Source organism: Alnus glutinosa, chromosome 2 (assembly GCF_958979055.1).
Source record: "Alnus glutinosa chromosome 2, dhAlnGlut1.1, whole genome shotgun sequence".
Classification (NCBI taxonomy): domain Eukaryota; kingdom Viridiplantae; phylum Streptophyta; class Magnoliopsida; order Fagales; family Betulaceae; genus Alnus; species Alnus glutinosa.
In genome coordinates, this window is record NC_084887.1 from 5,889,499 (window position 1) to 5,961,587 (window position 72,089).

General features: G+C 36.8%; 4 protein-coding genes across 4 annotated transcripts; 2 read left to right on the top strand and 2 right to left on the bottom strand.

Moving 5' to 3' along the window:
• The first annotated feature begins 22,341 nt into the window (after window positions 1–22,341).
• On the top strand, window positions 22,342–23,058 carry LOC133861479 (uncharacterized). Its single transcript, XM_062297272.1, has 3 exons — window positions 22,342–22,439; window positions 22,532–22,789; window positions 22,872–23,058. The coding sequence occupies exons 1-3, from the start codon at window positions 22,357–22,359 to the stop codon at window positions 22,987–22,989; spliced, it is 459 nt and encodes a 152-aa protein (XP_062153256.1). The 5' UTR covers window positions 22,342–22,356; the 3' UTR covers window positions 22,990–23,058.
• Window positions 23,059–23,562: 504 nt separating this feature from the next.
• Window positions 23,563–26,792, top strand: LOC133861478 (uncharacterized). The gene is made up of 8 exons (XM_062297271.1): window positions 23,563–23,720; window positions 23,898–24,675; window positions 24,839–25,083; window positions 25,186–25,419; window positions 25,530–25,622; window positions 25,743–25,844; window positions 25,936–26,389; window positions 26,497–26,792. The coding sequence occupies exons 1-8, from the start codon at window positions 23,703–23,705 to the stop codon at window positions 26,667–26,669; spliced, it is 2,097 nt and encodes a 698-aa protein (XP_062153255.1). The 5' UTR covers window positions 23,563–23,702; the 3' UTR covers window positions 26,670–26,792.
• A 7,087-nt stretch (window positions 26,793–33,879) lies between these two features.
• Window positions 33,880–35,927, bottom strand: LOC133861663 (uncharacterized). Its single transcript, XM_062297449.1, has 2 exons — window positions 34,587–35,927; window positions 33,880–34,490 (listed from the first exon to the last, which is right to left on the bottom strand). The coding sequence occupies exons 1-2, from the start codon at window positions 35,710–35,712 to the stop codon at window positions 34,225–34,227; spliced, it is 1,392 nt and encodes a 463-aa protein (XP_062153433.1). The 5' UTR covers window positions 35,713–35,927; the 3' UTR covers window positions 33,880–34,224.
• An 8,391-nt stretch (window positions 35,928–44,318) lies between these two features.
• Window positions 44,319–46,948, bottom strand: LOC133860231 (G-type lectin S-receptor-like serine/threonine-protein kinase At4g03230). The gene is made up of 6 exons (XM_062295873.1): window positions 46,939–46,948; window positions 46,204–46,415; window positions 45,911–46,118; window positions 45,546–45,783; window positions 45,268–45,418; window positions 44,319–44,699 (listed from the first exon to the last, which is right to left on the bottom strand). Exons 1-6 carry the CDS (start codon window positions 46,946–46,948, stop codon window positions 44,397–44,399), a joined length of 1,122 nt encoding a protein of 373 aa, XP_062151857.1. The 3' UTR covers window positions 44,319–44,396.
• Between the last annotated feature and the right edge of the window lie 25,141 nt (window positions 46,949–72,089).

Below are 72,089 nucleotides of genomic sequence, written 5' to 3' on the forward strand. Positions count from 1 at the left end.
CTAAAGTATATGACGACACACAAGAATAATGTACTTTTTTTTCCTTCGCCACAGGTTTTTTTCCCACAGGGTTTTTCCTTGGCAAGGTTTTAATGAGGCATATTCTTAGTGTATGGTCATCAAGGAGGAGTGTTATGAATGCATTCATGCATTTGGTGGATGACCAAGTAGTTTCATCTATTGGAATTCTACATATTTATGTCATCTTTTAGAATTTCATAACATTCATGTAATACATTGATGTAGCCTTTTATTTCATGTCCTATCCTTTCCTATTCCTTAACCTTCCACTTTGATTCTATGTCTATTAAAGGGAGTATTGGGTACTTTGTAAAACACACAATTATAGAGAAGAATCATACATAATTCCTGAAGAACTAGTTTTATATTTACAATCTCTTTATCTTGTCTTGTTATTTTCATTAATTTTACAACACTATTATTATTTACATTTTTTTTTTATGGTTCCGTCATTGCAAATTACTATATTGCACTTCTCCTTTTCTAAATTGACTATAGCATTCCCACCATATATGTTGACCACATGTAATTTTAAACATCTCTAACAAAATAGTCAAATTTAATTATTATGAGTTATTTTTTTTCTCTAGTAGAATAGGCAGAACAAAATTTTTCCTTCTAGTATGAATAGTAAATAGGCTCTTCTACCTATTCACTATTCACACTACAAAGAATTTTTTACTATTTTCTCTCTCTTCTTCTTCTTCTTCTTCATATCTCTCTCTCTCTCTCTCTCTCTCTCTCTCTCTCTCTCTCTCTCTCTCTCTCTCTCTCTCTCTCTCTCTCTCTATGTTGAAAAGGGCTAAAAACGAGCCAAAAACTTAAAAGGGCACTGTCTGCGGGCCATGAATAAATAAAAATTGATGAGCCCACTTGGGCGGTTATCGGTAGGACCTGTGGGCCTAGAACCGACTAGGGGTCTACTGCGGGCCAAGAAAAAAAAAATGAGCCTAATTGGGTAGTTATTGGTTCCTAGAATCGAGTAGGGGCCAACTGCGGGCCAAGAAGAAAAAAAGATGATCCCAATTGGGTGGTTATCAGGTTGGTGCACCAATCCTGACATGGCGCGTTGCGAGCGTGAAGTGGTCCGTTTGTTCCACACTTTCTTTTTTTTTTTCGAAACCAACTGGATGGGTTCGGATCTGGTGCATGCAGAAGCACTCTAAGCTTGTGAGCTTGGCTAAAGGATATGATCTAGTATGAGTGAGTACATCAAAAGGAGAATATGACCTCAGGGCTGTGACCTAGTGTGGAACATATAGGTGAACATGTGGTTTGTGATCTAGTGTAATGGAGGTACAGGTGGAAATGCGGGCTGAGATTTGATGTGACGCACATAAGCTAGACAGGTGAGCCTTGGCGGTGCATTGAAGAGAGTGACAATGACTATGGCTATGCTCTAGGCAGATATAGGACGATCGGCGTTAGATCTGTTTGATGGTGTGACTGTCAAGGTGGTTGGAGGACTGTGGTGGCGCGTGGCTAAACGGGCAGAATCTTTGGGCGGGGTGTGACATGGATTATGTCTGTGATTTTGGCGGCGATGGACACGTTTACTTCAGATCTATCAATTGACACTACTAACAAGGTGATTGGACGACTTTGGACGTGCAGAGTTTCAAAGGCAAAAACTCTTAACGACGCATGGAGGCGTGACTGTATTGTTTAAGCAAAGAAAAGATGGCTATGATACCATGTTGAGATTTGTGTATAAATCTAAAATAGAATAAAAGCGGAATAGTAGCGGAAGCAAGAGAGAAAAAAGAAAGAAAACTTTCGTGGTTCGGTTTATGACTTACGTCCACAGGGTAAAACTCAAACGGTTACATTGTGCTCATTAATTTGATTGTTTAGAATACATAGGTCCCTATTTATAGTTGAATAAGTTGACCTAATAAGTAAACCTAAATCGACTTATACTAGGAAATACAAATCGACCTAGACTAGGAAATATAAATCAAGAATATTATATCAAGAAAAAGAAAAAGAACCAGCAGCCACCCCTAGATATTAGGGCTGGCACGAGCAATCCCGATGGGTTGGGGTGGCCCACAGGCCACGCACAGCAAGATCTAGGGGTGGACCGAATCCACTCCCACCTGATTTAGGGGCGGCCTTCCGGCCACCTCCCGCCACCTCTGGGGTTGGCTACCCAACATGTAGCCACCCCTTTTTGGTTTTATATATGTATATTTTTAATATTTTTTTTTTATTAAAAGTGACACGTGTCATCATTTTATTAATGTTTACTCCTAACGGAATCTATCAAATGTTTTAATGAAATTTGACTCCATATACAAAGTTATTTTTTTGGCATACACCGGAAATCTCTGAATTCACTTTGATATATCAGAAAATGATTTATAATTTAGACTAATTACATGGGCTGATTTTACATTTATCATTTGAAAAGTTAGAGGAAGATGCCTGGAAAAACCAAGGCAAAACTTACCAAAAAAAAATGGGTATGAAAAAAAATTGGAAAAAGAAAGAAAGAAGCCAGCCACCTGATGTTTCACCGTTAATTTGTAGCCTCGCAGATTTTCAGAATAAACTTGGTTTGAGATAGGGGAAAAGCTTGCTGCACAACAGTGCACAATCACTCACATGGGTAGGATCCAAATGAGTGGGTGGGTTCCACTCATGTGAGTGAGTTGTGCAAGGATCAGCCCCCTTAAGATAGATATTCTGAACCAAGGAAACTGAAATAACTAAAATACTCCTTAATTAAATAAATAAATAAATAAATAGAAAGTGAAAAAAAGAAAAGAAAAAAAGAAAAAAAAAGGGTTCAATTGTGTTGACCCACGATGCGGCAGTGTGTCCTTGGTGACCAATGATGTAATACCCTGTTTTAAATTAGGATTAAAAACACTTTAATAAAGGCTTAAGAGATAAATAAAAAATAATATTTAAGGTAGAAATTAGGAAAACCAAAATTCGGGAAACACTTGTTGAAATGTCGTTACTTGCCCGCATTTCCGTTTTCAGCGTCAACGGTAAACGCCTAGAAATTAATTTTTATTATTGCGGGTCTAATTTACACATCGATAATTTCTTGGTGTTTATCGGGATGGATGATCTAGCGAAGTTGTGGGGAAAGTTCTCTTTGGGAGAGAAGGAAAGTACGGGAGTTTCTTTGGATACTCCAGAACTCAATCCTCTAGTAAAAAGGGGGAGAACATGCCTGGTAGGAAAACTGCAGTCAGAACGTATTGTTCCGAAGGAATATTATAAGGCCCCCTTGGTGCGTGCATGGCGACCTACTGGCTCGTTATCTTTTAATGTGATAGGGCGGAATATGTTTGTGGTGGAGTTTGAACATGAATGGGACAAAACCCGAATCATGGAAGGTCGACCATGGCTGTTTGATGGTCATTTGGTCTCGTTGGCTGAATTCAATGGTCTCACTCCCCCGGCCAAAATGAACTTCAATCAAGACTCTTTTTGAGTAAGGATGTATAACCTTCCTCTTACCTGCATGGGGAGAAATACAGGCCAGAAGATTGGAGAATCTGTTGGAGTGGTGGAAGAGGTGGATATCTACGATGAGGAGGCAGGGTGGGGAGAATATCTACGGGTAAAGATTAAAATCGATCTCCACAAACCACTGGCTAGGGGCCACATGCTACATCTACAGAACCGATCAACCTGGGTGGCTTTTCACTACGAGAAGCTTCCCAAATTCTGTTATCAATGTGGTGTGGTTATGCATGATCGAGTGGGATGTGACCTGATCGGTAGTCGAATGAAGACTGGTGAAGATGACTCGCAGGCTTATGGTCCTTGGCTGAGAGTTGTGTTCCCACAAAGAAGATTTGCTGGAAGGGAGGCTCGGTTTAGGAGGACTGATTCAGACGGTGTTTTTACAGGGCATCCAGAACGAGAAAGACCCAGCTATCCGTTCAACGCCGCAAGGTCATCAACCCCGGCTGCAGGAGGATGGACGTCGGGTGACGCTGTTGGCAACGTTTGTGAAATCCCGTCCGGTGGCGGCGGTTCACAAGCCAGAAACCCTAGCTCATTAAGGAAGGAGATGGTTACGGAAACTTTACCAACGCTTCAGGTGGAAGATCAGGCGGACGAGATTTCGGCGGATGTAACGGCTTCTTGTAATGGAAAGTCTTTAAAAGGGAAGGATCCGTTGAATGGAAGTGGCGTGGACTGTGGTGGGGATACTATGAAAAGACTGAATAAGGAGAAGAATCTCAAGTACTTGGGCCGTTGGCATATAGGCCAAGGGCGTATGGTCTATGAAGTTGTAGAGGAGACTTCTAGTCTGCTCCACTTGGCTAAGGATCCAGTGGATCACACGTATCTCCCACGTGGCTTATTTTCCAACCCACAAAGTGTTCCAAAGTCTCCACAAGGCTCAGAGAAAGAGACACACGTGTTAGAAGATGTTGAACTCTCCTCGGACAGTAACATTCAGACGCTGGGTGATCACTTGGTTACAGGGTTAGTGCGGTCCTAGAAGAAGAGAGCGTGGATGACCCAGACGGTGTCGGCTCCTACTGAGTTGAAGGAAGCGACGGTGGGAAAGAGAAAGGGAGACAAACAACCGGAGGGTAGAGATGGAGGGCGCCAGAAGGAGGGTAAGCTTTCTTGGGCACTTAAAACTACGGTGGCAACAAATCAGGCGGAGGCTGGTCATCAGCCCCGCCCTACCCAATGATTGCCTTGAGTTGGAACTGCCGGGGGCTTGGGAACCCCCGGACAGTTCGAGACCTACACCGGATGGTGAGGGAAAAAAAACCCGGTTTGGTCTTCCTTATGGAAACCAAACTAAAGAGACAGAGGATGGAACTTGTCAAGACAAAACTTGGTTTTGATGAGTTATTTGTGGTTGATTGTATTGGCAAGAGCGGTGGTTTGGCGTTAATGTGGAAGAATGAGATGAAAGCTCAGATCCAAAACTATAGCCAGCGGCACATTAATGCTATTTTACGGTGTGGATTGTCGGCGATGGAGTGGAAATTCACAAGTTTCTATGGTCATCCAGAGGTGGCAAAACGTCCGGAAGCTTGGGCCCTTCTCCGGCATTTATCAAAGCTCCGCCCTGACCCCTGGCTGTGTCTGGGTGATTTTAACGAAATCATCAACGAAACTGAAAAATCAAGCTCGTCTGTTCGGCCCCGTCGACAGATGTTGGCCTTTAAACAGGTTCTGGATGAATGTGGTCTAGATGACTTGGGCTTCATTGGACCCAGATACACCTGGTGTAATGGTAGGAATGGGGGAAATCACACGAGAGAGAGAGAGAGACTTGACAAAGCTGTGGCGACCAGAAGATGGTGTACTCTATTTGATGGTGTTCAGGTGACTGTTCTGACCCGTTATGCTTCAGACCACCATCCCCTCTTGGTGGATTTCTCAAACTCCAAGGACATCCAATGGATAAAGAATCGAAGATTTCGATACGAAGCAAGCTAGACTAAAAGCCGGGAGCATAGGGAGGTAGTCAAGAAGATGTGGAAAGCGAAGCCCTCAGTGAGGGATGCATGGAAGTTTTTAATAACCTCATTGGCTGTAGGCGTTCCTTGAAACAGTGGGTGAGAAAACAAGCTCGACCGATTGAGGAGCAAATTTAGAAAAAGGAGGAGGAACTTCGTTCCCTGCAACTGGCAGACCTGCCTGATTTGCCCACTCTGGAGGCCCCTATCACGAATACATATGCAAGATTTAATGGAATAGGAGGATCTCAAATTGAAGTAGAGAGCCAAGGAAAGCTGCCTACAATTCGGTGACAGGAACTCAAAATTCTTCCATGCCTGTGCAAACCAAAAACACAGTCGTAATAAAATCCAGAACATCTCTGATATAAATGGAAGGAATTGCTCTACTAAATAAGCTATAGAGGAGGCTTTTGTGGGTTACTTCAGCGACCTTTTCAAGGTTGGGGGGAATCTGGAGGTAGAAGCTCGCGTGGTCGCCTTGGATCAAAAGGTAACTCTTGAGATGAATCAAAGTTTACTGGCAGACTTCACAATGGAGGAGATTGCCATAGCACTGAATCAAATGCCACCTCTAAAGTCTCCTGGGCCAAACGGCTTTTCAGCCTGCTTCTACCAACACAATTGGGGTACTGTCCACCCTGAGGTATGTGCTGCCATTTTACATTTTCTAAATTCGGGTAATATGGATGCTCGCATAAACTCTACTCATATAGCCCTCATCCCAAAGGTTACTTCTCCCAGCTCTGTTACTGAATTCCGACCTATTTCCCTTTGTAATGTCATATATAAGCTGCTCTCTAAAGTTCTGGCCAATAGACTAAAGACAGTATTACCCGAAGCTATTTCCTGCTATCAAAGTGCATTCCTGCAGGGCTGCCTTATCACAGATAATTTTCTAGCTGCATATGAGACCCTACACTCAATGCAGTCCAGGATGTGGAGTAAAACGGGTTTTATAGGAATCAAGCTCGATATGAGCAAGGCGTACGATAGAGTAGAGTGGGATTTTTTGGAGGCAGCAATGGGGAAATTGGGTTTTGCGGACAGATGGATCAATCTGGTTATGACATGTGTTAGAACTGTGACATACATGGTGATTGTGAACGGTAATCCTATGGGCCTTATCAAGCTTATCAAGCCGTCGAGGGGTATTAGACAGGGGGACCCTATCTCTCTTTATCTTTTTATCCTTTGTGCAGAGGCTTTAAGCAACCTTCTTATTAAGGTGGAAAAGAGAGGTGTCATTACTGGGGTTCCAACTTCCCCGAGGGGTCCTCGCCTTAGCCACCTCTTTTTTGCAGATGATAGCTTGCTCTTTTGTAAAGCTAACTCGGTAGAATGGAGACAGTTGATGAGAATTCTTGGGATCTATGAGGCAGGCTTGGGTCAGAAGCTTAACCTGCACAAGACTTCTATATTTTTTAGCAGGAATACTAGTGTGGAACGATGACAAGAGATTCTACAACAATCAGGATTACAGGAGACCCAACGGTTGGACACATATTTGGACTTGCCCTCCTTTGTTGGAAAGTCGAGGAAGCAAGCTTTTTGTAATATTTTGGGGAGGGTTTCTTAGAAATTGGGCAACTGGAAAGTAAAATTTTTATCCCAGGCAGGTAAGGAGGTTCTCTTGAAGGAGGTGGTACAAGCAATTCCCACCTACAGTATGGGAGTGTTCCAATTGCCGGTCTCTTTGTGCAAGGAAATCAACAAGCTGATGCAGGATTTTTGGTGGCAGCATATGTCACAAGGATCTAAAATTCACTGGATGAGTTGGGAGAGAATGGGAAGATCTAAAGCGGTGGGAGGACTAGGATTTAGAGATCTTGTGATGTTCAATAAAGCTTTGCTAGCTAAGCAAGGATGGAGATTGTTACAGGATCCTTCATCTTTACTTGCATCCATCCTAAAGGCAAAATACTTCCCGAACTCAAACTTCTTGGGGGCAAAGTTGGGATCTAGACAGTCATTTGCATGGAGAAGTTTGTTTAATGCTTGCGACTTACTTTTGCAGGGTATCATGTGGAAGGCTGGAGATGGTAGATCGATCAATATATGGGGGGATAAGTGGCTACCGACCCCGATTACTTATGCAGTTCAATCTCCCCCAAAGACCCTTGCTATTTCGACAAATGTAGCTGTCCTGATTGATCCTGTTACCAAGGGCTGGAAAGAGGAGCTTATCAAAGTAGAATTTTCTGAAGATGAAGCTAAAGTCATTTCAGGTATCCCTTTGAGTCCGGGTTTGCCTCCAGATAGGATGTTTTGGAGAGGCACAATAGATGGTAAGTTTACAGTTAGAAGTGCTTACCACCTTGGCAAAGAGACTGAAGCTATGGAAGCAGGACAATGTTACTATGTGGGGGAAGGGGCAGAGGTGTGGAAAGCTATTTGGGCGTTACAAGTTCCAAACTCAGTGAAGTTATTTATTTGGCGAGCCTATCATAACATCCTACCTACTAGATTGCACTTAACTCAGAAAAAGGTACTAGAAGACTCCTCCTGTCCTTGTTGTGGTGCGGCTGAAGAAACCATTTGCCATACCCTTTGGGAGTGCCCGGCAGCTCGAGATGTTTGGGGTGGGAATTCTTCTAGTTTTTAGAAATGTCAATGGGTAGGGAATGACTTCAAGCTGCTGTTTAAATATTGCTTGGAGAGAGTTAGCAGGGAGGAGTTAGACCTCATGGCAGTGGTGTCAAGGCGTATATGGCTGGGAAGAAATTTTTTGATTTTTTAGGGCACCTTCACTCATCCAAATGTTGTGTTTGCAGAAGCGGAGAAATCCCTTATTGAATATAAGAGATGCCAGTTCAAGGTGCCTGGAGTAATGTTGGATGAGGTAACTGTCCCATGTAATAGAAATGTTAAATGGCAACCTCCTTCCCAAGGGTTGATAAAAGTTAATTGGGACGCCTCTATTAACAAGAATAAGGGGTGGATAGGGATGGGGATGATTGCCAGAGATAGCAATGGTGCTTGTCTGGGAGCTAAAAGTGTGACAAAAGATTTGTTAACTGATTCAGCGACGACCGAGGCGATGGCAGCACTTAGTGCTATGTACTTTTGTAGGGAGGTGGGCTTTTTTGAAGTTATATTGGAGGGGGATGCTATACAAGTCCTGCAGGCTATTAATTCAGACCCTCCCTTCCTTTCTAAATTTGGGCATTTTATTGAATCTATCCATCATGAGAAGAGAAACTTTAGATAGGTGGACTTCTCCTTTATTCCAAGAGAAGGGAATGCAGTGGCTCATGCTCTTGCAGCAGAGGCATCAAAACAGAAGGTTAATAATGTCTGGTTGGAAGAACTAGAGCCCGTTTGGCAGCCTGTTTTGGAAACAATTTTTTGTTTCCAAAACAGGAAATCGTGTTTCAAAACAAAAAGCGTGCGTTTGGCAACTTGTTTTTAAAACAAACAGGATGAAAACATATTTGGGTTGAAACACGTTTTAAGGAAACAGGTCTAACTTGTTTCCTTAAAACCAATCTCTGCTATAGTACCGAAAACATGCGCGGAACGGGTCTAAATTTGTTTTGGTTTTAAGTGCACAGTAACCCATCCTCGGTTCGAATCACGTGGAACGGATCTCATTTTATTTTCACTCATTTTTTCACACGCAAGCCAATGAGCCATTACTCCTTCCACCTTCCCTTCTGCAGAGACCATCAACGCATCCCTTCACTTCCATTCCTGCAGAGCCATTACTCCTTCCACCATCCCTTCTAAAAAGCCATCATCATCAACGCATCTCTCCTTCAACAAACCTCTTTAATTCCTGCATCTACTCCATTTCCACTTCAATTCCTGGTCAGGCTTCTCCATTTCCACTTCCATGTCCTGCATCTAGTAGGAATGGTGCATTGGTTATTGGTTAAAGAGTTCATGAGTTTGGTTCTTTTTATTGTGATAGCCAGGTATCAGAATCTGAATAAGTCTTGTTGTAATGTGTTCTAAGTACTTTTCATGGAGCTAATTTCCTGCTTCTGCTTCAGGCTTGGTAAAGTACAGATGAAACTCTCGTGTGAACCAGTAGTTTGAAACTTCTATTATATTATTTTCAATTTAAACTCTCGTTGAATATTGAGCTTTCCTCAAATTTTAGTTTTTGTGAAATAAAAGTAGTTAACTACAGGGTTAACTCTGATTGTGTCATTAGTTAGTCATGCCCTTTCTTTTCTTTATTTCTGTCTCTGTCTCTTGTTAGTGTTTGTTTTAATCTTTCTGCTGTTTGCTTCTAAACCTTGCCTAATATTCAAGCAGGAACAGAACGTTTAGGCCTTGCATGTCAATCTTATAGTGGACTCATGGAATACTTCTTGTAGGAAAGTGACAAGTTTAGTTCATAAAAATGACCTTTTGTTGGACACCCGAATAGCGCATATATCATGAATAGTTTTTAACAAAAAGAGTGAAAGAGTTTTTTGCTTTGAACACCTCAATAAACACAATTTACTATTCTCATAAACCAATAAATGGGAAAAACAGAAAATTGAAAACAAAAAAAATATAGAAACACCAAACAGTTTTCTATTTTCTTCTTAAGTGAAAACTGTTTTGAAAACAATTGTCCAAACGCCTTAGGCACTGTTTTATGTTTTCAAAAACTGTTTTCGAAAACAGTTTGCCAAACACTTTTTTAACGAAAAAACAACAGAAAGCGGTTTTTTAAAAACAGTTCTCAAAAACAATTCTCAAATACAAAAACAGAAACCGGTTTGCCAAACGGGCTCCTGCCTTCTCGTTTCAGCAACTTTGTAACTAGGGACCAAATTGGTCCCTAGATCCTTTTTGTAGGATCGATCTTTCTATTGAGTAATGATATGAGTTACTTTCTTGTTAAAAAAAAAAAAAAAAAAAACGTAAGGACGGAGTTAGAAGTTCTTATGAACAGGGGTCAATGGTCAAAAAAAATATTTGGTAGGGACCAGTAATCTAAATTTTTATTTTTTACCTTATATTTTTTAATGTTTTAGAAAAAAAAAATTCCCACCTTATAATTTTTTTTTTTTAGGAAATTGCCTCTCCTCCCTCCGTCCCTGCTTAAACAAATGACTTATACTAGCACTTATTTAAAAATGCCGGCAAAATTTTAATAAATAAAGTTGTTTTATTCCTTTGCCCTAATAATCTGGAAGGTCCTCACTTCTCTCATTTTCACTCTACCCTAATCATAGATGTTCTCTCTCTCTCTCTCTCTCTCTCTCTCTCTCTCATCCAACTCTCCCTCACTCTCACTCTTAATCCCTAATAAGCCTTGAGAAGAGACAAAAAGTGTGTTCGGTGAGTTAATACTAGGATCCATGTTCATGTTAGAGAATAACAATCAAGCTTGGCTAATAGGTGAGTTTGAGCTTGTACACAATTTTTTTCCTTAGCAAGCCGAGTGGATCCTAACTTTTGATATTGGTCACGAGCTTGAGATCATGACGAGTGTAAACAAATTGTGCTCATACAGGCACTACTTGCTTGACCTCGACTCGTTTATATCTAGGATCGTGAATTTAAAAAAATTCATCCAATTACGGATGTGTTGGATGTTTAGAGTTTATATTGAGTGTGAATTTTATGGAATAAAAAAAAAGGGTAAAAGTTTGAGTACTTTCACGCAACCGAATCCTAAATTTGCATATGAATTTGTATTAAAAATAAAAAATAAAAAAAGGCCTTGACTTGAAGAGTGTGACGAAGAAAAAGGATTATTCTCTGCAATGGCGGAGCCACATAAAGCCTTGGGGAGCCTACCCCTGCCCTCCAAGGCCCAAGGTTTTCTCAAGAAAAAAAAAAAAAAAAAAAATCTAAAAAAAAAAAATACACTTAAAATTTTTTATTTTTTCAAATTTGCCCCCACCAATTTTTTTTTTCAATCCTGCCCCCCCCCCAAAGTCGAAAGGCTGGCTCTACCCTTGATTCTCTGCAAGATAATTAATTAAGGAGATGTGTTTGACGTCATTCTCTAACACATCTCTTTTACAAAACCACCATTAAATCTGTAGAAATTAGGGGTGATCGTCGGTTTGGTAGGCGGTTAAGTCGGTTAATTCGGTTGGATAACTGACTTTTGTCAGAATGCAGTCGGTGAATTTATTTTGGTTAAGTCGGTTAAGCGATTAATATGCGGTCGGTTAGGTAGGTTAAGCAGTTAATAGGCAGTCGGTTAAGGCAGTAAAGTGGTTAATAGGCGGTAGGTAAAACGCTTAACAGGTGGTCGGTTAACATGGGTAATAAAACGACGTTGTTTTGATTTTTTTAAAGAAAAAAAAAAGTTTCGTTCTTACTAAAACGACGTCATTTCGTTTTATATTGGTTCGGTTAATCTGTCGGAATAAAAGGCGGTTCGGTTCGGTTCGGTTACTGATTAAAATGCGGTTCGATTCGGTTCGGTTATCGCTTAAAAGGCGGCTTGGTTCAGTTACCAATCCGACTTTCGGAACAAAATTTTATACCGACTACTGAACCGAAAATTAGTCTGTAGAGTTGGTAAGCGGTCGATGACGGTTCGGTTTGGTTCGGTAAGCGATCAGGAGTCGGTAAGCGGATAATTTGCCCACCCTTAGTAGAAATCACATGTGGTCTCATATGGAAGAAAACAAAAGGCCAAAATAAAATAAAGCGGAATAATAGAAAAGAGAAGAGATTTTACGTGGTTCGATCTATGACCTACATCTACAGGGTAAAGCCCAAAGGGTTACATTGTTGCTCTTATTCCCTTAATTATTTACAATACAAATGATCCATATTTATAAGGATATAGAGATAATATAATCAAATCAGAATTGAATGTATTCAAATCTGATTTGATTTTAATCAATTACAATTAATGAGGATTAAATCAAATCCTCCAATATATGGAGAGTATCGTAATATACGATATCAATATATTCTCTAACATCTCCCTGCAAACTCAAGGTGGAAGACTCTGAAATCTTGAGTTTGATTTATTTATTTATTTTTTTTATTATTATTTTTTATGTTGGGTCGGATATAACCCAGTTTGGATAACATCTTTCTTCTTCTTCTTCTTCGTCTTCCTTCTTCTTCTTTTTTGAACCAATTGTGGGCTAAATGAGCCTGGGTAGCGAGGTTTGGGGTACTTTATTAGAGGCTAAACACATAATGAGTCATTTATGGGCCGAAGAAAATGAGCTAACTTTGGGTTGAAATGGGCATAGGTTTTAGAGAATACCTCAAATGCCAAAAGAAACGTGGGGCCTTCTATGAGCCAAAGAAAATGAGCCAACTATGGGCTGGAATGAGCATAGGTTTTAGAGAATACTTCAAATGCCAAAAGAAAGGTGAGGTCATTTATGGGCCAAAGAAAATGAGCCAACTGTGGGCTGAAATGGGCATGGATTTTAGAAAATACCTCAAATGCCAAAAGAAAAGTGGGGCCATCTATGAGCCAAAGAAAAGGAGTCAACTATGGACTGAAAATAATATAGGCAACTTGGCCTCTTGAATTTTTATTTTTTATTTTGGAACCAAGAAAACACACAACTGAACGGTTTGAAAAAACAAACAAAATACTTGCAACCAAACGGAGACCTTCGTCTCCAACAGCTCGCCTAAGACTTGCTAGAACCTGCCAGAAACTTGCCGGCACGACTAAATCTCGCCAGAGAACACCACAGATCGCTTGGAACGTCGCTGGACAACTCAAAAGTTGGCGGAAAATACCACAAAAGGTGCTGACAACCATGAAAACCACCTATTAACGGCCAAACGTTGCCGGTGAACACAATAGAACCACCGGCAACTCGACGGAGACAACCAAAAGCCGCCTTAAACCATCTAAAATTGTCGAAGCAGATGAGAACTTGCCGGTGACACCAACTAGGATCGACAAAGAGTCAATCTACAAACACCCACCGTGAAAACACACGGAAATAAATTTTTTTTTTTTTCTCGTCAGATACATTGCAATATCTTTGGGGATGAGATTTGCAAAGCATTGACTATCAAGAAAAATGAAATACAAGAAAACAAAAAACAAGAGAAATAAATCATAGGACCATTGGATCGAACTCTGGTGTTAGCCTATAACTCTGATATCATGAAAGAAAACAAAAAGGTAAAATAAAATAAAGCGGAATAATAGAAAAGAGAAAAATTTTTACGTGGTTCAGTCTATGACCTACGTTCACATGGTAAAGCCCAAAGGGCTACATTGTTGCTCTTATTCCCTTAATTATTTACAATACAAATTATCCCTATTTATAGGGATATAGAGAGAATAGAAAATGATATGTAGAGAGAATATAATCAATTACAATTAATGAGGATTAAATCAAATCCTCCAATATATGGAGAGTACCGTAATATACGGTATCAATATATTCTCTAACATCATAGATCTAATAGTGGATTTGCACATCTCTTGTATATTGAGACAAGAGTTACAAGAACTCAAATGACAAGAGTTACAAGAACTCAAGTGACAAAAGTTAGAAGATTGTTGTTAATTTAGAAGTAGAATAGAAATATAACGTTATTTCACTATAAATAGTAGCCGAAAATTTTAAATTATCTACTTGGTATTATAGCTATAGGCTAACGCACTACAAAAATCGCTGCAGTTTGACACGTGTCTACAGTACCCGTTACTGTAGACACGCGTCAAATTTGACACGTGTCACAAGTGACACGTGTCAAATTGTGCAAGCGTAAAAAATGGACACGCGTATGAAATACACGTGTCCAATTGGACACGTGTATTTTATACGCGTGTGCAAGTGGACACGAGTATAAAATACTCGTGTCAAACTGGACACGTGTCTTAATACACGTGTGCAAGTGGACACGAGTATAAAATACTCGTGTCGAACTGGACACGTGTAATAAGACACGTGTCCAGTTTGACACGAGTATTTTATACTCGTGTCCACTTGCACACGTGTATTAAGACACGTGTCCAGTTTGACACGAGTATTTTATACTCGTGTCCACTTGCACACGTGTATTAAGACACGTGTCCAGTTTGACACGAGTATTTTATACTCGTGTCCACTTGCACACGTGTATTTTTACACGTGGCAAATTGGTATTTTTTGCCAAAATAAACATTAAAAAAAAAATCAGTGTTGTATTAATTTTTTAAAATTAAAAAAAAAAATTAAACTCATTATCTTATTAATCATACAAATCTTTGAAAATACGGTGTACATAACTTATACACATAAAATTAAGTTTGAAAAGTATATGCTATATGTAAATTTTATATTTGAAATTTATACTTTTTAGGTTCTTTATTTATATGTATATAGTATACTATATTGTACTATATACATAATTAACCAAATTTGGTGCTATATATCTAATTAAACCAAATAGTTCAAATTAGGGTTCAGTTTTGTACACCATCTACGTTTAGAAACAAAAAAAAAAAAATTTAAACATAACAAAGTTAAAAAACCTATAATTAATACTATATATATAGATATGCATGCATGTAAACGGTTTAGAAATTATATACAGTAACCTTTTTATTTATGGCTATATATAGTAATTGCAATTATTTTTAGAATTCTGCGCTACATAATGAATTAAATACTTATAGTTTAGTCCCTCATATAGTACATATATACATTTAGGGTTTATGGCTATATATAGTACATACCCTTAGGGTTAGGGTTTATAGCTATATATAGTATATACACTTAGGGCTAGGGTTTATACCTATATATAGTATATATACTTAGGATTATGGTTTATCGATATATATAGTATATACACTTACGGTTTGGGTTTTAGGGTTTATAGGTATATATAATATATACACTTAGGGCTATGAATTATAATTTAATTGATTTTACGTTTAATGAATAATAATGTCAATATATTTTTCACGTTTCATTATTGTACACTTTTAAATATATATATATATATATTAAATCATGAGCAGTTCAAAATTAAATAAAACCGATATATATAGTATATACACTTAAACTTATGATTTATAGCTATATATAGTATACATACTTAGGGTTAGGGTTTATCGCTATATATAGTATATACACTTAGGGTTAGGGTTTTATGTTGTATAGGTATATATAATATATACACTTAAAGCTATGGGTTATGATTTAATTGATTTTACATTTTATGAATAATAATGTCAATATATTTTTCATGTGTTATTATTGTATACTTTTAAATATATATATTAAATCACGAGGATTAGGGTTAGGGTTTATGACTATATACAATACGTACCATTAATTAGGATTGTAGTTTATAGCTATATATAGTCTATGCACTTAGGGTTAGAGTTTAATTTTATGGTTAGGTTTTAGTTTTTATTTTTTATTTAGCTATATGTACGGTATATACATTTCAGGCTGCATGGGTTTATATTTTTTTTTTATGTGGTTAAATTATATATATATATATATATATATATATATATTTTTTTTTTATGCATGCAAATACATTTCGGGACGTGTATTTAAATACAAAATAATATATAGTACATATACTTAGGGTTATGGTAGTATAGTATATATACTTATACTTAGTGTCATGATTTAAATTTAGGGTTTATATTTAGTTTTAATTTATAGTTTATGTTTTAGTTTTAGGTCTTAGGGTTTAGCAATGTGTACATGCAGTACATGCAGTGCATACACGTTATGGGTTGCATGGGTTTATATAAAATATATATAATATATTAAATATATATATATAATATATTAAAAAAAAATAAAAAAAATGACATTTGGAGACGTGTATTTACATACACGTCCCCAATTGGGCACGTGTACTACGTACACGTGTCCAATTGATTGGCCAGGTACTGCGCGGGAGTTCTCCCGCGCGCCACCTGGCCAATCTTAGGATATAAATTATATTTAAATTATATATTATTCAAATTATATACTTTTTAAATATATTTTAAATTCAAAATTTTATATTTAATTTATATAAAAGAAATGGGTAGCTTCCAGAGGAAGCTACCCATTTCTTACGTAATTCTCTCTCTCTCTCACTCTATCTCTCTCTCTCTCTCTCTCTCTCTCTCTCTCTCTCTCTCTCCGTCGAGCTCTGGCCGGCGACGACAGCCCATTCCGGCGACCCTCCCTCTCTCTCGCTCTCCCTAGCTCTCTCACCTCCCGTTCCGGCCGGCCAGTACTGTCCGGTACCGGCCCTCTCTCTCTCTCTCTCTCTCTCTCTCTCTCTCTAGCTCTCTCTCTCTCTCAGCTCTCGCCACTGTCCCCCGCCACTGCACAGCCCTCGCGTCCGTTCAAGGTATTCCCTCCACTTCCGGCCTCTCACTCTCACTCATCTTCTCAATCTCTCTCTCTCTCTCTCTCTCTCTCTCTCTCTCTCTCTCTCTCTCTCTCTCTCTCGGTTTACAGTGCATATCTAACATTTTGAGCTTTAATTTTTTTTTTTTTTTTTTTTTTTTTTTTTTTTTTTTCTGTCAAAAATTCCAGGTACACGTACAAGCTTGCACTACAAAAATCACTGTGAGTTATTTTTATTTTTGTTTTCAATTTTTTGCTATAAGTTTGTATATTTTATTAATTTTTTTTGTGATATTTGTATAATTTTTTTCATTGTCTAGTTTGTGGAAATATGGAATATATACTTGCAGATTTTTTATTACTGATTTTTTATTACTGAATCATTGTCTAGTTGGTGGAAATATGGAAAATATGGAATATGGAAATATGGAATTTATTGGTGATTATATTTAATTTTTTTTTAAAAAAAACTCTTGATGTGAGGATATTTGAGATATATTTTAGTGTGCTACTATGGATTTAATGTGCTATTGTGAATTTTGGTATTTTTATGAAGTGGCAAAAAGAAAAAATATCCGCTACCATCTTAATTTTATAAAAATATGATCGTGAGCAATAATGGCAAAGTAAAATTAAAATACAAAATTATAATCAACATATTGTGCTATGAATATATATAAATTGTGGGGAAAATAAATTGTGCTACTAATATATATAAATTGTGGTATTTTCGGGAAAAAAAAAACAAAAAAACAAATATTCCACTGTCCACCATTTACAATCATATTCGTAAAAAAAACCTTAAAACAAACGTCATAAATCATCAATTGCGACGAATTTGTTTTTTATCTTCCATTTTTAACGTTAACTATTCATGTGAAGAGACTACATATTTATAAGAAGAATTTGGTATCTTCGGATAAAAAAACTCAAAAAAAAAATACTAAAATTTCTCTCATATGCATATATAAACTTTATATCCTAAAATCATAACCATAAAACCAACACAATAATAAACCCTTAAATAAACTTTGAATCCTATACGTTCTAAAAAAAAACCCTTACCCTAAACCCTAAACCCTAAGCCCTACAAAAAAATCCTACACTTTCTAAAAAAAACCTAAACTGCTAAACCCTAAACCCTAACAAACCCTAAACTCTTATAAAAAGAATAAAATAAAACCCTAAACCCTTTAAAAAAAATAAAAACTTACTACACTTTCGAAAAAAACAACGAAAACCCTAAACCCTAATCCTAAATCCTTACAAAAAAAGATTCCTACACTTTCTTAAAAAAAACTCTTAACCCTAAACCCTAAACCGTAACAAACCCTAAACCCTAAAACCCTAAACCCTAAACCCTAATCGCTTTAAACCAAAATAAAACCCTAAATCGTAAACCCTAAACCCTTAAAAAAAAAAAATTTACCTAAAACCCTAAACCCTAAACCCTTAAAAAATAAAAACCTAAAACCCTAAACCCTAACCCTAGACCCTAGACCCTAACAAACCCTAAAAAAAAAAAAAACCTAAAACCCTAAACCCTAGACCCTAACAAACCCTAAACCCTAAACCATAAACCCTAAAACCCTAAACCCTAAACCCTAATCGCTTAAAAAAAAAAACCCTAAATCCTAAACCCTAAACCCTTGAAAAAAATTTTTTTACCTACAACCCTAAACCCTAATCGCTTAAAAAAAAAAAAACCTAAAACCCTAAACCCTAACCCTAGACCCTAGACCCTAACAAACCCTAACCGTAAACTCTAAACCCTAAACCCTAAACCCTAAACCCTAACAAACCCTAAATCCTAAACCCTAAACCCTAACAAACCCTAAACCCTAAAACCCTAAACCCTAAACCCTAATCGCTTTAAACCAAAATAAAACCCTAAATCGTAAACCCTAAACCCTTAAAAAAAAAAAAATTTACCTAAAACCCTAAACCCTAAACCCTTAAAAAATAAAAACCTAAAACCCTAAACCCTAACCCTAGACCCTAGACCCTAACAAACCCTAAACCCTAAACCCTAAAAAAAAAAAAAAACCTAAAACCCTAAACCCTAACAAACCCTAAACCCTAAACCATAAACCCTAAAACCCTAAACCCTAAACCCTAATCGCTTAAAAAAAAAAAACCCTAAATCCTAAACCCTAAACCCTTGAAAAAAAAAATTTTACCTACAACCCTAAACCCTAATCGCTTAAAAAAAAAAAAACCTAAAACCCTAAACCCTAACCCTAGACCCTAGACCCTAACAAACCCTAACCGTAAACTCTAAACCCTAAATCCTAAACCCTAAACCGTAACAAACCCTAAACCCTAAAACCCTAAACCCTAAACCCTAATCGCTTTAAACCAAAATAAAACCCTAAATCGTAAACCCTAAACCCTTAAAAAAAAAAAAATTTACCTAAAACCCTAAACCCTAAACCCTTAAAAAATAAAAACCTAAAACCCTAAACCCTAACCCTAGACCCTAGACCCTAACAAACCCTAAACCCTAAACCCTAAAAAAAAAAAAAAAAACCTAAAACCCTAAACCCTAGACCCTAACAAACCCTAAACCCTAAACCATAAACCCTAAAACCCTAAACCCTAAACCCTAATCGCTTAAAAAAAAAAAACCCTAAATCCTAAACCCTAAACCCTTGAAAAAAAAATTTTTACCTACAACCCTAAACCCTAATCGCTTTAAAAAAAAAAAACCTAAAACCCTAAACCCTAACCCTAGACCCTAGACCCTAACAAACCCTAACCGTAAACTCTAAACCCTAAACCCTAAACCCTAAACCCTAACAAACCCTAAATCCTAAACCCTAAACCCTAAAAAAAAAATAACCTACACTTTCTAAAAAAAATACCCTAACCCTAAACCCTAAAAAAAAATCCTACACTTTCTAGGAAAAAAATCCTAACCCTAAACCTTAAACCCTAACTCCTAAACCCTAAACCTTAAAAACATTTTGACATACACTTTCTAAAAAAATACCCTAACCCTAAACCGAAAAAAAAAAAAAAAAAATTCCTACACTTTCTAGGAAAAAAACCCTAACCCTAAACCTTAAACCCTAACACTAAACCCTTAAAAATAAAAAAACAAAATCCTACACTTTTAAAGAAACAAATAAAACCTAACCCTAAACCCTAACAAACCCTAACCCTAAACCCTTTAAAAGAATAAAAAAAATAAAAACACTTACACTTTCTAAAAAAAAAACTAAAACCCTACATAAAATAATCCTACACTTTCAAAACAAACCATAACCCTAACCCTAAACCCTTAAAAATAAAAAATGAAATATATTTGTACACGTTTATACTGTAAGCCGTATGATTTGTCTTGTCCTCTTAACCCTATACAGATAAACATGGACAAGTCTTGGATGTCAACACCTAGGGGTACGACACGGTATAACGATGGGTGTAGGGCGTTTGTGGCATTTGCCGTTAGTAATTGTACGGCCGGCGATGGAAAAATTTACTGCCCATGCAAGTATTGTCGAAATAACCAGCATCACACTCCTGAGTACGTTCTTGCCCACCTGACTGGAGGTCGGGGGATGAATCCGGGATACAATTTGTGGTATATGCACGGTGAGACTACGACTGGTTCCGCTATTCCTGGTCAGTGTTCGAGTCATCACAGTGGCACAGAGGCCGCTGACCGTAGCACTGAACATGGTGATCATGTCACAGAACAGGAGGGTGTCGCCGTGGAACAGGATGATAACATGCACGCCATGTTGCGTGACGCCTTCGGCGTGCACGATGTTCCTGAAGGGGTCAGTACTCTTCCGCAACAAGTTGATGAAGATACCTCGTGCGGGGACGCATTGAAGTACCAAGAGCTGTTAAAGACTGCCGAGAAGCCCCTTCACCCTGGTACGAAGCACAGTAAATTGAGTGCTACTGTACACATGTACAACTTGAAGTGCGTTGGAGGTATTAGTAACAAGATATTTTCAGACATTCTCGAATTCATCAATCAGTTGTTGCCTCCTTGCGATGAGGCATTGCCAGATAACACGTATGAGGCGAAAAAGTTCCTAAGTGGCATGGGTCTGGGGTATGAGAAGATTCCGGCGTGCCGTAATGACTGTATGTTATTCTGGAAAGACAATAAAGAATTAGATTCATGTACCGTATGTGGAGAGTCTAAGTGGAGGGCTGATACACATGTAGATGATGATGGTGAGATCATATCAGCGAGAAAAAAACGCCCGGTGAAGATCTTGAGGTGGTTTCCACTCATCCCACGGTTGCAGAGGTTATTCATGTCTGAGCATACTGCGCCCCATATGAGATGGCATGCAGAAGGCCGCACTAGGGATGGCGTATTGAGGCACCCGGCCGACGGTGAGGCATGGAGATCGTTTGACATTTTACACCCAGATTTTATGGCAGAGAGTAGGAACGTCCGGCTTGGTTTGACAGCAGATGGATTTAATCCATTTGGGAACATGAGCACATCCCACAGCACATGGCCCGTAATGCTTGTGCCGTACAATTTGCCACCTTGGATGTGCATGAAACAGTCGTCCTTCATCCTTTCCATGGTTATCCCTGGACCGAGCTCACCAGGTATGGATATTGATGTTTACCTTCAGCCATTGATTGATGAGTTGCTGGAACTGTGGAATGTAGGGGTACGAACATTCGATGCTTCAAAGAAGGAAAATTTTATTATGCGATCTCAGTTGATGTGGACGATAAACGACTTTCCAGCGTATGCAGATTTATCTGGTTGGCCTAACAGGGGTGCGAAGGCATGTCCTTGCTGTATGCAATCGACGCGTTCTATACGCTTAAAGAACGGATGCAAATTTTGCTATATGGGGCACAGGAGATATCTGCCGCCTGAACATCTGTGGCGGCTTAACAGGAGGACATTTGACGGTACTGAAGAATTTGACAGCGCCCCGATTGTGCCATGCGGATACGAGGTTCTCCAACAGTTGGACGGAGTTGCGTTTGGGGATGAGACCGCGGGTAAGAAGAAGAAACGGAAGAAGCGGAAGAAGGGTGCAGGGAGTTCCGATGTTATATGGAAGAAGAAAAGTATATTTTTCAGATTGCCGTATTGGGAAGACAATTTGCTTCGGCACAATCTTGATGTTATGCACATAGAGAAAAATGTCATGGACAATATACTTGGCACTATTTTGGATATAAAAGGGAAAACGAAGGACAACTTGGCAGCTCGGCTGGACTTGCAGGAAATGGGGTTGAGACCTAAGTTGCATCCGTTCACGGCCGCCAATGGTAAAACGTATATTCCCGCTGCCTGTCACACCATGACTAGAGAGGACAAAGAAAGTTTTCTGAAGGTTCTTCGAAATGTGAGGGTCCCGGACGGATACGCCTCGAACATTTCACGATGTGTTCGGCTGAAGGACCGTACAATTTCCGGGTTGAAGAGCCACGATAGCCACATACTGATGCAACAGCTTCTTCCAATTGCACTGCGTAAGTCATTGCCTGATAAAGTTGTTAGACCTCTTGTGGAGATTTCGGCATTTTTTAGAGGCATATGCTCAACAAAGCTATCACAAGAAGATATGGACCGACTGCAGGGTGACGTCTGTATCACTTTGTGCAAACTAGAACAAATATTCCCTCCAGGGTTTTTTACGAGCATGGTCCACTTGGTCGTGCATCTTGTGCGCGAGTGTAGACTCGGCGGACCCGTGCAGTATAGATGGATGTACCCGGCGGAGAGGTAAAATTCAGCGTAATATGTAAATATATAATTTGATTTAAATGTAACCATAATTGACGACAATTAAATTGTCGTGTATGTGTGTACACCAGGAGTCTGGGGCATTTCAAGTCTACTGTGCGCAATAAAGCGGCTCCTGAGGGGTGCATTGCGGAGGGGTACATAGCGACCGAGCTGGTAACGTTCTGTTCAAGGTATCTGAATAACGCACCAACATTCCACAACAGACCTCAGAGGAATCCTGATGGATCCAAGGGGGCGGGCACGCGTGTTACCCTGAACCGGTTGATAATGCACCAGATTCATCGTTATATTGTGTTCAACTCTGAAGAGTTTCACAATTTGCGGACGTAAGTAGTGTTTATATATTTAACAGAATTCGAATAACGTATCTAATTGATTTTACTACATAATTGTATACGCTGAATGTAGGATGCACAAAGACGCGCTTAGGCGATCATGCACTAGAGGTCGCATTACGGAGGCTCTTATTGAAGCAGAACATCATGAGCAGTTCTGCGAATGGTACCCTGCATATGTAAGGAAATAGTTGTAATTTTTAAGTTGGATAAAGTTATGCGGGTTCAATATAATTACCCAATACACGTGTTTAATATTTGTAATTATAACATAGGTCGATGGCCTTGACGATCAACGTAGGGAGGAATTGGGCCACAACTTGGTTATGCGTTGTAGAGGGCTGAAGGAGACAGCGGTCAAGTACAACAGGTACGTGGTAAATGGGAAATTGTTTCGCACGCTTGCCCATGATGTGGGAAGGAGGACTCAGAACAGTGGCGTATGTGTTCCTACCGTTGAAGGCGAAACGTACTACGGGCAGTTAACCGATATAGTTGAGGTCGAGTACTATGACAGGACTACGTACGTCCTATTTAAGTGCAATTGGGCAGACCCCACGATGGAAAGAGGATTCACAATAGACGAGTATGGCCTAGTGTTTGTCAACTTCAATCACCTCGTCCACAGGGGAGAACTGATTCAGGACGAGCCGTACGTGCTTACATCTCAGGTGGATCAAGTATTCTACGTCGAAGATGGAAGGAACCCAAATTGGGTTTGTGCGGTTAGGACCAAACCGCGCAACGTGTACGACGTTGGCCAGGGGGATGGGAGTAATGAGGATGGTACAACCTACCATGAGTGCGTACCGCTCGTACTAGCCACTGATGACCTACCTGATACGAATGATGAATTCGAGTACGACAGGCCCGACATTGATCCGATTGAAGCTCCTGTGATACAATGATTGATGTATTTCTTGTGAGTATAATTAGCTTGAACTCAACACACTTGACTGATATATAAATTGTTTGTACAATTCGCTTGAACTGAATAAGGGTTTCTATTATTTGCATAAATTTCGTTGTATAATTTGCATATTCATTAAAAATATATTACAAAAAATATTCTAATTAATTTGTCTACATTTATTCGCAGGTATTGATGGACCAGGGACGCCATCCTTATGCATATCGGGCACCTCGCCCACCCGTGCCCCCCATGACCATGCCCACTGATTCGACGCCAGTATATACTGCGGCGTGGCCACCCCACCCAGACGGGGCTTATAGACCATTGTTGCCGGGTATGGTGGCCGTGCCCACGTCAGATCACGGGCAGACCAGCACAGCTGGAGTTGGCAGCTCTCCATTGTCGGAGCTGCCGACATTATCTCAGTTAGGGTTCACCCAACCGGGTAACGCCTATCGATGGTGGGTGCAAGAGGGGGTGGGGTCACAGGGTTATGCGCCGTACTTTCCGTATACGTATAGTCGACCTATGACGTGTAACCCTGATAGTGAGACGCAGGATTGTAGATTTCCACTGTCACAGACCGGGGAGATGCAGATGCCGGCTGTGGGGTTGGGACAGATACCGGCACAGGCGGCGATGCAGGGCCAGATTTTGGGGCCGAGACAGATGCCAGCATCGGGGGCGAGTCAGGGCCCGGGGCATGTAGAGAGGCAGATGCCGTTACCTGGTGAGAGCCAGATGCCGCTTTCCGGTGAGAGTCAGATGCCAGATGTGGGGGGGAGCCAGACTACCCATGAGGAGGACGTTGCGATGTTGGGTACCGATCAGTTGGCCCCCGGTAGCCCCCAGGGTATGGATTCAGATGATGATCAGCATCCTCCACCAGCCGGAGAGGTTGGCGAGGAGGTTGCAGGCGACCCAGCGACGCAGCACATAGGGACTGGGCAGATTCGGTTGATGGGTAAGTACATATGTAGACATCCTTAAAACTCATATTATGTTACCAAAATATTTTTTTTGGTTTGGAAAAAAATAACTATTTGATTACATTTTGTTTATATATGTGTGTGTGTGTTATTTAGTGTTAACCAATTAAATTAATGTTGAATATATTTTTTCATTAGGGTACAACCCAGACGGGACCATTTATTATGAGGTGATTGACGACCCAGCGAGAAACTGGGTGCTCCCGAGGGGGAAGAAGGTTGTATTGCAGTACAATGCTGCTATACAACCTGTAGGACGAGCCTGCAATCGTTTTCGGCGGGAAGTGGGCAAGATGATCAGGAGTGGGTCCTACATACACATGCGGGACGAATGGGCGAGGGTAAATAGGCAGATTAAGCAGGCAATGTGGAACGCACTGATGGTATGTTTATGAATATAATTTAATTATTTATTTGAATTAAACTTGAGCTTAATGTTTAGGTTGAAGTTTTTAAACCTATAATGCTTTGATTGAAATGTGCAGGAGGAGTTCTATCTACCTGTATCAGTTGACATGCGCAGGGCACAACAGGAGGCGTGGAATGATATTGGACGTAAGCACCGCTCGTGGAAGTCGAGGTTCAAAACCCAACTAGGAATTGGAGACGGTGACACGCCCGAGAGTATCCGTGCGAGAATGCCGGAGAAATTTTTTGAGCAGTATGATGCAGAAGATGTAGAATTCCTGCTGAGAGATTGGTGCAGAGAGCATAAAATCGTATGTAGGCCAAAAAATTGTCAACTATTTTTTAATAACAGTTCATTTAATTTTAGTTTTAATTTAAGTGTGTCAATTGTTACATGTTTACTTTCATGTTCAATGCGTAGGCAACCTCTGAACGGATGAAGAGGTTGCGGGAGCGGAATGACCTACCCCATTGTGCGGGATCTAAAAGTTATGCCAGATTTAATCACGAGGAGGTAATTAAATATATATGTTTATGTTTTTAATATTTGTTGGTAATTGTTTTTCTTTTTCTTTTTCTTTAAACTATTTTTATCGCTATCTGTTTGTTATATATGTCAACTGCATGACGACAGGCATGTACATCTGGCACGCCCCCCACTCGCGCCGCGTCGTTCGTGAAGACCCACACAAAGAAGGACGGCACTTTCCTGAACGACCGTACACGGGTCTTATGCGTATGCTACTGATTTAGTTTACTAATATTTTTAAATTATGTGTGATATGTCATTATTCAATATATGACTTTTTCATGTTGACGACGTACAGGAGAGGATGACGCAGAGTTTAGCCAGTGATCCAGCCGCCACGCAAAGCGTCTCCGCAGACACGGTGCGTTGGGCACCGAACGACGCTTACGAACAGGCGATTGGGAGGCCTGAGTATGCAGGGAGGGTTCGGCAGGTTGGCCCGAACGTCACACCTGTTCGAGGGACATGTTTTTCATATAGGCCTCGGTCACAGGGGGGACCATCTCAGGGGACGTCTCGGGATTGGGCCGAACAGTCTCGGAAGATGGAAGAGATGCAAGCGGAGCTACATGCTGAGCGAGCGAGGAATGACCGTTTGGAGCAGCGCGTGCAACAGTTCGACGGCATAGAGCAGCGCTTGCGAGAGATGGAGGTCTTCATGTCCTCCATGGCAGTACCAGCACCATGTGTTGGTAATCAGTCTTCTCCTGCACACGTAGGTAGTACGTCGTCCGTTGGTAGTGCATCTGCAGGTATGGTTTATATTGTGTATAGGACAAAATTAATTTCAATTTGTTTTCATTACCCCTTTAATTTTGCAAGTAATATTATATACTTTAATTGTCTATATTATTTGCAGGTAATTCGACAACGGTTGGTACGTTGTCGCCTGTTGGACGACAGCTGAGCCAGCACTCCACTGTCGCTACACCTTCGCCCGCTACACCATTCATTGCGCAGCAATCGCCGGTGGGCGAGAACACGCCTGGGACGGTACCTCGTGATTCGCAGAGACGCCTTTCAGATTTGTAGATATTTTGTGTAATTATTTTTTGTTCGTAAATATTTGCTTGTTAACGAATATGTTATTAATTATTTGTTTGTGTAGTATGATTTCGTGTTGGTTTTGGGTAAAATAAATGCTGCGTTATTTGTGGTCGAAAATTACAAAATTTGAAAAATTCAAAAAAAAATTTAATTAACCCAAATAAATTTTATAAAACAATAAAAAATTTATTTTTTTTAATTAAAAATACAATTAAATAATTAAATAAAAATTTTAATTAAATAAAAAACTGAATTTAGTTTTTTTTTTAATTAAAAACATTTTGACACGTGTATCGGAATACACGTGTCAAATTTGACACGCGTATTCCGATACGCGTGTCAAAATGTTTTGACACGCGTATTGGAATACGCGTGTCTAATTTGACACGTGTATTCCGATACACGTGTCAAAACATTTTGACACGCGTATCGGAATACGCGTGTCAAATTTGACACGTGTATTCCAATACACGTGTCAAAACATTTTGACACGCGTATTGGAATACGCGTGTCAAATTTGACACGTGTATTCCGATACACGTGTCAAAATGTGCAGTTTGTAACATGCACATTTGACACGCGTAATACGCGTGTCAAAGTACACGTGTCTAAATGTTTGACACGTGTACGACACTGTACACGTGTCAAACTGCACGTGGCTATTTCATACCATTTTTGTAGTGACGTCTGAGAGTTTTATTTTTTTTTTTCTTTTGTTTTCTCTTCTTTATCATTTTGTCTATGATTTTCACGTATATGAGAGTGATGATCCATCTATTTACCTACCAAGATTCTTCTACGATGCTGCTCAAAATTTTTGGACAACAGTGATGCGATAAAGGCGTAACGAGTATTATTTACTGCGTACAAATTAAGGCGCATTCGATTCTTTTTTGGATTGGTTTTGTTTTAGCAAATCAAGGGTTGTCGTGGAAGACTTCTCTAACGTCACCTGCAGATCATTATCTTCTTTCAAGGCCAGACAACATCAATTTAATCTCTATTTGCTCAACATCGCCCTTATTCAATTTTTGTAACCATCCCTGTATTTTTTTATTTTTTTTTTTAGGGAGATTTACATAAATTTAGTAGATATGAAGAATTAGTTTTTTTAAAAAGAACAAAATTTTAATTCAAAAATTCATTTTTCTGACCTGTGCCTACCAGTGCCAATAGGTCAAAAGAATCTCTGTAAATTTTAGAAAAGGTTTCTTCACTTCACTTGAGCAAAACATTAATGGCTAGAGGTATTTATATAATCAATCATTTCGCTGCTTATTTACATTGTTAATTAGCATTTGATTTATATTGCTAACAAGTTTCACTAATAAAAAATAATATTTAGTTACAGTTGAGAAATATTTAGAGAGTTTGATATTTAGTAAATTTGAAAAGTAGATAGGTTAGAAATTTCTTGAAGTTAAATATAGAGAAAATTTAAAGAGCCCGATGTGAATGTAAACTCAAATTGAAAGGAGTCTGAGCAAACTGGAATTGTTCAATATGAATACTATATTCATATCCATTCATCTTCTTAAATACATCATTCACAGATTGTTCATCATTTACAATACATATCAGAGGTAGTAAAGCAAAATGAACCTGAAACTCATATTTGCCAACTTTAATATAATTAAACTTGCTTCTTTAAATGTTTTCCGGTGATTAGAGATTGTGAAGTAAGTAATTTGCAGTTTTCCATATTCTATCATTCTAGATGCTTCTGAGCAAAATATATTGTTGTACAATATTATTGGCCTATATACTTACAATATATATATATATATAGTATTGGCCTATATGGTGTTGATACATTGTATCAGTACTGTTTTCCTTAATAGTGAAAATGACGGTGATATAAAAGTTTGTAATGCAGATTTAGTGGAGGCAAATTTGTGACCAAGTCAAGGTCTTCGAATTTATCTTCTTATTAGCCAGAGAACAAACATGTCCATTTTGTCTTTTCCAATGGTCCCCTATTTTGCTAATTTGGAAAAATTAGTGGTAGGAAATTAGAAGATTCTAACACTCTTTGTCAAACACAAGGTTTGAATTAATTCTTTTGATGATTATTCTTCACGTCTTATTCTCTTTAAATAAACGTCATAACCTTGTAAGATTGAACAACAGTTCGGTACAATTTCTATTTTGACTCATTCAAATGATAATAAGCATCTATTCTACTAATTAACAATAGACTCCTACTAACATAATAAAACATAAGAATCACTCACAGTGATCATCTTACGTGATAGTCTCACAATGATAGATTCAAACATTTAAATAACTCAAACTAAAGATGAGATAACAATTCACTGCTAATGATAAAGACTCACACAATAAAGTAATGTAAAAGGCTCTTAACAACTCGGGTGATGACTCGTGCTCGACCATCTCATCACATGCTCCCAGTGGCTTTGCTTTCCACCAGAATTTGAAATGTCAAATGTGGCTTTACCTTTTCGTCTCTTTTGAGAAAGATATAATTAAGATTGATTGAGACAGGTTTTCCTGTAATAGTCCAAGACAGACAATCTGACATAAAAAAACACAATTACCCTGCTGTTTGTTGTATGTTTGCGTGAAGACTGTACATATGTCGTTTGGGTGAAAAGTGTGCTTAATTTTAGAAGTTGCAGCTGATGAAGATTTTCCAACTGAGCCAAATTCCTAGAATTGTAAAGATAATTGATATATTTTATAGCTACGTCTAAATCCTGATCAAAGAAGAAAGAAGCTAATCAAATGGTTATAATAGTTGAGCTATTAAATCTAGACAAATTAAGCTCAAAGTTGATTCAACATTGTAATAGGAACCAGTCCATCTTAATCAGCATTCAACTCAATATATGCTCGAACAACTTTGTAAAGTGAGATCCCATTTGAATAATTGATATCGATATATGTAGAACAAGGTGATATGGAAACGTAATGCTACTTTTTGCCAGAATTTAATGAGTTATATGCAATGTGTGAATACTTGCAGTCACAGCTTCAATAATTGATAGTCTTGTTCACATCCAGTTAACTAATTTGATTAGGATTGTAACAAAAACTCATAGATTTTATGTGATTCGGCCTCTGGCCTACATCCCCTCTGGCTTACGTCCACACGTCAAAGCCTTTTTGTTAGCTACATCTTTCATTGATTCATTTGATTATATACAACACTCTATTTCTAATTCTACATTAACAACAATAAATTTAATTTTTCATCTTGAAACTTTAGTGTCTTGAGTACTTGTAACTCTTGTTTCAATGAAACAGACCGCTACATCCGCTTCTCCCTGCTTCCAACAACCTGTTTTCCGCTAATCTAAAACACATATTTTGCTACAATGGTAATCTACCTTGGGATTACCACAAGTAGCAAAATATTGCTTTATTTTATTGTTCCTCACCCCCCACAAGATTAGGCATCTGCAATTCTATAGGCTTTTAAACACGATTTTTACACAATTGACCTTTAAATTTGTAGTCAGAATGGTTTCTCTCCTCTCTCTTTTTTTTTTTTTCCTCTTTTTTTTTTTTTTTGTTAAAAAAGAAAATCAAATTAATTGTACAAGGACTATAATTAAGGCCCTGAATTTTAGATGTCATAGTCATTTTTGTAACAGCAAACTGCAAAAATTGTGGTGGTTCTGTTAATGAATTTTGGCAGTAGTTTTTATTTTTATTTATAAATATTTAAATTAACATAAAAGAGAAAAAAAAAAAAAAAGAAAAAAAAAAAAGAGAATGGGTATTGTTTATTAGTATTTTGGTTTTAAGAATAAAAATAATAATATGAGCGCTGAAAAAAAAAATATGACTGTTAGAGAATATGAGTATTTGCAAAAATATAATAATAATAAAAAAAAGGAATGATAAGTAATATTTAAAAAAATGTAGAAAAAATAATAGAGAAACTGTTGAAATGTGTATTGACAAAGTAGTAACTAAAGTAAGAGAATTGCACTTTCTAGTAATTTCTTGCTTAAAAAAATAAAATAAAATAATGCATGTACTAATGAAAGGATTAAATAACAAACACAGACAATCTAATCAGAAAACAGGGGATAAAAACAACTACTAGGAGGTTAATTCAAACAGATGGGAAACAAATAAAATTACATTGAATGGATTGTTATAGCAAAAGAAGTTACACTGATGAAGCAGTAGAAACTGGTAAAGAGAAAACAGGACTCATGATGAGAGCTTCCATAATCATCGACCTTCTTCAATGGTAGCTGTAAATTCATTAAATGATCGTGGTCTACTAGAAGAAGAACCTGAGCTAGAAAGGGATCTCCTTACAACAAAGGCTGGTTGTTTAGGAGTTGGGAGAGTTGCAGTTTCATTCCCAAGCATGAAAACTGCATTCAACATAGTGGGACGATCACTGGGGTCTTCTTGTACACATAAAAGTCCAACATTGACACACCTCAAAAATTCGTTTGTGTTGCAACTCTCACGTAATGTCTGGTCCATTAAATCCAATAAAAAAATTGGATATGAAAAAAAAATTGGAAAAAGAAAGAAAGAAGCCATCCACCTGATGTTTCACCGTTAATTTGCAGCCTCACAGATTTTCAGAATAAACTTGGTTTGAGATAGATATCCTGAACCAAGGATACTGTAACAACTAAAATACCCCTTAATTAAAAATAAATAAATAAATAGAAAATGAAAAAAAAAAAAAAAAAGTTTGGTTCAATTGTGTTGACCCACGATGCGGCAGTGTGTCTTTGGTGACCAATGATGTAATACCCCGTTTTAAATTAGGATTAAAACTCTCTAATAAAGGCTTAAGAGATAAATAAAAAATAATATTTAAGGTTGAAATTAGGAAAACCAGAATTCGGGAAACACTTTTTTTTTTTTTTTTTTTTTTGACATGTCCACACAAGAGGGGAGGGGGGATTCAAACTAGTGACCTTCGTTTTATAAGCCGTGGTCCCCAACCAACTGAATTACCCCTTGGAGACGAAAAACACTTGTTGAAATATCGTTACTTGCCTGCATTTCCGTTTTCAGCGTCCACGGTAAACGCCTAGAAATTAATTTTTATTATTGCGTGTATAATTTACACATCAATAATTTCTTGGTGTTAATTTACATAAACCGATAAATGAAAAATAATTATCGACATTAGTAATAAAACATTGATAATTATCGAAGGATACGTCGAATAATTATCGGTGTTCAACCATAAGCCTTAATCGCAGTGTATGACACTCCACGATCTTCAAAAACGCAAATCCTCTTTAATTGCATTTGTTATATGTCCAAATATACTTCAATTATTCTCCTTCGGTTTAATTGTTGTAATAATATGCAACGCATCTCCCTCTAATATAATGTTATTAAAATTTATCTTTCGACATAACTCCATGACATATCAAACTGCCAAAGCTTTCGCTATTACTGGTTCGACTACCGCATTTTTTGTAGATCGAGGTTATCTTTAGGCTTGGCAATTTTGACACGACTCTCAAATTCGACACGAACACGACACGAATATATATGGTTTGAGTTTATACTATAACTCGTTTATGACCCGTCAATCCGTTTATGACACGTTTATGACCCACTAACTTGTTTATGACAAATTTCTGACCCATCAACCCGTTTATGACGCATTAATGACATATTTTTATCAAATTAGTTAAACAAGTTGACACGCTAACTCGACGAATTTACACGCCATTCAAATGGGTTGACACAACAACCCGAATTGTCATGCTTAATTTTCTTTAATCTTTCTCTAATGGGGGAAGAATAAAACCAAAAGGTGCTTTTCGTTAAATTAATGACAGATCCAAAAGCAATTTCTTGTGGTGTTGAATAAGTAATAGCGACTATTCAAATGTTTTGTCATCATCTAAAAACCAAAAAATAAAAAACAAAAAGAAGTTTTGTCATCTTCTAGGGTTTCCAAGTGTGAAACAGAGCCTTCTAACTGGAATGACAGACTTTAGAGATCCCCTCCCTTTCCCGTCACCGCCAACAACATGATATACTGGCTCCACTTTTACTTGTCTTGCACTGTTGCACATCATGGACTATTAATGTCACTGTTGGTACAGTTTCCGGTATGGTGTGAATCTGCACGTTCCTTTGATGTTCCCCACGCTTCTCAATGATTCTGCAAAACAACAAAAACTAGGGACCCTTCCGGGGGTCCCGCTCCGATGCCTAAGTTAGCTTCTGTGAGAGAAATAATGCTCTATGCATAAAATTGAGTCTCAGTTTATACCTGGGGTATGAGCCTATTTATAGGCATAGAGGTGGAGTCAAACCTGGATTAGGACTCCTGCTCCTTGTTGATTTAGAACTGCTGTCCGAGTTCTAATTGGACTTCAATCCTTTACTAGACTTCTAATTGAGTATCTTCTTAGACTTCTGATCTGATATCTTCTTAGACCTCTGATATGATCATTATTCTTATCTGTTTGGACCTATTTGACTTTTGAATCTTCTCTTTGGATCGGGTTGAGTGGGATTTATCCCCAACAGTTACCCCCCAATTCCCTTATCCGAAGCTTGCTTGAATAATGGGAATTCCATGTCTAAGGAAACCCGATCTTTGTCTCCTTCTGAAAACCTGCTAACCTGCAAAACCCGAGGGTTAAATCTTACCCCCCAATTACCTTCTTGTTTTTCCTTAGGGTTTTCTCCCTGTATCTTGAAAAACCTGCAAAACCCGAGGGTTAAATCCGACCCCCCGAGAAGTTTCTTCTTGCTCTCGGCTAGGACTGATCCGAGATGCTCCTTTCTCTCGGCCAGGACTGATCCGAGACTCTCGGCTAGGACTGATCCGAGAGGCTCCTTCTCGGCTAGGACTGATCCGAGAAGTTGTTCTTGCTCTCGGCTAGGACTGATCCGAGAGGCTCCTTCTCGGCAAGGACTGATCCGAGAAGTTGTTCTTGCTCTCGGCTAGGACTGATCCGAGAGGCTCCTTCTCGGCAAGGACTGATCCGAGAAGTTGTTCTTGCTCTCGGCTAGGACTGATCCGAGAGGCTCCTTCTCGGCAAGGACTGATCCGAGAAGTTGTTCTTGCTCTCGGCTAGGACTGATCCGAGAGGCTCCTTCTCGGCAAGGACTGATCCGAGAAGTTTTTCTTGCTCTCGGCTAGGACTGATCCGAGAGGCTCCTTCTCGGCTAGGACTGATCCGAGAAGTTGTTCTTGCTCTCGGCTAGGACTGATCCGAGAGACTCCTTCTCGGCTAGGACTGATCCGAGAAGTTTTGGTCTCAGCTAGGACTGATCCGAGACGACCCCCCTTTCTTCTTGATCTCGGCTAGGACTGATCCGAGACTCTCGGCTAGGACTGATCCGAGAGTTTTTGCCTGCAAAAGAAACAACATCAACGGGTTCCTGGTCCCTAGACCGGGAACACTCCGATGCTTAAGTCAGCTTTATTCATTTATTCTGAAAATACTTATTCCCAAAATCTGGGGAATTTTCTGTCTAGTCTGAATTAAAAATAAAATTCTAGTTCTTTGCAAATATAAATACTAAAAAATAAAAGCAAGCCTGAAATTCCCGAGAGTCCTTTTTATGGGATCACGGGCAGATACTGCTGTTGCCTCGGCTCTCTATGCTGTGGGCTTCTGCTTCTTCGGTCCTCTCTTCTTTCTATGTCATCTCGGGGAGCATTCTCTTGAGGCCTTTCGTCTAGCTGAGGACGGTCTCGGGGATAATAATCCCGTGGCTGTTGATCTCGGGGCTGATAGTCCTGATGATTCCGAGGCCTGTTATTTCCTGGATGGTTCCGTCGCTCTCCCAAGAACCGAACTAGCTTGCCATTCTTTATGAATTCTTCTATTAACAACCTTAGGGTTACGCACCCCTCGGTGTAATGACCTGCTTGTTTATGGAAATCACAATACTTCCCTGCATTCTTATAAGGAGGATCACCTGGTATCTTTTGTGGTTCCCGAAACGCCGGATCTCTCTTGATCTCCATGAGGACTTCTGATATCTCGGCATTGAGAGGTGTAAAGTTGTAATCTTTGAACTTCTTTACCTGCCTCTGCTCTTCCCAATCAGCTTTCTTGAGTTCTTTCCTTTTCTTTTCTGGGGCTGTCTCTCGGGGTAGTCTAGAACTGGCCATAGACTTCAGCGTCTCTTCCTGATTGATGAATTCTTCTACCTTATCCATGAGGCCCTGCAAGGTACTCGGTTGCTTCCGGATCAACTTCTTCATCAAAGGCTCCTCGGGTGAAATTCCCTGATAAATGGCAGCAAAAATCATATCCTCGGTCGGATCTTCGACCGTAGCCTTCTCTCGGTTGAACCGAGCCATAAACTCCTTAAGACTCTCATTGCCTTGCTGGTGCAATGATAGCAAATATCCCGAAGGCTTCTTCCTTGTCCGGAAAGCCAAGAACTCCGTTAGGAATATCTTGGACAATTCCTTGAACTGATCAACGGAATTCGGGGGCAGCTTCCTGAACCAGTCTCGGGCATTCCCCGAAAGAGTAAGAGGGAAGGCCCGACATGCTACTTCATCGGGTGTCCCGTGAAGGTCTAGATGAGCTTTGAAATTCTCTAGGTGATCCAAGGGATCTCTGTCTCCTGCATAACTTGGAATTTGGGGTACCTTAAACTTATCGGGAAGCTGATAGTCTGCCACCCGTCTGGTGAAGGGTGAGTCTGTACCCATTAGGAGCTTGTCCACCATTACGGATCTGCCTTTGTCCTTTCTTTCCATCTCCATGTCCGTGCACCTTCTCTCCAGCTCGGCAATAATTCTGCTCAGATCTCCTTGACGGTCATCCTCCCTCCGAGGATTAATGTTGCTATTGTGATCTTCTTCCTCACGCTCATCCCTGTTCATCTCGGGATTGGGCTGTCTCGTCCTCATGCGTAACAATTCTGCATTTAAGTCTTCAATCTGGGCTTCCAACGCTGCTATGCGATCTTGATCTCCACCCCCCGGGGGAGGGTTCGGTGGAGGCTGCAAATTATTCTGAATAGCCGGTTCCTGTGGGGCCACGGGCTGTCGATTGGTCTGGCTTCCGGAACGTGTGTTCATCACCATGCTGGATCTTCTTTTTTTTATGAGGAACGAATAATCGTTTCCCACAGACGGCGCCAAACTGTTGGTACAGTTTCCGGTATGGTGTGAATCTGCACGTTCCTTTGATGTTCCCCACGCTTCTCAATGATTCTGCAAAACAACAAAAACTAGGGACCCTTCCGGGGGTCCCGCTCCGATGCCTAAGTTAGCTTCTGTGAGAGAAATAATGCTCTATGCATAAAATTGAGTCTCAGTTTATACCTGGGGTATGAGCCTATTTATAGGCATAGAGGTGGAGTCAAACCTGGATTAGGACTCCTGCTCCTTGTTGATTTAGAACTGCTGTCCGAGTTCTAATTGGACTTCAATCCTTTACTAGACTTCTAATTGAGTATCTTCTTAGACTTCTGATCTGATATCTTCTTAGACCTCTGATATGATCATTATTCTTATCTGTTTGGACCTATTTGACTTTTGAATCTTCTCTTTGGATCGGGTTGAGTGGGATTTATCCCCAACAGTCACTATTCTGACGTTTCAATTCCACCTTGGTTAATCTATAAAATAAAAGAAAAAAAAAATTCCACCTCGGTTACGGCAGAGGCCTCAAAGGATTTTTGTCTCAAGCACTGCCTTTTGGAATTTTTTTTTTACTTTCTATTTTGAATAATTGAAAGAGATATGTTACATTCACATCTTGTTTGTTTTTTTGTATATTGTTTTTTAAAATTAATTATTACATATATATGACAAATAATTCTATTAATACATTAAGTATCCATAAAAAAATGAACGGACTTTTAAAATCACAATTAGGCATGTGATTGATCAAATGATGATTTTGATCAAATAGTAATTTTAAAAGCCACATTATTTTTTGATAAACACTTAATATGCTAATAGAATTACTCATGTATGACCCACATGTGAATCCTTGTGAGTCCTAAAGATCCAACGATTAATTTAGAAAAATAATGTACAAAAGGTGTATAAGAGATGTGCTTGTAATATATCTCTATTATTGTTTACATTTTTTTTATAACTCCGTTATTGCAAATTACTTTATTGCGATTCTCTTTTTTCTAAATTGACTATTGCATTCCCACAGTATATGATGACAACATTTAATTTAAAACATCTCTAACAGAATAGTCAAATTTGATTATTATGAGTCATTTTTTTCTCTCCAGTAGAATAGGCAGAACAAAATTTTCCTTCTAGTGTGATTAGTAAATAAGTTTTCTACCTATTTACTATTCACACTACAAAGAGTTTTTTACTATTTTTTTTTTCTCTCTCTCCCCCCCCACCCCCCCCACCCCCTTTTTTTTTTTTGAAAAGGGGCTGACAACGAGCCAAAAACTAAAAAGGGCTCGACTGCAGGCCATGAATAAACACAAAATAAATAAATAAAAATATAAAAATTGATGACCCCACTTGGGCGGTTATCGGTAGGAGATGTGGGCCTAGAACCGACTAGGGGCCTACTGCGGGCTAAGAAGATAAAAAAAAAAAAAAAAAAAAAAAAAAAAAGAGCCGAATTGGGCAGTTATCAATAGGTGTTGCGGGCCTAGAATCGAGTAGGGGCTGACTACGAACCAAGAAGGAAAAAGGATGAGCCCAATTCGGCGGTTATCAAGTTGGCACACCAATCCTGACATGGTGCATTGCAATCATGAAGTGGTCCGTTTGGACCACTCTTTTTTCTTTTTCTTTTTTTTTCTTCGGAACCAAGTTGATAGGTTTGGATATAGTGCATGTAGAAGCACTCTAAGCTTGTGAGCTTGGCTGAAGGATATTATCTGGTGTGGGTGAGTACATCAAAAGGAGAATAGGACCTCAGGGCTGTGATCTAGTGTGGCACATATAGGTGAACCCAAGTTTTGTGATCCGGGCTAATGGAGGTGCAAGTGGAATCGCGGGTTGGGATCTGATGTGATGCACAAAACCTGGACAGGTGAGCCTTGGCGCGTGGAAGACACATAGTAAATAGCGATGGTGTGTCGAGGCGCGTGGCAGCTCCACGGGGCGTCTGGTTGCGGCAGTCCAGTAGATCGGCAGTTTACGATCTTGGGTCCAAGATTTTCTTCCTTATACGGCTGGTGGAGGCATCACGTGATTCCCGTCAAAGGTGCATGGAACGGCTATCAGAATCTACCCGCAACTCGTGAGAGCGCGTTGTGGCTCTGATGGCTGTGAAATTGGCAGATCTAGGACGATCGACGGCAAATCCATCGGATGGCGTGACTATTAACGTGGTTGGATGACTATAGCGGCGCGTAATTGAATGTGCAGAATGTTGGGGCGGTGCGTTGAAGAGCATGACAATGACTATGGCTATGCTCTTGGCAGATATGGGACGATCGACGTCAAATCTGTCTGATGATGTGATTGTCGAGGTGGTTGGAGGACTGTGGCTGCGTGTGGCTAAACGGGCATAATCTTTGGGCGGGACGTGACATGGATTATGTCCGTGATTTCAATGGCGATGGACACGTCTACTTCAGATCTATCGATTGGCACTGCTAGCAAGGTGATTGGACGACTTTTGAGGTGTAGAGTTTCAAAGGCAAAAACTCTTGACAGTGCATGGAGGCGTGACTATACTGTTTAGGCGAAAGAAAGATGGCTATGATACCATTGAGATTTGTGTATAAATCTAAAATAGAATAGAAACAAAATAGTAGCAGAAGCAAGAGAGAAAAAGAGAGAGAATTTATGTGGCTCGGTCTATAATTTACGTCCACAAGGTAAAACTCAAACGGCTACATTGTGCTCATTAACTTGATTGTTTACAATACATAGGTCCCTATTTATAGTTGAATAAGTAGACATATACAAGTAAACCTAAATCGACTTATATTAGGAAATACAAATCAATCTAGATTAGGAAATATAAATCAATAATATTATATTCAAAATATATTAAAAAAATATTCTAACTCTTAAAAAAAAAAAAAAGTGGCTGCTAGTTGGGCAGCCATCCTTAGATCTTATTGGGGCTGGCATGCAGCATTCTCGATGGGCTAGGGTGTCCCGCAGGCCATGCCCAACAAGATCTAGGGGTCGCCCGAAGCCACTCCCACCTGATTTAGACCCCCCTAAGATTGTGAATTTAAAAAAATTCATCCAGTTATGGATGTATTAAATGTTTAGAGTTTATATTGAGTGTGAATTTTATGGAACCAAAAAAAAAAAAAAAAAAGCAAAAGAAAAAAAAACAAAAAAAGAGTAAAAGTTTGAGTACTTTCACGTAACTGAATCATAAATTTGCATATGAATTTATATTAAATAAAAAAACAAAAGCAAGGCCTTGACTTGAAGAGTGTGCCAAAGAAAAAAGATTATTCTCTACAGTGATAGAGCTTGTGGCCTCTCCCCCTCAAGGCGCAAGGTTTTTCAAAAAAAAAAAAAAAAAAAAATCTAAAAAAATGTAAAAAAAGAAAATTAAAATTTTACCCCTAAATATTTTATTTTTTCAAATTTGCCCCTCCAATTTTTATTTCAATCCTGCCCCCCAAAGTTGGAAGGCTAGCTCCACCCCTAATGCGATAAAGGCGTAACGAGTATTAATTCACATTCATTTTTCTGAGGTGATTGGCACTTGTAGCCATAGGTAAGAAAAATCTCTCTAAATTTCTATTTTTTTTTTTTTTTGACTCTCTGATTATTGTATGTAGAAAAGGTTTCTTCACTTCGCTTGAACAAAACAATGGCTAGAGGCATTTATATAATCAATCATTCCGCTGCTTATTTATATTGTTAATTAGCATTTGATTTATATTGCTAACAAGTTTCACTAATAAAAAAATAATATTTAGTTAAAGTAGAAAAATATTTAGAGAGTTTGAAATTTATTGAATTTGAAAAGCGGTTACCTTAGTAATTTTTTAAAATTAAAGGGAAAAGTATACATATCCAACTCAAACTACCACTCAATTGTCAATGTACTCCCCAAACTATCAATTGTGTCAATGTCCCCCTCTCAAACTACCAAAATATGTCAATGTCTCCCTAAGACCAACAAAAAGACCAAAAGAGACCATAATTTTTTTTCTTGAATAAGACAAAAAGTCCTTATAAATTCAAAAAAATAAAAATAAAACTAATTTTTTTTTAAAAAAAAATTATTGAAAAAAAAATTAAAAAACGAAAAAAGAAATATATATATATATATATATATATATATATATATATATATATATATATATATTTATAAAAAAAATCAAACGAAAAAATAACTGAAAATTATATAAAAAAAATTTAAAAAAAAACGAAAAATAAAATAAAAACCAGATTTTTATTAAATTAAAAAAAAAAGAACAATTTTTTTTTTTAAAGAAAATCAAACGAATAAATAACTGGAAATTATTTTTTAAAAATAAAATAAACAAACGAAAAAAAAAACAGTTTTAAATTTTTTTTGGAATAAATTTTTGTTATTTTATATTTTTATAATAATTTTTCTAGTTTTTTATTTTATTTTAATAATTTTATGAAGGGTGTTTTTGTAATTAGGGGGATACTGACATTTTTTTGGTAGTTTAGCGGGAGAGATTGACACAATTGGTAGTTTGAAGAATACATTGACAATAAAATAATAGTTTGAAGAGTATATTTTTGTCAAAATTAAGTTTAGAAAAACTTTAAAGAGCTTATCGTAAATGCTCTTATGGGTATAGAACATAGCCAACGGGTATGTCTGAATTACAGTAAAGAAGAAGCTAGTTGGAAATTGGGAAATTCTATTATGTGTTGTTAGTTTGTTTGGCTATTAGTTAGTAGGTTGATTTTGTTATTGGGTTACCCGACTAAGAGTTGAACATTGTATAAAAGGAAAGCCCAAAAGAAATGTAAGTAAGAAAGTTTCCAAGTGTTAAAAGAATTGTAAGGAGTCTGAGCAAACTGGAATTGTTCAATATCAATACTATATTCATATCCATTCATCTTCTTAAATACATCATTCACAGATTGTTCGTCATTTACAATACATATATTATTTCCTTAGCAAGCCGAGTGGATCCAAACTTTTGATACTGGTCACGTGCTTGAGATCGTGACGAGTGTAAACAAGTCGAGCTTATATAGGTACTACCCGTTCGAGCTCGATTCATTTACACCCAGGATCATGAATTTAAAAAAATTCATCCAGTTACGAACGTGTTGGATGTTTAGAGTTTACATCGAGTGTGAATTTTAGGAACCAAAAAAAAAAAAAAAATGTAAAAGTTTGAGTACTTTCACGTAACCGAATCTTAAATTTGCATATAAATTTGTATTAAAAAATAATAATAAAAAAAAATGCATGTAGTCGAAAATTTTCAATTATCTATATGATATCAGAGCTATAGGCTAACATCCGAGATTTTAATTTTTTTTCTTTTGTTTTCTCTTCTTTATCATTTTGTCTATGATTTTCACATATATCAGAGTGATGAACCATCTATTTATCTATTTCCTCAAAATTTTTGGACAACAGTGATGCGATAAAGGCGTAACGAGTATTATTTACTACGTACAAATTAAGGCGCATTCGATTATTTTTTGGATTGGTTTTGTTTTAGCAAATCCAGGGTTGTTGGGGAAGACTTCTCTAACGTCACCTGCACATCATTATCTACTTTCAAGGCCAGACAACATCAATTTAATCTCTATTCGCTCAACATCGCCCTTATTCAATTTTTTGTAACCATCCTGGTATTTTTTTAAGGGAGATTTACATAAATTTAGTAGATATAAAGAATTAATTTTTTAAAAAAGAACAAAATTTTAATTCACATTCATTTTTTTTACCTATGCCTATCGGTATCAATAGGTCAAAAGAACATCTCTAAATTTCTGTTTTTTCAAACTCTCTTATTATTGTAGAAAAGGTTTCTTCACTTCGTTTGATCGAGCAAAACAATGGCTAGAGGCATTTATATAATCAATCATTCCGCTGCTTATTTACATTGTTAATTAGCATTTGATTTATATTGCTAACAAGTTTCACTAATAAAAAAATAATATTTAGTTAAAGTAGAAAAATATTTAAAGAGTTTGATATTTATGCTCCGTTTGTTTCGGCGTAAAATAATTTATGGAAAACGATTTCGACATTTTTCAGTGTTTGGTAGGGGCGAAAATAATAGTCAACCGGAAAATGATTTATGTTTGACAAAAAATGCTTAGTAAATTTCGGCGACGGAATCCGGCCATCTTCACCGGAATCCGGTCAGTCCAGATTCCGACAACCAAACTGGTCGTATTCCTGGCCAGAACATCCCAGCCGTTTTGTCTTCTTATTAGCCAGAGAAAAAACATGTCCATTTGGTCTTTTCCAATGGCCACAATAGCTTTGCTTTCCACCAGCATTTGAAATGTCAAATGTGGCTTTACCTTTTCGTCTCTTTTGAGAAAGATATAATTAAGATTGACTGAGATGGGTTTCCTTGTAATAGTCCAAGACAGACAGACAATCTGATATGAAAAATCACAATTAATTACCCTGCTGTTTGTTGTATGTTTGTATGAATGTTATTCGAGAAAGACCGTACATATGTCGTTTGGGTGAAAAGTGTGCTTAATTTTAGAAGTTGCAGCTGATGAAGATTTTCCAACTGAGCCAAATTCCTAGAATTGTAAAGATAATTGATATATTTTACAGCTACGTCTAAATCCTGATCAAAGAAGAAAGAAGCTAATCAAATGGTTATAATATTTGAGCTATTAAATCTAGACAAATTAAGCTCAAAGTTGATTCAACATTGTAATAGGAACCAATCCATCTTAATCAGCATTCAACTAGTCTTGTTCAAATTTGGTTAACCAAATTAACTTTTTAACTAATTTGATTAGCATTGTAACAAAAACTCATAGATTTTAAGTGGTTTGGCCTCTGGCCTACATCCACCCGTCAACCTCTTTTTGTTGGAGACATCTTGCCTTTATTCATTTGATTATATACAACACTCTATTTGTAGAGAAAGAATCTTAAAGTACGTTATCAACAATAAATCTAATTTATTATCTTGTAACTCTTATGTCTTGAGTACTTGTAACTCTTGTCTCAATGAAAGTGATCACTTACAACAACTTGTTTTCCGCTAATTTAAAACACTACATCCGCTTTTCACTTACAACAACTTGTTTTCCGCTAATTTAAAACACATATTTTGCTACGATGATAATCTACCTTGGGATTACCGCTTTTCACTTGCAAAATATTGCTTTATTTTATTGTTCCTCACCTCCACAAGATTAGGCATCTGCAATTCTATAGGCTTTTCAACACGATTTTTACAAAATTGACCTTTAAATTTGTAGTCGGAATGGTTTCTCTCCTCTCTTTTTTCCTTTTTTTTTGGTTAAAAAAGAAATTCAAATTAATTGTACAAGGACTATAATTAAGGCGTCGAATTTTAGATGTCATAGTCATTTTTGTAACAGCAAACTGCAAAAATTGTGGTGGTTCTGTTAATGAATTTTGGCAGTAGTTTTTATTTTTATTTATAAATATTTAAATTAACATAAAAGAGAAATAAAAATGGGTTTGTATTGTTTATTAGTATTTTGGTTTTAAGAATAAAAATAATAATATGAGCGTTGAAAAAAAAGGGATAATTGCACCGTTGGTCCCTGTGGTATACCATAATTATTTTTCACTCCCTATGGTTTAAAAAGTTCATGGGAGGTCTTCGTGATATGCAATAATACAAATTGATCCCTGGCGTCAAATTCTGTTAAAATTTTTAACAGATTCCGTCAAATACCACGTCAGCGCCAATAAGATGGCGACACGTGTCTACCGTAATAAAAAAAATATAAATTTATTAAAAAATAAATAAAAATACTTATTTTTTTATAAAAAAAAAATTCAAAAAAGAAAAAAAAAAAAAAAAATCTGAAGGGGTGGCCCAGCCACCCCTTTGGGGGTGGCCGCGCGCCACCCCCGGCGGCCTCTGGGGGTGGCCGCGCGCCACCCCCTTTCCCCATTTTTGTTTTTTTTTCTTTTTCTTTTTTTAAAAAAATAAGTATTTTTTATTTATTTTTTAATAAATTTATATTATTTTATTAAAATTAAACATGTCAGCGCCACGTGTCACCAATAAGATGACGACACGTGGCGCTGACGTGGCATTTGACGGAATCTGTTAAAAATTTTAACAGAATTTGACGCCAGAGATCGATTTGTAATTATTGCATATCAGAAGGACCTCCCATGAACTTTTTAAACCATAGGGAGTGAAAAATAATTATGATATACCACAGGGACCAACGGTGCAATTATCCAAAAAAAAAATGACCGTTAGAGAATATGAGTATTTGCAAAAATATAATTAAAAAAAATGATAAGTAATATTTAAAAAATGTAGAAAAAATAATAGAAAAACTGTTGAAATGTGTATTGACAAAGTAGTAACTAAAGTAAGAGAATCTGGCTCCATTGTGTTTGTTATTTAATCCTTTCATTAGTACATGCTTTATTTGCAGTTCTGCATCAAGAGGAGGAAATTTGCCATAGACATTAATTAATTACTGCACTTTAGATGAAAGGATTAAATAACAAACACGGGAGAAAAACAACTACTTGAGGTTAATTCAAACAGATGGGAAACAAATAAAATTACATTGAATGGATTGTTATAGCAAAAGAAGTTACAGTACTGATTAAGCAGTAGAAACTGGTAAAGAGAAAACAGGACTCATGATAAGAACTTCCATCATCATCGACCTTCTTCAATGGTAGCTGTTAATTCATTAAATGATCGTGGTCTACTAGAAGAAGAACCTGTGCTAGAAAGGGGTCTCCTTACGACAAAGGCTGGTTGTTTAGGAGTTGGGAGAGTCGCAGTTTCATTCCCAAGCATGAAAACTGCATTCGACATAGTGGGACGATCACTGGGGTCTTCTTGTACACATAAAAGTCCAACATTGACACACCTCAAAAATTCGTTTGTGTTGCAACTTTCACGTAATGTCTGGTCCATTAAATCCAATGCCCTGTCTTCTTTCCACAGTTTCCATGCCTGGGACAGTTTCAAAGTCGAAATTGGTATCAAGCACAGAATGATAGAAGAATAACTATCTATAAAATAAGAACAGAAATAGAAATAGGAAATCAAATGCTCCTAAGGTGTGTTGCTGGGTCTCTTTTTCAAAGAAATTATTTGCTCCCACCAATTTTGATGATTGAATTTGTATGCATTGGGTTACAGCGAATACTTCTTCAGGATATACTCTCATTGTCTCTATTTTAGCAAGAGAGAGAAACTCGAATATTAAGAGAGATGGAAGAAAAGAGATTTTTGTGTGTTAAATTGTGCTGAGTGCCAAATGCGCCACTAGCACCTTGTCCACTAGCATGCACACGCACGCGTCCGATGCTTCTCACTGTAATAGAGTATGCATACAAGTGCATACACTCAAGTATTGTTTGCTTTAAAGCAATAGTTTAGTGTGAGTTGGCCTCATAAATGCATACTTCAATTTCTTTGTTTCTTCTTCCAAGGCTCTTTTTAAAACATTCTCAAACCATATATATAATAAATTGATTTTGAAAACTCTTTAACATATAAAACACTTCATCGCACTTACATAGCCTAGAAGACTCAAAGACTCTTCTAACTGGAAAAATCCTGTGCTCCTTTTCCCACTAATAATCTCAAGTGCAACCACACCAAAGCTAAAGACATCAGACTTGAATGAGAAAAACCCATCCAAAGCATATTCAGGAGACATGTAGCCGCTGCATGACCATAATTTTTCAAATAGTTAGTGAATGAAGGAATGAAGGTTGGGGAAGGGAAAAATGTCATACAAAAGTGTAAACAATTAGAGTGCTTTAGAGATTAACCATCCACATTGAAACTTACTAAGTCCCTACTACCCTGGTCGTGGTTGCCTCAGTTTGTTTGCCTTCAAAGATCCTGGCCAAGCCGAAGTCAGAAATCTTGGGGTTCATCTCCTCATTTAGCAGGACATTACTTGTCTTCAAATCTCTATGAATGATCCTCAGCCTAGAATCTTGGTGAAGATAAAGCAGCCCTCGAGCGATTCCCAAAATGATGTCAAAGCGTATCTCCCAGTTCAATAACACACATAGTGTTCGATCTTATATATCATTTTCAGTTCCAGAAAAAAGTTAGTGACCATCTTCAGCTGCTTTTTATTGGTATTTGGTAATATTTCATATATTTATGCAGTGAAAAGTTTAAAAGATTTAGGTTGGGAGGCTAACCAAATAAGGAGTCTAAGCTTTTGTTGGGCATATATTCATAGAGTAACATCTTTTCATCTCTGTCAATGCAATAGCCCAAAAGTCTAACAAGATTCCTATGCTGAAGTTTGGCAATCAACACAACCTCATTCTTAAATTCTTCTAAGCCTTGTCCTGAACCTCGTGACAGCCTCTTTATAGTAATAAGTTGTCCTCCTGGAAACTTACCCTGAATGTTCCATACCCATTATCCTTGTTTAACCATAAAATTGTTTAATATGAATTTTATGATTATTGAGGAAAGAGGTTTTTACCTTGTAAACAGGCCCAAATCCCCCTTGTCCAAGCTTGTTTGCCTCTGAGAAGTTGTCTGTTGCAGCTAGTATGGTTGCCAAAGCAACAAATGGTACATCTATGCCTTTCTTATCATCTTCTCTTAACTCAGTTGAATCTATAAAATCTTTGATACGTCTCTCAGTGTCGTACAAGTGCAATGCGATGCTTCCCTGATTGCTTCCCCTGTTATCTGATTTCAAAAGAAAATTTAAAATCAGCCGTTTGCCAATCTAATGGAAGAAAGAAAAAAAAAAAAAAAAATTTAACGTTTCGCTTTTTTCTTTTTTCAATCTTATTTTTAAAGTAAAAAAATTTGCAATATACCACAACCAAGTTTTAACAATTTTTAATGTTGCCCATTTTTTATCTTGCCTCCAAAGTTAAAGTCTTTGCAAAATTTTTCATTTTGGATGCAAGATTGAAAAAGAAATTATGTACAACTAACTTCTGCACAAACATGATAGTGAAACGTGGCACTATCATTAATTTTGGCTCAAAAAATATTTTCCCTCTCTCTCTTCTTTCTTATATCGTCTATGAGGGCCGACCACTCCCTTGAGGATAAGCAGGGTGTTTGGCCACCCCCACCGAACCTATGAGACAAGACTTTGGATCATCACGTCAGGCCAAAAAAATGTTGGATCCCCCCTCCCCTTCTTTGTTGTTACTAAGGGATAGCCACACCACTCACCATTCCGGAGTTGTCATATCACCTGGAGCCATCGGAGGTGGCCACAACCTGTAACTCTCTCAGAATTAATTGATTAAAATAGTTAACGTGAAGAGTCACTAACAATGCTTCTCAAATTAATTAACTTTTAATTAACTGAGAATACTACCCTATAACACCTATCAAAATGTAGAAAATAGTGGAATGTGAAAAATATGATTTGATCTACAATTAATACCTCAATAACATTTCTTAAATAATTACAAATCGAAATCCTTAAAGATAGCAACAACTAACTATGACAAAATAACGTCATTGAGATGCATCAATACTGAAAAATATAGTAAAATGGCCAAAGGGCTCTTGCTCCACATCCTAAGCCTGATGAACAAACTCTAACCTCTAACATGCACTAGTACCTTCTAAGCTGTAAAACAAATAAATGTTTTATAGGTGTAAAGGAAGTAACTGTGTAAGTCCAAGACTCTTAGTAAGTAAATTCTCACGGAACTAACCTCATGCAATGAGCCTAATTTAGTTAAACAAAATAATGTCTATAGAATGCCATGGGTTACATAAATTCATTTTGAATGTTGTCTCTACAATTATGCCAACAAGAAAAATAATACATATATGAAATCATTAAGGTGTAACCCTAGAGACAGTATTTTTTAGTTTGGAAACAGAAAACATGCTAATGAGAAGATTAGTTAATTGTATTATATAATAGTGATCATAACCATCATCCATCATCCATATGGTTTATCCTTACATAGTTTATGATAATATATAGTAGTGATCATAACCATTCTCCGTATGGTCTATATGACTACATATCATCTCCTATCTTTTCGGAAATCAGATTTGATTGTAATCAAAACTGATTTGATATTATATTAACCGGCCAACCCAAATTCTCTTATAAATATGAGTCATTTGTAATGTAAATCAATCGAGCAATAAGAGCGAAAATGTAGCCTTATTGGACTCTTTCCTTGTGGTAAACGTAGGTGTCTAATACCGAACCACCCATAAATCCTTGTTTTTATATTTTAGTACGTTCCATTTCATTACAAGTTTCTTCACAAACGAATAGGAAAACGAATGTGAAACATTTTTATTTTTATTTTTAATTTTTTAATTTTTTAATTCTAGACGTGTGTACTTAACAATCTTCCTCTCACGTATGAATCTATTAGCACATTGTTACACTTTCCCTTGAACAAAAGCTATGTCAATTTTATGACCCATATCTAGGATTACTTGTGAGCTAATGGGTTTTATCTATCTCATGCAACTTTAATTTGTTCCCGCTCCAAAGGTGAAAATGACTTAGCAGTATCCTTACATTCACGTCCTCCCTGTTCCTGAAGGTGTTTCTCAGGAAAAATGGCTTGCTATATGTGACTCATTCAAATCCAAGTACTGGGTGTAAGTATATCTTATTATCCTGAATAGTCAATTAAGATTGATAAGATTTGCATACAATTGTAAGAAATGTAATGAATATTTTATTTTTGGTTAAAATTTTAAAGGAGGCCAGGTGTCAACCTGGAATAAGGTAAATAGAAGTGTCATGGTAACAAATCATACCACCGGCACCTATTCATTCGTCAATGTTATTTACGAGAAGGTAAGGATTTTATAGTAATATAATTTTATAGTAATGTTATTAAGTGTAACTATTAATTATGTGTAGGCAAAGACTACTTCTCAAAGGCCCAAACCTATTGCAATTTATAAGGACACCAACATAAGAAAGAATGGGACTTTTGTGAACCCAGAAGTTGAGAAGCTATATGTAAGTAAATGAAATGCTTATTCATGATAAATATGTGTAATTAACATGCAAGAGTTATTTTGCTAAGGTTTATATGGCTTGTTCAGAATGAAATGGAGGCAATGGCAAACTCCAACAACTTGAATTCCACCGAAAAAGAAATAGTTTCACAGGTACTAGGGGGGCATCACTCAGGACACGTTCGAAGAATGAGGGGCAGTGTCATACCTACACTGTCAAGGTCCTCTCGTGCGCACCATGCCACCCAGTCTCATAGCCACAATGAGTGCAAGATCAAACAGCAAAGAGACTAAGAAAAAATTGGAAGAATCAATATCCCATATTTCTAGGCTGGAGTCATCACAAGCTACTATGCTGGCATTGTATGCTACTCTGCAGGCATCGCATGCTACTATGCAGGTATAGCTGGATAGTATACTTCTACATACTTAAGGGTTAGAGAATCTTGCCTATCCCATTTACTTTTTCACACACAAATATCAAATAATTGTTATAAAGATCATTGATTTTTGATATCAATTCTATTCTTCCTAGGCATAGAGAGAGAGCTCTAGTGGAGGTCAATCGAATGAAAGTGACATTTGAGAGCGCTTTGACTGTATTTTGTTTAAGAATTTGTTTAAGCTTTGGTTTGTATTAAAGGGTAAGAACTTCGGACAATTTTCTATTTAAAAACTTTGAGTTAGTAAACCTAGCTCCTTTGACATGTTTACCGAGGTTAAATAACTTTGTGTAAACAATGCAATGGATTAACAATATATAACACTTTCATTTTTAAGTGTATGTAGGATGTAAAGAGAAAAATATATGCAAGAAATTCTGGCGTTAAAGGACTCAAGTGATGGTAAGTTACTCAAGCCACAATTAATGCTGTCTGGTATACATGTAAGATTTAGCTGCTAATTTTGTTTGCCATTTCAATTTTGTTAGTTTATTGGCTACATTTTGTTGACAAAATGACTACCATATTAGTGTGCTGCTTTAACATGGATGCCGTATTTATTCAGATGCTTTAGAAGATTCAGATATTTTTCCAACATGGAAAACATTAATATGACAAGTTCAGTATCACAAATATCAAGAAAGACAATTTTCGGAAGTTAAGGAAAATTCTGACGCACTTACAGCTCAGCAAAGGCGATTCCCTTGTTACCATCCAAGCGGCCCAGAGGAAGCGACCGAACTCCCATCGATGTTCGAATAAGTGTCCGAACACCTCAACAGACACCAACTACAGGGAACTCATGTTTGCACAAATGTCCGAAAAGCCCAGTGGACACCAAATCTTGAGAGCACATGTTCGCACAGGTATTCGAACAGCAAACTGAAGGTTGGGAATAGTGAAGATAGCATGCAACTGTTCAGACATTAAGGCAAGGCCATTCGGACGCGATGACTAAAGATTAATGAATAAACGCGTGGACCATGTGAAAAGAAGTCAATTGCTTCTTGCCGTCCGGATGCGCGCCCAATGTCTTGGTTTGAACGCCGCTTGTAGAACTCCGAATCAGAGTTGTATTAGGTCTTCTAAAGCTTATATATAGAGGTCTCTAGGCATATATTTTTTAAGAATTCAGTACTGAATTTCATTGTACTAAAAGAGGGTGTTTAGATAGAGATTGTAGATCTGCAAGCTCTTTTAGGGTTTTTATTGTGTGATTTGGTCAATCCATTGAAGTATAGCTTAAGGAGGAGTCCGGCCTAAGCTAAATGAGTCCATTAAATATTCCTTCAAACACGGGGTTTGGTTGGGAAGCGTACGTCACGTATAGGTACGTATCAGAGTTAAAGGTATGACTACCACATCAGAAGTATGTGAATACGAGTGCTTAATTTGTAACTAGCTTTGTTTTCTGAATAGTGACTATCATAGGTTTGGTTGTCTCGGAGTAGTTTTTCTCTTAATAAGAGTTTTTATTTCATCAATAAAATATTTGTCTATTTTAAATTTCGCATTTAAATATTTTATTTGTTGCACAATTGATCATACACAAGTTAAATTAGGAGTCTCTATTTTTCAAATTTCTTCACAGATATTCTTTTCATACTTGTTAGGTGTCAAGGGCCAGTAGAGCTATTGGATGAGGTTCAAGTGAGAGATATCAATATAGGTTGCTTCTTTGTTTTTGTAAGATGGATAAGTTTTTATTCCCTCGGTTTGCAAAGAAGGTTGAGTATGAGATCCTATAACTTTGAGAACTCGGAAATAATTTACAACCTAAACCACTGCTACAGTACAATTAATATGGTAGCTAGGCCTATTGTAAAGGAAGGCTTCCTTGTTTGCTTACACACTTATATAGTTTGTGTGCTTACTCTTTGCCTGCATTTAATACAAATGGTGCTGGGATCATCTTGGGCTATTTTTATTATCAGATCATTCCATCCTGCCATCAAATACTATTCATTATATTGTGATGATGAGATCATTGCTTTGGTTCCTGTTTCGTTCTGTATTCATTGTTTGTTTGTTCTGTTTGAGTGTTTCTTCTATAAAGTTTTCATTTATCCAAAAAAGAATAAAAAACAAAACATAACATGGTCAAACGGGTCCCAAATATTTGAGGTCTTAGCCCTAATTTTTGTCTCTTCGATCTCCATCAATCGATTGACTTCATTGTTCTCTTATGTTTGTCCCCATAAATTAATCTGGTCCTCCGTAGCAGGTGAGGGCCGAGTCAATGGCATCTTCATGTCATATATATATATATATATATATATAATGGAAGGAAGATTACCTGGACTCCATTTGTCGTTCATGAGACAATAATATATATTCCCAAAGATGGCAATAAGCTATGAATGGAGGCCATATGAGAATTATGTGATGAATGCTCGTGTTATGGTGTTCATAGAAATTAACTTGTGTAGCAAGTATGAGGTCAACCTATGAATTAATTATAGGTTGCCGAAATTGCTATAGACATTCATGGGAGGATTTCATTTGTTGGACAACTTGCTATGTTTGTAATTGATTTTATGTTTTGTTTGTTTTAGCGTAAAATATTTTCTAGAAAATGTTTTCGGCATTTTTTAGTGTTTAGTGGGGGCAAAAATAACAGTCAATGGAAATCATTTTCAATTTGACCATAAAATCTTCTTTAATTTTTGAAAAACTATTTACAATTTTGAAAACCGTGTATCATTTTCTGGATTTAAACTCTTTATTATTGCATGCACGTTTGTGGGACGCCACCACCGGGCACTAGAGTTTGTTGGTAACCCGACTTTACCACCTAAGATTCCCGAATTTACGACTTTGCCAGATTCTGGTAGACAAGATTTTGGTTAGTTTGGTCGAAATCTGGCGACAGCGGCCGGATGTTGTCGGATTCCATTTTAGGTCGTTGGTGATTTTTTCGTACGAGCCAAACGTTGAAAAATATTTTCAGAAAAATCATAATAGTAATAAATGAAAAAAAATTGTTGGTGGAAGACAAAAAAAATAAAAAAATAAAAAAATAAAACTGAGGTGAAAGATATATAGAGAGAAAAATTGGCAGCCCAATTTTTATTTGGTCAGATGGATACTATAAGTAGTCTCTCATAATCACCTGCCCGAATTATCTTAAATTAGAAAAAATAATTGTAGAAGATTCTGATCTATTGCTAGCCTCACGTACATGGAATGTACATCTACATTAGAGTGAATGAAATCCACAATTTAATGGTACATATGTTGAAGAGTAAAGATGTACATCGATCTTTGTGTTTTTGCCACGCTCACTTTTCAACGTGCATAAGAAACCAAGTGAAATATTATTTAGTAAATTATTATACGATTATCATACAATTGGAATAACGTTACAGTGAAAATCATTCATTGATCTTATTTTATTTTTTTTCTTTTTGCAAGCCCTTGCTTATTATCCAAATGCTGATTTTCATTGTCACTCCATTCTTATTATATGACAATCGAATAACAATCTACTAAATAGTATTACTCGAAATACCAAATATATATGAAAGTGGTGACTAGGATTTTGAGGAAATGATAAAAGTTTGCAGTCCCTTTTTTAATGTAAAACCCCATAAATGTTGAATGTCTATGTGATATTATGCGTCACATTCAACATTCAACATTTATAGGTTTCCGTGTTTCATTTTGTTGAGATGTAATAGTGTCGTTCTGCCCAAATGGACGATCGACTCTTAGAACACACTTTGCGGGGTACGATTTTGAATGTCATAGGCTTTGGCTTCCCTCACTAGACACCAATTGATTTTCAGATAAGATGGTCAAATGCCTAATCCACCACGTTTGATAAAATAAAATAAAAAAATAAAAAATCTCTTTTATTTTCTTTTTTCAAAACAAAAATATTAATAAACATTCCAAAATACAAAATTTTTTAGTGAGTACTGTTCACACTTACAAATTTTTTTTGATTATAGTAGTAAGGCTATTGAGAGTATTTTTATGTGTTTTCTCGAAATTACCTCATTAAAATAATTAAAAAACTATTTTAATGAAGCGGCTAGGAATGCTTTTACACTTCAAGAAAATCTCAATCACCTTAATTAGGGCGCATTGATCTTTGTGCATAATTTCATAAAAAAAAATTCTATAGAAAATATATAATTTATTTTTACAAATGGTCCGAGTTGACCAAGTCAGCGTGCATATAAAGTATCCATTGTGGCGTGACATGCGTGGGTGCATGAGAAGGACTTGAAAATGATCACTTCAGGCAAATTCTAGAATTAGTTGAATATATATAATTTTAATTAAAATATGACAAGCTCGTATGTAAACGTCAAGGTCGTCTCCCTCTTTCAGCCCTTTCTAAGAAGGAATATAACAAATGATTCCACACGGCTTTCTATTTGAAGAACGACCTTAATTTGCACCCTTAATTTCTTTGACCTTAACCGAAAACATAAACTGATCACTACTTAAGAAAGCTTCTTCTTTTTTCTTTTTTTTCTTTTTTTAAGCAAATAAAGAAAGGGATTACTGAAAAAAAATAATAATAAACACCGAAAACGAGGTAAACTCCCTTACAACCTACTCAAAACGAAAAATTACAGTATAAAACATACAAACGACTAGAATGAAAGGAGTCAAAAAATGACTCGGTACTCTGTGAAAGAGCCGCATGCATAAAGCGATTTCTGAAGCAAAAAGGGCACAGGAAGGACAACCCTTTTCCCGTTTTCCGACCTCTGCTAAGACGCTACAGCAACCACTGCAAAAGTGTCCTCAAGAAGCTCAAACCACGTAAGAACAAGGAGACAAAATCCTACAAAAAGCAACACCAAAAAGTGAAAACAAAGACACAACAATAGAAAATGAACAGAATCGAAAAAACCCAAAACAACAAAAAACAGCAACAAGTAAAGAAAGTTTAAAAAATTAAACTTTTATATGCAACTGTGAAGGAAGTTTAAAAAAATATTAAATAAATAAATAAAACGAGGAAAACAAGTGAGGAGGAGCTTCTTTCCAAAGAAAAGAGAGAACGAATTTGTTATTTAATCTTCAAGTATTATCGATCCTGGTCTGATGAACTTATTTGCACGTCCAGCAACACGTAAGAAAGCTTTTTAACTTTGAAATATAAACATCATTATATGCAAGAATATATGCTTACCGAGTTCACTAAGTTAGGGCTACAAAGAGATCGAAATGTTGATCATAAACAGATGGAACTCGATTCATATAAACAAATCAAACTCAATTCATATAAACATTTCGATTCGTTTATTAAACAAAGTGAGTTTAAGCAAAAATTTCAACTTAGCCCAATTCATATAAACTTGATTTGGTTTATGCGTACTCATATATATTTGTATAACTTTAATTGTATTATTTTTATAGTATTGTATATTGTTATATAAATACGAGGTTGGCGAACTTAATTTTTACAAGCTCATAAATAAAAAATATTCTACTTAATTAACTCAAATGATATAAATTTAATGATATCAACTCAAATTCCTTTTACTTTTACATTAACAACAATAAATTTAATATCCTAGCGCATGCGATTGACATTCTGTTGAGTGGGCGGCAGTGGAGAACACGACGACCATCGGTGGACTCGGAGGACGCCAACAAACCTACTGGTGAGGCGCATGTCATGTAAAAATGGACTAAAGAGTGTAGATCTAGATCCAAAGATTTCGATATAAAAAAAAATTCAAAAATTACACAAAACACTATGGCAGGAGACGAGAAAAACCGGTGAGTTCAATGTTGAGAGCAGAATGAGAAGATAAAGAGCCAGAAATAGATCCGACAGGATAGTAACCTTATAATAAGAGGCAAAAACTTTGGTACGTTGGTTGGTTGGTTCTAGAAAAAAAACTCTTAAGATTTTTGGTTGTCCGGTTGGTTGGATGGGCAAATAGAGGAGAAGGAGAGAAATGTGGGGTTGCAAGGAAGGGGGAAGAAGTTACAGGGAAAAGGGGGGTTTGGCTTCCCTCCCATGTCGGCTTGCACAGGGAAGAATTCACAAAGAGGAGAGAGAATGGAGCTTTCGGCTGGTCAATGGTATATATTTTGTTATTTTTATGTGCGAAAATCGATCATCATGATTATTATAGTTATTATGAGTTTCATTTATCCTGCCAGCCTTTGAGTACGTGATGTGTGACAGAAACTACAAAAAATTCTGCCACAAGTCGATATCTCTGCTGCAAGTCAAATACGTAAATTATGTATAGATTAGCAGAATCTTTGTTACTTGTTCTCCAACAGCGGAATTTTTTTGCTTAAGCATTAATCTTGTTTCAAGTTGTTTGCGGAACTTGATGATCCTTGAAGGACGGGTGGAAAAACAGTTGTGGTTATTCTTTCGTAACCGTAACTGCAATCGCTTTTGACGATTAATTATTATCTTTAACAAACAGCAATCACAACCGTTAAATTGAATAGCGGTTTTGACAATTGGAATGCGTGAATTTAGTGCTTGGTTGTGTATATATACGTGATGATGCTTGTGCGAGAGTCTACCTAGGTTTGGCAAATGTTTTGATCTCATTTCTTTGATTTGCTTATGTTGTTTGGATTTGATTCGGCAATTCTGGATTTCATTTTGTGGTTCCTGCATTTTCTTATTATTATTATTAATATTTTGCAAGTATTATTATTGTTATGATTAAGGGCGAAGCTAGCATTTGGAATTTGAGGGCGTAAAATTGAAAGAAAAAAATGAGGATGCAAAACTCTTGTGTTTTGAGTACTTGTAACTCTTGTCTCAATAAAAGAGACCACTACATCCGCTTTTCACTTCAAACAACTTGTTTTCCGCTAATCTAAAGCACATATTTTGCTGCAATGGTAATCTACCTTGGGATTACTACAACAAGTACCCACCTGTCCCGATCCGCGTCTCCCGCCCCGTCCTACTCCGAAATCAATAGTTTTGAAAGTTTATTATGCGGATAGGTGTTGGATTTTGTTCATCCCCTGTGGGGCAAGGCAGGTTGCGGGTTGCAGTTTTTAAAAACTTCGGGGATAGCCCCGCAAGAAAAAAAAATTAAAAATTAAAAAATAAATAAACAAATAAATAAAATCCCTAACCTAACTCTAACTAAAGGCGCCACATCATTTTTTCCTCTTATCTTATTTTCTACTTTCTAGAGTCTTCGACTCTTCACTTCATTCTCTAATCCTAGCGATGTGATGTTCCACATCGCCTGAGAATAGGGATGTGCTTATATGTATAAATGTCATTCATGACACAATGCGTTTTAAAGTCATGATGGTTATAAACCTATCAGAACTCCGCAGTTAAGCGTGCTTCTGCGATAGTAGTATCAGGGATGGGTGACCTCTTGGAAAGCCTGATTCGGGAGAACCAAAAGCGAACAATATTGTGTCATTAGGGGTGGATCGTTACAAATGGTATCAGAGTCATTTCCCAGCCTGAGATGTGAGGACTGTGCACAAGCCCATGAGGGCGCCAGCGGGCACTTGTTGGGATGCCAAGAATTGGGTGATCCCATGAAGGTCGCTAGCGGGGACGTTGGGTCCCAAGAGGGGTGATTGTAATGTCCCACATCGCCTAGGAATAAGGATGTGCTTATATGTATAAATGTCCTTCATGACACAATGCGTTTTCAAGCCGTAATAGTCATAAACCTATCAAAACTCCACAGTTAAGCGTGCTTTTACGAGAGTAGTACCAGGGATGGGTGACCTCCTGGGAAGCCTTGTTCGGGGGAGCCAAAAGCGGACAATATTATATCATCGGGGTGGGCCATTACAAGTGCAGCTCTTCAGCCTCTTCCACTAAGCCTCTTCAATCTTCATCTTCTTGACTCATCTCTTCCTTTTTAAAGTAGTTTACGTCTGGCTAGACTGAGACATACCTACCTCACCATTTCTTTTCTTGACATTTTTAATTCCAGGTTTGTTTCACGCTCTCATTCTCTCCATCTTCATGCGATTTGGTGTTGATTTGTGTTTTGTTTGATCGGGTGAGATCTGGGTTTTTGGGACAGCAAAGTCTCTCTTGAGCATCAAAGGCTCTCTCTCTCTCTCTCTCTCTCTGCGCGCTTAATTTTGGGATATTTTGGACGAAAGGATGGGTCAATGAAGGATGTGCAGTCAAAGGCAGAGCTGGATAGCGTGCTGGGGAGTGGCGCACCGGTTGTCCTACACTTCTGGGCCTCGTGGTGCGAGGCATCCAAGCACATGGACCAGGTCGTCTCCCACGTCTCCATCGATTTCCCTCACGCCCACTTCCTCCGGGTCTGCTTCTTTCTTTCACTTGGCTTTCAATATGTTTCTCTGTAATATTTCTAGTCGTTCAAAAAAACCCGCCCCGCCCAACTCGCACCCCCCGCCCCGCGCTTACCCGCCTTGCACGGTGTCACCCTTTACTGTGTGGTTTGCGGGTTGAAAATTATCAACCCGCAACTGTGCAGGGCGGGGGCAAAAGGGCGAAAGTCCACCCCGCCTGCCCCGTGCACACCCCTAATGGTCCACAAGTAGCAAAATATTGCTTTATTTTATTGTTCATCACCTCCACAAGATTTGGCATCTGCAATTCTATAGGCTTTTAAACACGATTTTTACACAATTGACCTTTAAATTTGTAGTCGGAATGGTTTTTCTCTTTTTTTTTTTTTTTTTTTTTTCTTTTTTTGTTAAAAATGAAAATCAAATTAATTGTACAAGGACTATAACTAAGGCGTTGAATTTTGGATGTCATGGTCATTTTTGTAAAAGCAAACTGCAAAAATTGTGGTGGTTCTGTTAATGAATTTTGGCAGTAGTTTTTATTTTTATTTATAAATATTTAAATTAACATAAAAGAGAAAAAAAAAAAAAAAGAAAAAAAAAAGAAAAGGGGGCTTGTATTGTTTATTAGTATTTTGGTTTTAAGAATAAAAATAATAATATGAGCGTTGAAAAAAAAGATATGACCGTTAGAGAATATGAGTATTTGCAAAAATATAATTATAATAATAATAAAAAAAGATTGATAAGTAATATTTAAAAAATGTAGAAAAAATAATAGAGAAACTGTTGAAATGTTTATTGACAAAGTAGTAACTAAAGTAAGAGAATTGCACTTTTTAGTAATTTCTTGCTTAAAAAAAAAAAAATAATGCAATGTACTAATGAAAGGATTAAATAACAAACACAATGGAGCCAGATTCACAGCCAATCTAATCAGAAAACAGGGGAGAAAAACAACTACCAGGAGGTTAATTCAAACAGATGGGAAACAAATAAAATTACATTGAATGGATTGTTATTAGCAAAAGAAGTTACAGTACTGATGAAGTAGTACAAACTGGTAAAGAGAAAACAGGACTCGTGATGAGAACTTCCATCATCATCGACCTTCTTCAATGGTAGCTGTTAATTCATTAAATGTTCGTGATTTACTAGAAGAAGAACCTGTGCTAGAAAGGGATCTCCTTACAACAAAGGCTGGTTGTTTAGGAGTTGGGAGAGTCGCAGTTTCATTCCCAAGTATGAAAACTGCATTCGACATAGTGGGACGATCACTGGGGTCTTCTTGTACGCATAAAAGTCCAACATTGACACACCTCAAAAAGTCGTTTGTGTTGCAACTTTCACGTAATGTCTGGTCCATTAAATCCAATGCCATGTCTTCTTTCCACAGTTTCCATGCCTGGGACAGTTTCAAAATCGAAATTGGTATGAAGCACAGAATGACAGAAGAATAACTATCTATAAAATAAGAACAGAAATAGAAATAGGAAATCAAATGCTCCTAAGGTGCGTTGCTGAGTCGCTTTTTCTAAGAAATTATTTGCTCCCACCAATTTTGATTGAATTGCTTTGTATTGAGTTACAGCGAATACTTTTTTAGGATCCACTCTCATCGTTTCTATTGAGAAACTCGAATATTAAGAGAGATAGAAGAATAGAGATTTTTATGTGTTAAATTGTGCTAATTGCCAAGTGCGCTACTAACACCTTGTCCACTAGCGCGCACACGCACACGCACGCGTCCGGTGTTTCTCACTAATAGAGTATGCATACATTTGTGCCAAGTCGCCGGATGCCGGTTAGTTTGGCCGGAATCTAGCCATTTGTGTCGGAATCTGGTCATTGCCGCCAGATTCCAGCCTCCATCACCGAATTTCGATAACAGTAACTGGAATTCGGTGAAAGTGACCGAAATCTTGCCGACCAATGATAGAATCTTGTCACCGGTTGTTTTTTACCGTTGGTGATTTTTTCGTAAGAGCCAAACGCCGAAAAATATTTTTAGAAAAAACAATTTCCTTGAAAGTATATTCGGACGGAAAACATTTTACGTCAAAATAAATGGAGCATAAAAAAAATAAAAAATAAAAAAATGAAGTGAATGTTTAGCACGGCCGTTGTCAAAATCTCCTCTCGCTCCTTAAATATTTCCTGCATATTCCTTAAATCCCTAAGCATTCTCTTATTTCTCTATCAAATCTCTTGTATCATTATATCAGCAGAAATTTCGTTATTGATATTCCCCCATTTTTTAAAATTCAGTTTCCCTTTGATTTTATCAATTGTTATGTCTCTCCAAAATCGTGGCATGCATTATCAATTTCGACAGTGTTTTTCCCGCGAGTAAATAATAAACATAAACACACCTTATTTGATACATATAGGGAGGGACTGCGTGTGTGTACCACAATGTAATATCTTAGTCTATATAAAGGATGCATAATCAATGAAATTATTTATTTTTGAAGTATTAATTAAATTTTAGTATTTCAAACTTAATGTTCTTTTTTTTTTTTTTTTTTTATTGGGGATAATTAGAGTCTTTCTTTTTCTTATTTGTTATTTATTCTAGCTCTTCTTGAATACTCCTTTTAATTTTCAATTCTTAATTTCTACGGCTGTTTAAACAATTTTAATTCTACCCGAGATCAATATAATATTGTTATATTCAAATCCCATGGGCTAAAATTGCATATTATATCCTACCATATTCGTTAAGGCCTCACCAAAAACTCCCCAAAATAATAATGACCTACTCTCGCAAACCCAAATTAAAGCTCCAACATTATCTTTTCCTTTAATTGCAAGCCTCTCGTCTTATTTTATTTTTTTTATTTATTTTTTTTTAACAAAAGTTAATTAGAAACTTTTATTAGAAAAACGTCAAAACAGTTAGGTACATAAAAAATCCTTGTCTACAATATCACAAATACAAGTTGGAGTTTTTTCAACCCAAACCTATGTATGACATATAAAATAACTTTTCAAGCTATGGTATGAGTAGCTGCATTTGCACTTCTCTTGACATATATAACGCTTCACGATCTTCAAAAACACAAACTCTCTTTATTTCCATCCGCTATATGTTCAAATTTGCTTTAATTATTTTTCTCTGCTTTAATCATTTTAACAATCTGCAAGGCATTCCCCTCTAATATAATCTGATTAAAACTCATTTCTTGACATAAATTCACAGCATGTCAAGCTGCCAAAGCATTCACTACAACCGGTTCGGCTACCGCATTCCTTGTTGAGGTTTTCTTTAGTCTTTTTCTAATGTGGAAAAATAAATTAATGACAGATTCAAAAGCAATTTCTTGTGGTGTGCAATAAGTAATAGCTAGTGACTATTCAAATACTTACAAAAAGAAAAAAGAAAAAAAGACTATTCAAATGTTTTGTCATCATCTTTAAAAAAAAACAAAAAAAAGTTTTGTCATCGTCTAGGGTTTCCAAGTGTGAAAGGAGCCTTCTAACTGGAATGACAGACTTTAGAGGTCCCCTCCCTTTTCCGTCACCACCAACAACATGTTATACTGGCTCCACTTACTTGTCTTGCACATCAACATGGAGTATCAATGTCACTATTTTGACGTTTCAATTCCACCCAGACCACTCTTGTCTTAAACACTGCTTTTTGGAAATGTCTTTTTTTTCTTTCTACTTCAATATAATAGAAAGATAAACGTTACGTCCACGTATCGTGTACATCTTTTATATATATTATTTTTTTAATTAATTATTAGATCTGAATGATTTATATTTAAATTTTTATGAGTCCTATAAATTCAATAATTAATTTTAAAAAAAATAATATACAAAATATGTATAAAAGATGTGTATGTAATATATCTCTATTATTATTTACATTTTTTTTTTTTTTTTTTTTTTATGGTTCCGTCATTGCAAATTACTATATTGCACTTCTCTTTTTCTAAATTGACTATTGCATTCCCACCGTAAATGTTGATTGCATGTAATTTAAAACATCTCTAACAGAACAGTCAAATTTGATAATTATCATGAGTTATTTTTCTTCTCCAGTAGAATATGTAGAACAAAATTTTTTCTTCTAGTATGAATAGTAAATAGGTTCTTCTACCTATTCATTATTCACACTACAAATAATTTTTTTACTATTTTCTCTTTCTTCTTCTTCATCTCTCTCTCCCTTTTTTTTTTTTTTTTTTTTTTGAAAAGGGGCTAAAACGAGCCAAAAAATCTTAAAAGGGACCAACTGCGGGCCATAAACAAACACGAAATAAATAAATAAAAATAGATGAGCCCACTTGGGCAGTTATCGGTAGGACCTGTGAGCCTAGAATCGAATAGGGGCCTACTGCGGGCCAAGAAGAAAAAAAAATGAGCCCACTTGGGCGTTTATCGGTTCCTAGAATTGAGTATGGGCCAACTACGGGCCAAGAAGGAAAAAAGATGAGCCCAATTGGACAGTTATCATGTTGGCGCACCAATCCTGACATGGCTCGTTGCGAGCGTGAAGTGCTCCATTTGTACCACACTTTTTTCTTTTGCTTTTTTTTTGAAACCAACTGAATGGGTTCAGATCTGGTGCATGCAGAAGCACTTTAAGCTTGTGAGCTTGGCTGAAGGATATGATTTGGTGTGGGTGAGTACATCAAAAGGAGAATATGATCTCGAGGCTGTGATCTAGTGTAGCGCATATAGGTGAACCTGCGGTTTGTGATCTGGTGTAATGGAGGTGCACTTGGAAACACGGGTTGAGATCTGATGTGACGCACAGAAGCTGGACAAGTGAGCCTTGGCAGTGCATTGAAGAGCGTGACAATGACTATGGCTATGCTCTAGGCAGATATAGATCGGTGTCAGATCTGTCTAATGGTGTGACTGTGGAGGTGGTTGGAGGACTACGATGGCGCGTGGCTAAACGAGCAAAATCTTTGGGCAGGGTGGGACATGGATTATGTTTGTGATTTCGGCGACGATGGACACGTCTACTTCTGATCTATCAATTGACGCTACTAACAAGGTGATTGGACGACTTTGGATGTGCAGAGTTTCAAATGCAAAAACTCTTAACGGCGCATGGATACATGATTACACTGTTTAGGCGAAGAAAAGATGGCAATGTTACCATGTTGAAATTTGTGTATAAATCTAAAATAGAATAAAAGTGAAATAGTAGCAGAAGCTGGAGAGAAAAAAGAGAATGAGAATTTACGTAGTTCAGTTTATGACTTACGTCCACAGAGTAAAATCCAAATGAATACATTGTACTCATTAACTTGATTGCTTACAATATATAAGTCCATATTTATAATTGAATAAGTCGACCTATACAAGTAAACCTAAATTAACTTATACTAAGAAATACAAATCGACCTAGACTAGCAAAAATATAAATCAATAATATTATATCCAGAATATATTCTAACTCTTAATTTTTTTTTTTTTAAAAAAAAAGAAAAAGAAAAAAGGTGGCTGCTAGTTGGGCAGCCACCCCTAAATATTGGGGCTGGCACGAGTATTCACGATGGGCTGGGGTGGCCCGCATGCCACGCCCAGCAAGATCTAGGGGTGGCCCAAATCTACTCCCACCTGATTTAGGGATGGCCTTCTGGCCACCCCCTGCCACCTCTAGGGTTGACTATCCAACATGTAGTCACCCTTTTTTCTTTTTTGGTTTTATAAATGTATATTTTTAATAAATTTTTATATTAAGGATGGCATGTGTCGTCATTTTATTAACGCTTAAATTGCACTTAACGGAATTCATCAAATATTTTAATGAAATTTGACTCCACATATAAAGTTGTTTTTTTGGCATACACTAAAAATCTTTAAATTGATCACTTTGATATATCAATGAGTGATTTGTAATTTAAACTAATCACATTGACTGAATTTACATTTATCATTTGGAAAGTTAGAGTAGACACTTCATTAATTCTCGATGCTCTAAAAAAACGGAGATGCACTGTAGCAAGTGTGACCAGTAGTCAGCTGGATATAATTAAGAAAGGAGAACATCTAAATTCAGCCAATTATGATGGCTAGCCAGTAATCTTGACTCAGAGGAAGATGCCAGGAAAAACCAAGGCAAAACTCACCAAAAAAAAAAAAAAAAAATTGGAAAAAGAAAGAAAGAAGCCATCCACCTGATGTTTTACCGTTAATTTGCAGCCTCACAGATTTTCAGAATAAACTTGGTTTGAGATAGATATCCTGAACCAAGGAAACTGAAATAACTAAAATACCCCTTAATTAAAAATAAATAAATAGAAAGTGAAAAAAAAAAAAGGAAAAAAGAAAAAAGAAGAAGAGGGGTTCAATTGTGTTGACCCACGATGCGGCAGTGTGTCTTTGGTGATCAATGATGTAATACTCCGTTTTAAATTAGGATTAAAAACACTTTAATAAAGGCTTAAGAGATAAATAAAAAATAATATTTAACGTTGAAATTAGGAAATCCAGAATTTGGGAAACACTTGTTGGGATCTCGTTACTTGCCCGCTTTTCCGTTTTCAGCGTCAACGGTAAACGCCTAGAAATTAATTTTTATTATTGCGTGTGTAATTTACACATCGATAAATTCTTGGTGTTAATTTACATAACCGATAAATGAAAAATAATTATCGACATTAGTAATAAAACATTGATAATTATCGAAGGATAAGTCAAATAATTATCAGTGTTTAACCACAATGCCAGTAACTTTTCAGCATTTTAAAATAATGCTGATAATTAGTTCACTTAAACGAATAACTTTTAGCGGCATTTATTTAAAAATGTCAGCAAAATTTTAAAAGATAATTGTATTACTGATCTTTGAGATTGACTTAAATCACAAATTATTCTCTGTGGTATAAAAAGTTTATAAAGGGTCCACGTGGTAAACTATAATTATGAATAACTCCCTGAACTCATTTTCCGTCTACCGAGTTAATAGATTTTGTTAGTTGGATACGTCATATCTAATAGGAAATCTACAGGTACCACAAGAAGTGATTTGTAATTTAAGCCAACCTTAAAAACCAATGGTGTAATTATCCCAAATTTTAATAAGCAACGTCGTTTTATCCCTTCGCCCTAATAATCTCGAAGGTTCTCCCTCACTTCTCTCATTTCCACCCTACCCTAATCATAGATATTCTCTCTCTCTCTCTCTCTCTCATCCAACTCCCCCTCACTCTCACTCTTAATCCCTAATAAGCCTTCAGAAGAGACGATAAATGTGTTCGGAGAGTTAATACTAGGATCCGTGTTCATGTTGGAGAAGAACAATTAAGCTTGGCTAATGGGTGAGTTTGAGCATGTACACAAATTTTTCCTTAGCAAACCAAGTGGATCCTAACTTTTGATACTGGTCACGTGCTTGAGATCATGACGAGTATAAACAAGTCGAGCTCATATAGGCATTACTCGCTCGAGCTCAACTCGTTTACACCGAGAATCGTGAATTTTAAAAAATTCATCCAGTTATGGATGTGTTGGATGTTTAAAGTTTATATCGAGTGTGAATCTTATGGAACCCAAAAAAAAAAAAAAAAAAAAAAAAAAAACTTAGAAGTTTGAGTACTTTTACGTAACCGAATCCTAAATTTGCATATGATTTGTATTAAAAATAAATTAAAAAAAAAAAAGGAGAAAAAAAAAAGGCCTTGACTTGAAGAGTGTGCCAAAGAAAAAAAGATTATTCTATGCAGTGGCGGAATAGAGCCTCCCCCCCCCCCCCCCTCTCTCTCTCTCTCTCTCTCTCAAGGCTCAAGGTCTTTTTTTTTTTTAAATAAAAAAAAATAAAAAAAATTCTTTAAAAAAATTAAAATTTTACTCTTAAATTTTTTTTATTTTTTTAGATTTTTCCCCCCAATTTTTTTTTTTTCTATCCTAACCCCCCAAAGTTGGAAGGTTAGCTCCACCCTTGATTCTCTGTAAGATAATTAATTAAGGAGATGTGTTTAGTGTCATTCTCTTACACATATTTTTTGCAAAACTACCATTAAATCTGTAGAAATCACATGAGGTCTCATAGATTTAATAGTGGATTTGCACATCTCTTGTATATTGAGACAAAAGTTACAAGAACTTAAGAGACAAGAGTTACAAGAACTCAAATGACAAGAGTATTCCATTTGATTTACATATATGGGTCCATTTGTCCCGAGTATTTCCCTACCACGATTCTTCTATGATGCTGCTCAAAATTAAGGCGCATTCGATTCTTTTTTGGGTTGGTTTTGTTTTAGCAAATCAAGGGTTGTTGTGGAAGACTTCTCTAACGTCACCTGCACATCATTATCTTCTTTCAAGGCCAGACAACATCAATTTAATCTCTATTGGCTCAACATCGCCCTCATTCAATTTTTGTAACCATTCCGGTATTTTTAATCTCTAGGTAGCCATCAGCCATAGCAATGGAGGGAACAATGGAAAATCTCTTAAGTTACTTTAAAAAACCATCAAAATTTTCAGATCTGTACGACACTACTCTCATACAGATAAAAATTTCAGACCCAACGCAGATCAAGGAACTCAAAAAACCAGATCCAAAAGCAACTCAAAAAACCAAATCTGTATGAAGAAGAGAAAATCGAAACAAACAGAGAAGACGTTACGGTGTATGGGCCGTAGGAGTCGTCTGCGGTGGTGGTGGCTCGGTTGGGCACGTCGTGGCGGAACGGTCGATGGGCCGTTGGAGTCGTCGGAGCTGTATGGTGGATGGAGACCGCTCGGTAACTTTTGGCCGGAGATGGACGAACCGGTGTGGTGGTAGCTGGTGGTCGACAGTGCTCAGCTGGTGGGTGGCTGTCGGTGGGGTGGAGGGAGGGAGGAGATGGAGGGAGGAGGGAGAGGTGGAAAGCATTTGGGGGCCAAAAATGTTTTGGGAGAAATTTAAAACGCAGTCCGCAGGTTTTTTCAAAATTTTTTTTTTTTTTTTTAATATATATAAGAAAAAAAAAAAAAAAAAAGTCTGACGTGCCACGTCAGCTGGTGAGGGACGCTTGAGGGACGAATGATCGCCTTGTAGAATTACTCCTATACTGTTTAGGCGAAGGAAAGATGGCTATGATATCATGTTGAGATTTGTGTATAAATCTAAAATAGAATAAAAGCGACATAGTAGCGAAAGCAAGAGAGAAAAAAGAGAAAATAATTTATGTGGTTTGATCTATGACTTACATCCATAGGGTAAAACTCAAACGGCTATATTGTACTTATTAACTTGATTGTTTACAATACATAAGTCCTTATTTATAGTTGAATAAGTCGACATATACAAGTAAACCTAAATCAATTTATACTAGGAAATACAAATCGAACTAGACTAGGAAATATAAATCAAAAAGAGTATATTCGGAATATATTCTAACTCTTAATTTTTTTTTTTTTTTTAAAAAAAAAAAGAAAAAGAAAGAAAGAAGATAAATATAATAAATATATAAACTAAAAAAAAAAAAAGGTGGATGTTGGTTGGGCAGCCATCCCTAGATCTTATTGGGGCTGGCACGCAACATTCTCGATGGACTAGGGTGGCCCGCAGGCCACACCCAGTAAGATTTAGGGGTGGCTCGAAGCCACTCCCACCTAATTTAGAGGCGGCCTTCCGGCCACCCTCCGCCACCTCTGGAGTTGGCTACCCAACAAGTATATTGAGAAGAACAATCAGGCTTGGCTAAAGGGTGAGTCCGATCGGCCTTGTACACAAATTTTTTCCTTAGCAAGCCGAGTGGATCCTAACTTTTGATACTAGTCATGAGCTTGAGATCGTGACGAGTGTAAACAAGTCGAGCTCATACATGCACTATTCACTCGAGCTCGACTCGTTTACACTTAGGATTGTGAATTTTAAAAAAATTCATCCAGTTATAGATGTGTTGGATGTTTAGAGTTTATGTCGATGTGAATTTTATAGAACCAAAATAAAAATAAAAATGGCCTTGACTTGAAGAGTGTGCCAAAGAAAAAGGATTATTCTCTGCAGTGGCGGAGCCACATAGAGCCTTGGGGCCTAACCCCCAAGGCCCAAGGTTTTCTCAAGAAAGAAAAAATTATAATTTATCCCTAAAATTTTTTATTTTTTCAGATTTGCCTCCCCAATTTTTTTTTTGTTTTTCAATCCTACCCCCACTAAAGTTGGAAGGCTGGCTCCACCCCTAATTCTATCCAGGAAAATTAATTAAGAAGATTTGTTTTGTGTCATTCTCTTACACATCTCTTTTGCAAAACCACCATTAAATCTGTAGAAATCACAAGTGGTCTCATAGATTTAATAGTGGATTTGCACATCTCTTGTATATTGAGACAAAAGTTACAAGAACTCAAGAGTTGGTGATATGTAAAACGTAATGCTACTTTTTGCCATAATTTAATGAGTTATATGCAATGTGTGAATACTTGTAGTCACAGCTTCAATAATTGACAGTCTTGTTTACATCCGGTTAACCAAATTAACTTTTTAACTAATTTGATTAGCATTGTAACAAAAACTCATAGATTTTAAGTGTTTTGGCCTTTGATCTATATCCATTCTTCAAAGTCTTTTTGTTGGTTACATCTTGCATTTATTCATTTGATTATTACAATATTCTATTTATAGAGAAAGAGTCTAAACATACATTACAAGTCTCTTCTACTTATACATTAACAACAATAAATTTAATTTATTATCTTGTAACTCTTGTGTCTTGAGTACTTGTAACTCTTGTTTTAGTGAAAGAAAGTAGAAACCACTGCATCCGCTTTTCACTTCCGACAACTTGTTTTCCGCTAATCTAAAACACATATTTTGCTACAATGGTAATCTACCTTGGTATTACCACAAGTAGCAAAATATTGCTTTATTTTATTGTTCCACACCTCCACAAGATTAGGCATCTGCAATTCTATAGGCTTTTAAACACGATTTTTACGCAATTGACCTTTAAATTTGTAGTCGGAACGGTTTCTCTCCTCTATTTTTTCCTTCTTTTTTTTTTTTGGTTAAAAAAGAAAATCAAATTAATTGTACACGGACTATAATTAAGGCGTTGAATTTTAGATGTCATAGTCATTTTTGTAACAGCAAACTGCAAAAATTGTGGTGGTTCTGTTAATGAATTTTGGCAGTAGTTTTTATTTTTATTTATAAATATTTAAATTAACATAAAAGAGAAAAAAAAAAATGGGTTTGTATTGTTTAATCCAAAAGTTAGTTGAGAGTGATATATCAAAATTGTAATAATTAATCTTATTCGATAAAATATAGTATCTTTTCCTCTTTGATTAAATGTGAACTTTCACATGAATTTGCATAAAAATTACAGAAAAACGTGTAATACCCAGATATTTTTCATATAGTTAAAAGGACAGGGATATAAAACTCTGCCATAGCGGTGATCTACTTAAGACAAATTTATGAGCAGGTCAAGGTCTTCGGATTTATCTTCTTATTAGCCAGAGAAAAAACAAAGGGAGGTGGGTACAGAAAACATGTTCATTTTGTCTTTTCCAATTCCATTGGCCCCAATGATTTTCCTTTCCACGGGCATTTGAAATGTGGCTTAATGTTTTCCTCTCTTTTTGAGAAAGATATATAATTATCTAAGATTGACTTCGATTGATTTAACAAAACAAAACAAAATAAGACCTCTAATAATCCTCTTCTGCAATAAAGTAAGAAGGGTCCAAGACAGACAATCTGATCCGAAAAATCAGAATACTACAATTTATTACCCTGCTGTTTGTATGTTGTAATGGCTTGTCTTTTTTTCGGTCATTATTGCTGATTCATCATTTGAGAGAATTTTGGGTGCTTAGGAACTTCCTTGTAAGTTGTAAGAGGCATATTTTGGTTGGTAATTTTGACTATGTTTCTACCTGGTCGATGCTACACAAAAAGTGCCCTGGTTGTGGTGGGAATGGGTGAAAAGTGTGCTTAATTTCATTAGTTGCAGCTGATGAAGATTTTTCCAACCTATCCAAATTCCCTGAATTGTAAATATTGATGTATGTGTGTAAGGAGTGTTTTTCTCTCATTTCTCTAATTGTTTTGACAATGAACAAACTTGGATGGAAAAATCAAAACGATAAGTCAATTTCCACATATTAGTATTGTTCAGATTCATTGTCAATGACACGATACGTGCTACTAGGTGTCTTGAAGCTAACCTGGCCTGAGGAGGTGTTGCAATAGAAACTGTAGTACATGAGGTCACCGCAATTTGGTCCAGTGCTCAGCGGATAGGGGATCAAGTTTGTGCCACAAGGTTCACAATTCCTAACAGTTGATTCTGCAAAGGTATAAAAGTTTGAATAGTAATTAAATACTCAAATTTGCGAGGTAACAAGCTGCTTGACATGTCAATTACCACTGTGAATACCCTGGCAGCCCATGGGTGACAAGTGATAATATACAGACGAGGTTAATTTTTCAAATTGTCTAACAAAATTAAACAGAACTATGGATTTTAAGGGTAATGTAATGTCATAATCAAGACTAGAAAGAAATATTAGTGCTATGATTTTAAAAATCCGTACCAGCAGGGGAGGTTTCTCACTTCCTTTTTGACATCAATGATGATTTTTTTAATTTCCAAAAAATTGCCTAAATTTACTAAATTAGCCAGATCCGTATCTATGGATGCAATTCAACTATTGAATTAATCCAAGCATATATATTCCCACTACAAAAAATTTGCTCATTAGCGGCCAACAAATTTGGCCGCTAATGATGTTATTTTGGCCTCTAAAAAGTCGCCGCAAATAGTCCGATGCTAAAGACTATTAGCGGCCACTTTTTTTTGTTCGCCGCTAATAATTGCTTTATAGCGGCCACCAAGTTAGCCGCTAAAAGTAATTTTATCCGCCGCTAATAATTGTCAACTGAGTCTAAAGACGCCGCTAATAATAAAAACAAATGGGTATTATTAGCGGCCACATTTGTGGCCGCTAATAGTCTAGTATTAGCGGCCACACATGTGTCCGCTAATAGTCTAGTATTAGGTGTGGCCGCTAATAATACCCATTTGTTTTTACCATTAAATGTGGCCGCTAATAGTCTAGTATGCCGCTAATAATACCCATTTGTTTTTACCATTAGCGGCCACATTTGTGGCCGCTAATAGTCTAGTATTAGCGGCCACATGTGTGGCCACTAATAATACCCATTTGTGTTAACTATTAGCGGCCACACATGTGGCCGCTATTACTATTAAAATATATATATATATATATATATATATATATATATATATATTCAGATCCACCCAACCTCACTTATGAATTAAATCTTTACATACATATTGCAATGTAGAAATTCTAAATGAGAGCAAATATTTTAATAGAAATACATTCTATGCATAAGCAAAATCGTATTGCATAAATTAATTAATAAGTGGACTATATTGCCAGCCATAAAGCTATTCCTATGTTAAGGTCTTGCAATTTCTATTTCACTTGAGATATAATATACTATACATTTAGAAAAACATAATAGCAGACATGTTGTATCAATGACAAAAGAAGAGAGATTTGGAATTGATTAAATTTACTCTGTTATTTAGTTATTTCATGGGACAAAATAAGTTTATAAATCAATAAATCAAAACAAAACCAAAAGAGAAATAATTAAGCTTAATCAAGGTTAATAAGTTGCAAAATATTCAATAATTTTTTACTCATCAATGAAGTGTTCAATAAAAAATATATGCATATCTCACTACCCCATATAACAGTATCAACAACCATATCCAAACACTCCAAATAATTCTTGCACAACCTTATCACTCCATGCAAGCTGCCCGCTTGCTACAATTTACAGTACTTTCACCAATAAGTAAATGACAATAGGATTGAAATAACTTACCATTGATCACTTGAGCCTTTTAGCACCGCAATTTCTAGATCGACCATCTTTCTCTCTTGACATCTACAAACACTTAAAAAAAAAAAAATTGTTATATAGTTCTACTCCTTTGCTTTGTTCACTCAAAGTTTTTTAACCTTGGTAAACATGTCAAGGGAAGTTTACTATTCAAAGTTCTTAAACCAAAAAAATTCTCTTCATCAATTTTACCTTGTAGTAACACAAAACATCAATTACGCATATTACAAAACACACATAATTGTTCGAACGTTTTATAAAAAATAGAAATCATAACTGTTTGAAACATTTAAACTATTACAATAGAAAGTGTCTACGAATAACAATAATAGTTTTTAAGAAAAACTATTACAAAGCATAAAAAAACTCCTTACTACCTTGGCTTGATTGATAATTTTTTACTCATCAATGAAGTGTTCAATAAAAAATATATGCATATCTCACTACCCCATATAACAGTATCAACAACCAACAACCAACCAAAAACCATATCCAAACACTCCAAATAATTTTTGCACAACCTTATCACTCCATGCAAGCCGCCCGCTTGCTATAATTTACAGTACTTTCACCAATAAGTAAATGACAATAGGATTGAAATAACTTACCATTGATCACTTGAGCCTTTTAGCACCACAATTTGTAGCTCGACCATCTTTCTCTCTTGGCATTTACAAATACTTAAAAAAAAAAAATTGTTATATAGTTCTACTCCCTTACTGAGTTCACTCAAAGTTTTTTAACCTTGGTAAACATGTCAAGGGAAGTTTACTATTCAAAGTTCTTAAACCACAAAAATTGTCTTCATCAATTTTACCTTGTAGTAACATAAACCATTATTTACAAAACATCAAT

Bases quoted from the DNA above. Each gene is read 5' to 3' on its own strand.
- LOC133861479 (XM_062297272.1), top strand. From the start codon at position 22,357: ATGGTCCACTTGGTCGTGCATCTTGTGCGCGAGTGTAGACTCGGCGGA. The intron at 22,440-22,531 runs GTAAAATTCAGC...TGTGTACACCAG, and splicing joins TGGATGTACCCGGCGGAGAG to GAGTCTGGGGCATTTCAAGT. The intron at 22,790-22,871 runs GTAAGTAGTGTT...CGCTGAATGTAG, and splicing joins GAGTTTCACAATTTGCGGAC to GATGCACAAAGACGCGCTTA.
- LOC133861478 (XM_062297271.1), top strand. The intron at 25,420-25,529 runs GTATGTAGGCCA...TTCAATGCGTAG, and splicing joins GGTGCAGAGAGCATAAAATC to GCAACCTCTGAACGGATGAA. The intron at 25,623-25,742 runs GTAATTAAATAT...GCATGACGACAG, and splicing joins CCAGATTTAATCACGAGGAG to GCATGTACATCTGGCACGCC.
- LOC133861663 (XM_062297449.1), bottom strand. From the start codon at position 35,712: ATGGTGATGAACACACGTTCCGGAAGCCAGACCAATCGACAGCCCGTG. The intron at 34,491-34,586 runs GTGATCCTCCTT...GGTTGTTAATAG, and splicing joins GGAACCACAAAAGATACCAG to AAGAATTCATAAAGAATGGC.
- LOC133860231 (XM_062295873.1), bottom strand. The intron at 45,784-45,910 runs GTTAGCCTCCCA...ATGATATATAAG, and splicing joins AAGCTTAGACTCCTTATTTG to ATCGAACACTATGTGTGTTA. The intron at 45,419-45,545 runs GTAAGTTTCAAT...ATGGTCATGCAG, and splicing joins ACCAGGGTAGTAGGGACTTA to CGGCTACATGTCTCCTGAAT.